Source organism: Lepidochelys kempii, chromosome 5 (genome assembly GCF_965140285.1).
Source record: "Lepidochelys kempii isolate rLepKem1 chromosome 5, rLepKem1.hap1, whole genome shotgun sequence".
Classification (NCBI taxonomy): Eukaryota; Metazoa; Chordata; order Testudines; family Cheloniidae; genus Lepidochelys; species Lepidochelys kempii.
The window spans coordinates 83,823,130-83,895,218 of NC_136384.1; the positions used below are offsets into that span (position 1 = coordinate 83,823,130).

The window sequence follows — 72,089 nt, forward strand, 5'->3', positions numbered from 1 at the left end:
GCTTTGACCACGTGCCAGTTATGCACTGGGCCCACGATCATTCGGGCCCGTGCGGCCGGTGCTCCCCAGGGCAGGGAGCCGCTGATTTACAAACGCTTCGCGGCCCCGGCCAAGCCAACGCCCACCGCCTCCCTCTTCTCCTCAGCGCGCCCTTCGGCCCCGCCCCGCGCCGCCCCGCCCCGCCCCGCCGCAGCCGTCAGAGGAAGCCCTGAATCCTGCGGCTGGGGCGGGGAGGGGCGTGGCCACGGCCTGGTGACGTACCAGCCGCGCGCTCTCTCCCGTCCATGCCGGCTGACGTCAGTGCGCGCTCCGCGGGCCCGGAAGCCATGGCGGCGGCGGCGGTGGGGATGGGGCAGCAGTGGGTGCTGGTGGAGATGGTGCAGGCCTTCTATGAGGTGAGCCTTCTCCCCACCCCCGCTGGAGCCGGGTCCGGCATCCCCCTTCAGCGGGGCCGCGAGCTCAGCCTGAGGGAGCGGGGCGCTGGGTGACGGTCCCGCCTGGTGACCCCAGCTCTCGGGGGAGGGGTGTTGTGTCGCCCTGGCGGGGGGGGACCCGGTGGCCTTGGTGATTCCAGCAGGAGCCAAGCACCAGGCTGTACTGGCCGCCCAGGGAGCGGGGCAGTGAGTCGGCGCGGCAGGGTATGATAGAGCTGATGATAAGGCCGGGACGGGCAAACGTTTTGGCCTGAGGGCCACATCGGGTTTCCAAAATTGTGTGGAGGGCCGGTTGGGGGGGGGGGGGGCTGTGCCTCCCCAAACAGCCGGCCGTGGCCCAGCCCCTATCCAATGATTTAGTGGGGATTGGTCCTGCTCTGGGCAGGGGGTTGGACTAGATGGCCTCCAGAGGTCCCTTCCAACTCCGTTATTCTATGATTCTACCCCTCCCCCCTGCTTCTCGCCCCCTGATGGTCCTCTGCCCCCCGCCCCCAGGACCCCGCCCTATCCACCACCTCCTGCTCTGTAACTGCCCCCGGCCACCCCATCCAACTCCTCCTCCTTCCTGACTGCCCCCCGGAACCCCTGCCCCTATTCAACCCCCCCTGCTCTCTGACTGCCCCTACCCCTATCCACACCCCCGCCCCAACCATCCCTGCAAACTCCCCTGCCCTCTATCCAACCCCCCCCCTTACCGCGTTGCCTGGAGCACCGATGGCTGGTGGCGCTACAGCCGCTCTGCTCCGCTGGAGCCAGCCACACCACCGTGCAGCACAGAGCACCAGGTCAGGCCGGGCTCTGCGCCCCAGGAGCTCGCCACCCAGAGCATTGCACCAGCAGTGCAGTGAGCTGAGGCTGTGGGGGAGGGGCTGGGCAGGAGGGTCCCGCAGGCCGGGCCATAGTTTGCCGACCTCTGTGATAAGACCACTGGAGCAGGCAGCACTGGTCACTTCTCGCAGACCTGAGTGGGGCTCAGAGACGAGCCAGGAGCATGACTGAGTGGCCTGGAGAAACTCAGGGTGTGAGGAAGTGGGATTGCTGACCTTGCAGAGGAGGGGAGGGGATCACGGTATAGAAAATAACAAATGCAGTAGTGACAGTAGAGCGGGAGTATCTTCCTGTGACTTAATCCAAGTTCAAGGCGATGTTTGGCCAAATTAAAAAGTGGGAAATTTGCAGTTGATAAAAGGACTTAGTTTTTTACATGACCTGTCATTTGACTGTGGAACTTGCTGCCATAGGAAGTCATTGAGGCCAAGAATTAAAAAAAAGATTCAAAAAGAGATTGGACATTTATGTGACCCCTGGGAATCCATAGTTGTCATAATTTATTATCAGGTTTTGGAAGAGGTATTAAACCTTATGCATCATGTATGAACCAACTTCCAACTATTAGAGACTAGGATGAGACCTAATGTGGGAGGTAGATTACTTCCTGTCTGCTTATTGTCAGGTTCTTGCACCTTTCTCTGAAGCATCAGAGACAGGACGCTGGGTCCGGTCCGGAAGAGCAGTTCCTATGTTGGCAGATGCTGTGCATGTTTGTCAAAGTTAAAATATGGTGACATTTGTGTGTCTCAAGGTAAATCTAGTATCCATCTGTGGTGGGGCTTCACATTCACCTTGAGAATTTATGCCATGTGCTCGTCATCATTATGAGCCACTTCTGACTTGGAGGCAGTTTGTTCCATATTATGATGTTACTTCTGTTAAACTCTATGCTATATTTTGGTACATGCTGTTTTTGCCACACTTATTTTCTGAGTCGAAATATATCATTTTGGTAAGAGAGTGGAGGCAATAAGAGGAGACTTTAGTTTACACCTTTAGTACTATTATTGAAAGGCAAAGATTTATGAATTCAAACTCTGAATTTATTTTCCCTTAAGAGGGACTCTATTGTCATTTTATGCTAATGGAATAGCATGGGTAATTATTTCCAGACTGTTAGAAACAGGCATTTCTGTGTTAGAAACAAATTGATGACCTGGTTGCCACTTCATAGGTAAAGGTGTTGCTCTAATCTCTTCTATCCCACATACAATCCAGGTGGTGACCTACTTACGTGTATTGGAATCTTGTTTGAGTTACCTAGCAGGTCAGGCAATGAAAAGTACTGCTCACAGAAGAAGCAGCAACTCTAACCTTAATAAAAGGAGTACTTGTGGCACCTCAGAGACTAACAAATTTATTTGAGCATAAGCTTTCGTGAGCTAGAGCTCACTTCATCGGATGCATTCAGCGGAAAATACAGTGCGGAGATTTATATACATAGAGAACATGAAACAATGGGTGTTACCATACACACTATAACGAGAGTGATCACTTAAGGTGAGCTATTACCAGCAGGAAAGCGCGGTGGGGGAGAAGAGACGACCTTTTGTAGTGATAATCAAGGTGGGCCATTTCCAGCAGTTGACAAGAACGTCTGAAGAACAGTGGGGAAATAAACATGGGGAAATAGTTTTATTTTGTGTAATGACCCATCCACTCCCAGTCTTTATTCAAGCCTAAGTTAATTGTATCCAGTTTGCAAATTAATTCCAATTCAGCAGTCTCTTGTTGGAGTCTGTTTCTGAAGTCTTTTTGTTGTAATATTGCGACTTTTAGGTCTGTAATCGAGTGACCGGAGAGATTGAAGTGTTCTCCGACTGGTTTTTGAATGTTATAATACTTGACATCTGATTTGTGTCCATTTATTCTTTTACATAGAGACTGTCCGGTTTGACCAATGTACATGGCAGAGGGGCATTGCTGGCACATGATGGCATATATCACATTGGTAGATGTGCAGGTGAATGAGTACTTGTGGCACCTTAGAGACTAACAAATGAATTTGAGCATAAGCTTTCGAGAGCTGCATTGATGAAGTGAGCTGTAGTTCACGAAAGCTTGTGCTCAAATACATTTGTTAGTCTCTCAGGTGCCACAAGTACTCCTTTTCTTTTGCGAATACAGACTAACACTGCTGCTACTCTGAAACCTGAGAATAAGTTAGGTAATTGTTTAGGTAGTACAACCTGCCCTTGGCTAGTGGATTTTGGGTTTCATTTGATCACTTTCAGAGCTAATAGGGAGGTTGAGCAGTGAAAGAGTATCTTCAGAATTTTTCTCTTCTCAGTTCCCTGTTTCCTAAGACCATGTCTACACTACAGAGGAAATTCGATCTAAGCTACGCAGTTTGAGTTAAGTGAATAGTGTAACTCAATTGACATCACTTAGATATACTTACTGCGGGATCCACGCTACACGATGTCGACTGGAGACACTCTCCCGTCGACTCCCCCACCTCTTCTCGATCTGGTGGAGTACAGGAATCGACAGGAGAGTGATCTGCGGTCGATTTTAGCGGGTCTTCGCTAGACCTGCTAAATCACCTGCCAATGCGTCGCTCACTGCTCGTGGATCCCCCAGGAAGTGTAGTCAGAGAAGGTCAGGGGTGCTTCTTGCTTGGTGGGGTGAAGCAAAAGTGTCAGGAGTCAGCAGTACCCGGAGGGGAGCTGCCTCTGTCTCCTCTTATATAACGCATTCTGCTGTTACTACTACTATGATCTTGTGGCTGTATCATTCCTGGTACTCTGCCTGTTTGTGCTAACCCAAAAGAAGGAGACCATGAGGTCTCACAATGGTACTATGACAACAAGGCCAGAGAGAGTCACTATACTCTTTTATTTCCCTCAAATGATCTAATGTTGAAATTATCTAACTGATGCCACCAGTTCCTCTCCTCTGGTGATCACAGTGGAACAAGGCTTTGGTAGCCACTGTATTGTTTAGAGCAAATTCTAGTTTAAATGAGCAATACATTGGGAATTGTACGCTAAAGTTACTAAATTCTGGTGGCTCCGGATGCCTGTCTACTATAGCACTTCTACCATTATTACTAGGGCCCAACCAAATTCCTGGTCCATTTTGATCAATTTCACAGTCATAGGATTTTAAAAATTGTAAATTTCATGATTTCAGCTATTTAAATCTGAAATTTCAGTGTTGTAATTGTAGGGGTCCTGACCCAAAAAGGAGTTGGGGGTTGCAAGGTTATTGTAGGAAGGGTTGTGGTACTGCTACCCTTACTTCTGCACTGCAGGTGGGGTGCTGCCTTCAGAGCTGAGCAGTTGGAGAGCAACGGGTGCTGGCCTGGAGCCCAGCTCTGAAGGCAGAGCCAGAAGCAGCGTAGAAGTAAGGATGGCATGGTATGGTATTGCCACCCTTACTTCTGCACTGCTGCCTTCAGAGCTGGGCAGCCGGAGAGTGGCAGCTGTTGACTGAGGGCTCAGCACAGCAGGCAGAAGTGCAGTAGTAAAGGTGGTAATACCATACCATGCCACCCTTATTTCTGTATTGCTGCTGGCAGAAAGCTGCCTTTAGAGCTTGGTGCCTGGCCAACAGCTGCCGCTCTCCAGATGCCCAGCTCTGAAGTCAGCGCAGAAGTAAGTGTGGCAATACTGTGACCCCCCTCCAAAGTAACCTTGTGACCCCCTCCCCTGCAACTCCCTTTTGGGTCAGGACCTCCAATTTGAGAAATGCTGGTCTCCCCATGAAATCTGTATAGTATAGGGTAAAAGCACACAAAAGACCAGATTTCGTGGTCGGTGACATGTTTTTCATGGCTGTGAATTTGGTAGGGCACTAGTTATTATTACTGGTGGAACTGAACAGGAGTGTTGTAGGTTAAATATGGAGCTGTAAACTCTTCTCCAAAACGTCTCCAACTCTTCTGCTAACATGTGACCTCAGGGAAATTTGTGCCTTCGTTTTCATGTCAGTTAAAAGAAAAGTGCTCTTCAAATACCAACTTCTGTCATCACGTGAAGTGATGTGTTGCATATGTCCTTATTACTATGTTTATGGTGGCTATCAAAATATCTGTATTGGTAATTGTTATTACTTTTGTTTCTCAGTGCATTTGCATTCCACTTCCTCCATTTCTGTAGGCCCTATACTAACAAAATACTAAACTGCAAAATACTAAACTGTTTTTGGAAATAGCTTCTCACAGTTTTATTCCTATATGGAGTGGGTAGAAGGGTGTCTCTATCAGGTTCTTGAAAAATAACTGATGTCCATTTTGTATACTGGACCCTTGTTAAAATAGAATAGAACATAAGAACAGCCATACTGGGTCAGACCACAGGTCCATCTAGCCCAGTATCCTGTCTTCTGACAGTGTCCAAGACTAGGTGCTTCAGAGGGAATAAACAGAACACGTCACCATCAAGTGATCGATTCCTTGTCGCCCATTCCCAGCTTCTGGCAAACAGAGGCTAGGGACGCCATCCCTGCCCATCCTGGCTAATAACCATTGATGGATCTATCCTCCATGAATTTATCTAGATCTTTTTTGAACCCTATTATAGTCTTGGCCTTCACAACATCAGCTAAACATAGCTAAATGCATGTTCTGAAAGAGCTATAAAGTGTTGATACGTTTTAGAATTAGGTTTATGTCTAGCATGAACTTGTTCCTTACGTGGGCAGGGTTTAGCCTTATGCAGTTTCTATTAATTCGGCTGCAGATTTAATCAAATGTAGTCTGTTTAGCAGTGATTCTGTGTAACTTTTTAAGTATGAATTTAATGCAGTTAAGTGACCCTGAGCCAATAAAGTATGCAATTCATTTCCATACAAACTCCTTATCCACATCTTTGCTAGTGTAATTTAGGCTAACCTGCAGTGTACTCGCTAATCCTCCCATGCACCTTTCTAGAACTGAAACTGCCTAACATATCGACTTTGAGAGCAGTTTATTATGTCTTCTGCTAACACATACCTGGTCACTTTAACACTCAGTAGGCAGGATCTGCAAAGCCATGAACTTCCCTAAAAATGCTTTTTTTTTTTTTTCCTTTTAAATAAAGGAGGTATGTATGAACAGTTCTAGTTGATGCAAGGCAACTTTGTTTTTTTTTAGAAATCTAATAATGGAAAGGAAAAATACCAGCTGATTAAAACTTATATGGACTTTTTATTTATTTATTTTAATTTCTAGGCTCCTGCTTACCATCTTATTTTGGAAGGAATTCTAATACTGTGGATAATCAGACTTCTTTTCTCTAAAACCTATAAACTTCAAGAACGATCTGACCTCACACCTAAGGTATATTGTAATAACATTCTTCTCAATATGCAGATTTTTTCCTTATAGCAACAATTTATAATACTAATACATTTGTCTGTTGTGACAGTCGGAGTGTGGTGTGGTCACCTCACAAATTGAAACCACTGTGATAAGGTGATATTTCTAGTGACTTCAAAATGGAGTAAGAGATCTTTCAATATGTGTTTTGTTTTTGGGCAGGAAAAAAGATTGATCATAAATATTACACCAATTAGAGGAAAATTTAATTTTTAGAAAGTTAGAAATCAGAAATTTGAAGGAATTGGATTAATTGTTAAATTTCTAGAGAGATGAAATTGGTATCAGCTCTACTTTTGAATGGATTTGTTTTAACAATGGAAACTTCCGGTAGTTGTTGTTGGTTTTTTTTTTTTTAAATCTGTTGGAGAAATTGAAATTCATGCTGAATTTTGTTGTCCTGGAAAGCAATTGCTAAATCATCAGTCTGGAAATAGAATGTCAGCATAAAATACTGCACTTAACGCTTCAGATATTAGCAATTTTAAGAAAGGATTGAGAACTTTTATACATCGGGGGAGATAAAATTCTGTTAAACTTTTAAACTTATTCCTGCAAACAGTTGTACTCTTGTTTAACTCTAGCAGTCCCATTGACTCCAGTTGGACTACACGTGTAAGTATCAGAATTAAACATCAGTACTTCATTTTTCTCTTTCTTGGTTCTCCTAATTCACCTCGTACTCAGAGCCATTATATTCTAAAAAGTAGTGATGATGGTGGGGAGCCCCCATGACTTCCTCTGTACTGGTATCTAGTAGTCAATAAGGGGCTGAGAGGCCTTAGTGGATCTGCTTAGGCTAGAAGTATTGCCACCAGCAGGCTATCATACTGCAGGTCATGGGTTCCTGAGATTTTTAACCAATATAATTGTATGTTATAATTTTAAATACTCACCTTCTGTCCACCAGTATGACACTGCCTTTACTCTTCAGGCATCATCTCCCAGGTCTCTTTATGTGATAATGGTGAATATGGATATTGCTGGACAATGCTGCACAGCAATAAACTGTATTGACAGTTTGATAGAGAACAGAGAGATCAGTATTAAAACTACAATATTTAGTTAAAAAAACCGATAGCATGTCACCCTCAACATGCTAGGCTAGCAGCATTAACACTAGCTAAATACTTGATGGAACTTAATGAGAATTCTTAACCCCTTGCAGACTGCTTAAGAAATGGGGGTGGGGGAGAAGAAATCTAATGCATGTGCTATAATTACATTCATGAGCACACTAGCTTTCAATCTCAGTAGTAGCCAAGCACACATTCGAACATGATTGTAGCTATTTCTAAATATTAAACAAATATAATATAAATGTTGTTGCACACATTCATGTCACTTTATTTCCTTTCAAACATATGGCCATTGGGCATAGTTCCAATAAGAAATACAACATGTAAAAGATCAAATGTTTTATCTAAACACTTTCTTAAAACAATTTTAAGAAAATCTCTTCTGAAACATAGGGCCTTTTATATTTTGATCCTCTTCAAATATGTCACAGTTCAAAAACAATCATTCATCTAAATAAAAGGAAAATATTGAAACCACAACAGAACAAACTTATAGTTATGTATGCTTCCCTTTCCTATTTCTAATCTTTGTCATTTAGACTTTGAAATTTTTTCTTTAAATATAAGTATGAGCTTTCTGCATCAGAATCTTCAAACAAAAATTGAAGTTACTAAAATAATGGATTTTCTTAAAGTAATCCTGTAATAAGTATCAGTAAGTAGGTCATATAGTTTTTAAATATTCCATTAGCCTTACAGTTTATATTGACATTTAATTACAATATTGATGTGAAAATCCAATATCATAAAGCTTTTTTGCATTTGTGAATAGATCATCAGGAGTGTCTGGCCTTCTTTGTCTTTTTGCAAGGATAGGTACGATGTTATACCTGGTAAATAACTCTTAGGAAATGTTACTCTTCAACAGTGTTAAGGGAGGTGTTACATTTTAGAACTCATGGTCATAGTGACTGGTGACATTTTAAACGTTGTGTAGTTGGGCTAGACAGAGTGGTACTTAAAATGTCAGAAGCCTTCCTGGAGTGGAGCCTTTTCTACACTGGTGCTAAGAACAATAATAGGATATATTGGCAATACCAATCCTAGTGTAAATGTAACCTTAGTTAATTGCCCATATCCTATGTATGGGGCTCGTTCAGTGCAACAGAATTACTTAAATTATAAAACCAAAGAGTGGAGGTTGTCAGTGGTAGTCACAGTATCTAAAAATTTAGTTAGTCTTTTAAAATAAGTTAAAAGTAGTTTCAAACTTAACATCCCTTTAATAGCTAATGCTTATATCATAGCCCTACTTAGTGTCAATGTAGTTCAGGGGTTAGAGAGCATAGGAATAGGTGGAACTAAGGAACTCCTGAAATCTAATGTTGGCTCTGACTCTGATTCACTGTGTATCCTTGGGCAAGTGACATAACCTCTGTTACTCCATCTGAAAAATGGACAGGAACAATTGCCTACCTTGCATGTGTTGCTAGGATTAGTAGTTATGACATGCTATGCTATGCAATATTACCCAATGTGTAGATTGCGATAAATTGATTAGTAATTGTTACTTCTGTTGTGTCACTTCACTTTGCACTCTAATGCAAGAGCTGTTTGCTTAAATAGTGCTATAGAATGGTTGAAGACGGGAAGTGAGGAATACTGTATCCAATATTAAATTAGAGGGTGATTTTGCTAGTTGGTAATCAGAAATCTCCTTAGCTAAAATTTTGACCAGGACACAGAATCAACACCTCTTCTTTTACAAAACATGCCATGAGATCTTTAATTCAAAGTCACCTTGAGCAGTGCAGAGCCCCTCTGTATAGTATATGGGGGTAAAAGTTCAACATTGACTTGGAAGGGTGCCACATGTTGATATAGTTCTTTTGGTTAGAACTATACCCATCTGCTTATCATACCATAATCTGCTATAATGGAAATCATATTTGAAAGATACTAAACATTGGGTACTTTGACTTCTGATCCTTTCAGGAAAAGGAAGAATTGATTGAAGAGTGGCAACCAGAACCTCTTGTTCCTCCTGTATCAAAAGATCATCCAGCTCTCAACTACAAAATTGTTTCAGGGTAAATTTAGCACAAAATAGTCTTATGTTCAACTTCAATATAAATCTCTTTTTCAAATTTCTCTGTTTTTAAACATATGAGGATTTTAATGTTCCTGGAATATCTTTGTGAGTGAGTTGCATATTAGGATTACAGGACTGGGTTTGTCACTGATGCTAAAGTCTCCTATCAAAGTTCATTATATCTTTGTCGAAACAGAATTAAATTCTGAGGAGATACGATAGTATAGAAAATCTGATTCTTTTATTCATTACCTATAGTAAACTATTAAGTAATTGGGCTTCATCTTGGTATCTTATTCAGGATCTTTTTCTGTTTGATGATTAATAACCAAAATGAAGCAAGTTTTGTAAAGGTATAGGCCTAAATCTCCAAAAGCAACTAGTGTTTTTGGGTTTCCAACTGGAGGGACCTGATTTTTGAGAGGATTGGCACTTTTGTAAATTACACTACTATAAGGTTTCTCAAGCTGGGCTCTCAAAAGTGGAGTCATTTGAAATCTTGGCTATAACATCTTAGGGCTTGTCTACAAATTTGAAATGGGACTACACCAATGAGCACTAGCCAATTAGTGTGTGACACCCTGGTGCAAACTAATGCACTGTGTAGACAGAAAAGCTCTCAGAAGAGTGATACTGATCCACAATTCCCATACGTGTTGCAACACAGATGCATTTCAAACATAAGTACTCTTCTAGAGTGTACATCATAGTACTGCAGGAATGGTACATTTTTTGTTTTAACTTTTATGTTGGTAGCATTTAAAAATAAAATTATATTTTAGTGCTCATGAAAGATGCCAGGTTAACAACACTAGTAATTTTAAAATCATCCACTCATGAAACAAGTGTGGCACAAGCAGCACAGTGATTGCTTTCGCATGTTAGCCTGGCAATGTGCCTCTACCTTGTCAAAGAGGAAGCAGCTCTGCTTTTAAAAATAAATAAATAAATAAAATTTAAAAAAATGGGGGCCAAGTTTAATTGTGGCTTCTATGATGTGGATACTTTTGGTCACTTTTTCCCTGTCTAGAGCAGTTTTCAAAGATGTTGGGAAAGGGTGTGGGGAAACAATCAAAATGTCTCGGTGGGTATGGGATGAAGGAAAATATTCAGTGTTTGAAAATCTTTCATTTGAGTTAAAAAATGCCCAAATAAACTATTCAAAGCCTTTCAGGGCTGCTACACTTAATAGTTAAGGGATGAGGAGGAAGAATCCTGGCACCTTGCTGGTAACACTAAGACCACCAACTAGCTACCTTCCCATAGGCCATTGAACAGCCATTGGATTGTAACTTGGGCTGTCAGCCTAGTTCATGTCTTAGAATTAATATACAAGTGAAAATTTCCATATCCTATTGGCAGTTCAAGAGCCATCTTGTTCCCTGCTAAATTAGTGTTTCAGGTATCCTGTTGACAGTAACGGCAGTCTTCCTTCAGTGATTTTGATGTTAATCTTCCACAAAAGTGCCTGTAATGCATCTCTTAATTATAGTGGTATGTGATGGGGGTTCTTTATTGCCATATTTAATACAGCTTGTGGATTTGAAGCATATGTAGCTGACAGCACCTTAAGAAGTATGAAATATTGTCTGCTAAAAGTAGAATGAAAACTCTTGATTTATTCTAACCTTCAAAGGAGAATAATACCTCCACCATAATGTGTAAGACCGTTCTATACCCAATGTTCAGTTCGCTTACATAGATTCTTGTCTGACCTAAACAGATGAATTTGTTACTTAACCAAAAGTTCCAGCAGCTAATGTTGTTAATGGTGGCAAAACCAGCAATGCAGAGGATTTTCCTAACAAAGAGCAACCAATTTTAAGTTAATTACTGTTAAAAGCTATGTAAAGACCACTCGAAGAGCATCTATGTTGAATTAACTGATTCATGAAATACAATAGCCTATTCTTTTTAGGGAAACTATCTGCAAGATAGCCTATTTGGACAGGATCATATTGAATTCTCATTCAGCAAATATGCACCTTAATGTTTAAGGGAAAAATAATGAAATGTTGGAAACGTAAATGCTAAAAATGAAGTGTATTCCTGAAACAACAAAATCCCCAAAAAACTTTCTAAACATTAGTACTTGTTCTATGCTAACTTTAATAAAACGTTATTACTTGTTTTCTTATAACTTTTGATATATCTTTGTGTTTTATGTTGAAGATGAAATTCAGTGTTTGCCTCTGTCTGCAACTCCCGATATCAGTGAAAGCCCCAAGCACAGATTTGGAGTCTTAGGACCCCCAAAAGACATTATCCAATCAATACACATGTAGATTCCATGAACATCACTTGGAATTCTTTGAGTGGCCCACATTCTTAGTTTATATAAAAACAATGTCTGATTATAACTAGTGGTCCCATAGGTGATACTGTAGGAACTGTGGAGCATAAAAAAACACTAATGCTTTAAGGCTGCTCCACATTCCCACGCTTCTTTGTGAAGTTTTCATCTTGTAGCACCTGCTATAACTGAGGTTGCAAAGTTGTTTACAGAATTCAGTATCTTGTTTCCATATGCTTATAGCTTTCCAGTGCAATTGCATTTGGACTGAAGTTTTCCATGTTTGGTCTTTGCCCAAGGATAATGCTTCTTTAGAAGCTTGAACAAAATCTTATCAATCTGAAATATGAGAGTGGAATCTGACCATACCTTCCTTAAGTAGGGCTACAGTTTTGAGACTGTCCATGGCAAGCTCTCAGTGAACACTGTGTGTCTTTACTGGGCCTAAAGAGTTGGGGAGTGATGGGGAATTATTTTAATTACCAAAGTTAATAGCGTTTAAAAAATTGCATCTGGGAATGTACTGATCATTGCAATAAGCAGCCCTGAACTTGCAAAAACGTATGTACATGAGAACTCCTTTGACCTCAACGGGACTACTAACCTGTCTGGTTACTTGTGGGCATGTTTAAATGTCCAGGACCTTAGAGATGCATTTCAGAAGGACATAGAGCGAGTTAATTGAACACTTTTCAAAACTGTTTTGCTGATTTTTCTCATTAGTTTGATCTTCGGAATTAACAAGTTTGAAGAAAACTGAATCCATGTTTTTTCAAAGTTATGAACCCTTGTGTGCAGTAAGCTGAAACATTTCTTACAATTTGTAGTGAATTCAAATTTAGCCTCTTTCTGTTTGTGGTTTGTTCAACTTAAAACTTTCTCCAAACTTAACTCATTCAAAATGTATTAAAAATTGTTTGGTGAACTAGGGTAAGAAAACAGTTTTGAAGCAATTGTCTGAGGAAGTTTGATATTTGAGCGGTCTTGGTCGGTTTTGATTGTGTATATATAGGTCACATAATATTGTTTATTCCCTGCTTAGACAAGCTTGGAGAAATGGTTTTTGTATTCAATCATTACGTTAGTACTTTACTTCCTGTTACTTTGTTATTAAACAAAACTTTAATGTTGAGTTAGTAGTGTCTTTAGCATTTATAATCACTGTTAGAAAGTATAGAACACTGAGGTCTGATTAATCTGTAGGTTAGAGATTAGGGGTTTCTGGCCTGATGCCTAAATTTAGGAAAAGCAAGTCAAACTGAGTTAGCTAGTGCTAATGCAAACTCTTAAATAATCAGATTTTTTCATTGCTTCAGTAAAGGTGTCTGGTAAAATGCTTGCAGTGTAAAAGATTTCATTATTCTCCTGGTACAGGCTGCTCGTTCTAGATTTTGCTGAACATTTTGCTCTGGTCACATTTTTGTCTGCACTATTTTTTGTCGTCATTGCTTGATTTTTATTTCCAAATCCTGGTTCTTTGGCTGGCTGACTCCTAGCAAAAACAGTTCCTGAAATTACTGTAACTTCTATCAATTAAACAGAATGAAATCTAGCATGTCAGATTTCCCAAGCATTCTAAAGCATCTTGTGTTCAGTGTCTGCACAAACTTGGTGCCTTTTTATTTTTATAACTTTTTTCCATACGTGTTTGCAAGGGTGATCTTGCTTTATGATGAAACTATTGTTTTTTAGTTAACTCTTGTTAGCGAACTTTTAAATCCCACTTTTATTTTTTGTTTATATATAGCATCTCTTATTCCAAAGGATCCCAAATGCATTTTGCAAATTATACAAAGGAGAAGTTTTAACCATTACTTAAATATATCACCTTTGTGACATGAACCAGCAATTATTTAAACAAGCAGCAATCCTAAACAGTTCAGAACAGAACTTCAGAGAATACTCCATTTAGTTTAAGAGATGGGATTTTAGGTAGGCAGAATATAATTTTCAAACTGGAATTTGACAAGATGCTGTGGTTAGTATATCTGTTTGTATTGTATTTAGGCTATGTCTACATAGAATGCTTACACCACCTCAGCTGTACCGATGCAGCTGTGCCGTTGTAAGATCTTGTGTGGCCACTCTATGGCAACAGGAGAGAGCTCTCCCATCGACATAATTAAACCACCCCCAACAAGCGGCGGTAGCTATGTCGGTGGGAGAAGCTCTCCTGCTGACATAGCACTGTACACACTACCACTTGTGTTGCTCGAGGTTGTGAACCTCCCTCTCTTCTCTTCTCTCCCCCCCCGCCCCCTGAGCAACCTAAGGTTTTACCGACATAAGTGGTAGTGTAGACATGGCATTAGGTTCAGAGTAAAATTAAGACTTTGAAAACATGGCAGAATGGGGGGGGGAAATCATATTTTAATTAATCTTACTATGTTTTTTAAAAAAAAATCCGTGTACTGGTTGACCATTATGAAATGGACAAATATTTAACTTTAACTATAGCACTGTTTTTATATTTTTGTAGCCCCCCAAGTCATAAAATTATAGTGAACGGCAAGGAATGTATAAATTTTGCATCCTTTAACTTTCTTGGACTTCTGGATAACGAAAGAGTAAAGGTGAGTGGGTTATATGATTGCACAGTTATATACAAAGGGATTTTTAAAAATGTGCTATTGCATTTTATCTTGAGTTTGGGGATGACTTCAAAATATGACTCTCTCAAACACTTAGCATAGTAGTAGTCTTCATCCACATCACATCCTAAGCCTGGTACTGCTGATGCCTTACCATGTCACCTTGAGCAGGTCACTTCACCTCTGCTTACATTTCTTTATTTGTAAAGAAAAGATCTTTACATACCTACCTCATAGGAATTACCAAAATTAAAAACATTTAGCATTTATATTTAGACATGTTCAAAGCCATATGCAAATATTAAATAAGTATTCTTGGGTGAGGTGTTTCCACATGAGTGCAGTCCGGTAACAACATGAAATAAATGGATAGTAATAACTTGTGTTATGCCTCAGTTATTTCCAGTGTATACTGGAAGTGTGAAAGTGCTAGGAATTTAAATGGCAAAACTTTAATCAACATTTAAATATGGCAGTATATGCATCATTGTAGTTTGTGTATTATAAATAAGATACTGTTTGGTCACAGATTCCGTGACTTTAACAGATGTCTGTGACTTCTGGGGCTTCAGTCTCAGGTGGTGGGGCTCAGGCTTCAGCCCTGGGTGCCCAGGCTCAGGCTTCAGCCCTGCAGTGACCATACACTGATTTTGTCCGTTTTTACCATGACTGTTCCGTGAATTTTACCTAATTCTGCTGTGACAAAATTGTATCCATAATTGTGTTCAATTCTGAGGCATTTATAGGTTTGAAAAGGACAAGTCCCTATATGTAAGTTCTTCCAAAGTTGGGTAGATAATCAATTTTTTCCCCTTCCTTGATTATCCTTGCTTTTATATGGGCTAGCAATTTTAGCACGACCAAACAGAATTCTTTGGGAAATAAACAGCCTCATCTACCCTGTCATTCTTTCAGATTAGAAAAAGTGACAGAGTTTAAATTTTGTAACCAAAAATAAAGAATACAGAGAATTGTTTAAAAACACTTCAGGAAGTATCTTCTAGAAAAACTTAGTGAAAAACTTTGAGATTCTAAATGGCATCTGATAGAGGAGTTTATGGACATCTTGCTTTGTGGCATAGTGCTTGCTACTCTCGGTACGCTCACTGGCTTCAGTGAGACTAATCATGGTACAATAGTACGCATTGTGCCAAATATTGAGGTGTTAACAGGATCATGCCCATGCTTTGCAGGAAAGGGGGCGATGCGCTTAAACTTTGATCTTTTCATGGCCCTGAGTATTCCATTCAAACTGCTTTCTGTATAAGAAGACAAAGTCAAATCAGTTTTTATAACTTGTTCAGGTTGTATTCAGAACTATATATAATCTTGTTGCAAGAGCTGAATAATTTTTCAATTAATGTTTAATCTAATATTCCTTTTCTTACTGTAAAGGAGGTAATCTGATAGAAATGACTTCCTCCTTCTCCTCAGGTGTTGAAGAGGCACTCTCCCCAACTGATATTGATAAAAACAGAGAAGACTATAACTAGTTTATAGCTGAGTAAAGTGCAGTCATTGATGGATGGTGTCGGCTTGAAAACTTTATTTTGAGAGGTTTCAGAGTAGCAGCCGTGTTAGTCTGTATTCACAAAAAGAAAAGGAGTACTTGTGGCACCTTAGCGACTAACCAATTTATTTGAACATAAGCTTTTGTGAGCTCAAATAAATTGGTTAGTCTCTAAGGTGCCACAAGTACTCCTTTTCTTGATTTTGAGAGAGAGTTTAGCAAGTTCTCTTTATGCTCCTGAAGTTTTAAGGAATATAGTTTACTTATGTGAAATACCAAAGTAGATAGGGTGACATTTACTATAGGTTGTCATCAAAATGAAAGTTCTTAAATTAGTAGGTGACTGTTACATTATTATTAAATTAAACCTCTCAAAGCAACTGTTGTCTCAGTGAAATTTGCAGTGGTGCATAACTCCATAAGGTGCTTTTGAAAATCTTTCCTTAGTTTCTTTGTGTGAAGGAAATAAAGGACAAAGTAAATAATACACTTCTGAGGTGGTAGTAGAATATAATCTTTACCTTTTTGTGAAATATAAATTTGTCCTTCAGCTAGAACAGTACTACTGAAATGGCTGATATTTCAGTAGGTATGGAATCGTATATAGTTGCTTGATTTTAAAGTTAACTTATTGGTACCTACGAGGTACTTTTTTCCTCAGTGTACCATCGGTGTAGTATTGTTATACAGTAAACTAAGCCTAAATACCTGATTAAAATAGTAAAGTCTCATTGGCAAATGAGTTTACAAAATTAGTTGTTGTACAACATTTTAATTGCATTTGGTTCTATGGCTATATAACTTATATGGAACAAGAAAAGCAATGTTGACAATTATGTAAAATTGACAATGTGAATTGTGCAGAATATATTATTGTAGAAATAAGCTAAATGTTGTTTCTCATGTAATGTTTTCACTAAAGAATGCAGCCCAGGCATCTTTGAGGAAGTACGGAGTTGGTACTTGTGGACCTAGAGGGTTTTACGGCACTTTTGGTAAGTATAACTTTGCTTTCTATTACTAACATGCTTTTAATTCATCTTATTTTAAAGATTTTCATATTGAGGTATTGGGTATTTCCAAAATAGGTACTCTGTACGCTGTCTGTTTCTCAATGCAGGGAATGGCTGGCACACAACAGACTTTTTGGTATGATTGCTAATGATCTGTGATGCTTATCATTGTTAAAATTAAATTAAACAAGTGTTTAAACAAAAGGCGCTTCTCACGTAGTCCATCTAACAGATCCTTTAGCCAAGTCATAATGCTGAATTTGATGTATTGAGTTTAGGGCACCATAGAGAGAATGTGGATAAACTAGAGTCCAAATAAGTACAATTAAATGATGATGGGTTTGAGTCTAAAAGAGGGAATATGCACAATCCAGTCAAGACTGAGAAATATTTAAGTGTTTTTAAAAGATGTAATAAAGTAACTATTTTCATTACTACTAGCTACCCAACTGTCTTCTAATACATAACGTCAGTAACAGCCAGGATATATAGAAATTACTTGTCAAGTAAATTGTTACTATACTTTTTTTCTCTTTAGATGCTTCCTTATGTTTCAAAATTTCACTTGTTTATAATGCTGTGGAATTTGCCATACTGGGAAGTGTGTTTAAAATGGTTGAAGTAGAAATGCACTTTAAACTCCTTCATTAAATGCTAAATAGACCACAAGAGGGCAGTCTGACTTCTGTATATTTTAAAATTCTAATGATGAAACTTGTCTTATTTGTATGATACTGTATTCAGAATGAAATATCCTCTACAAGAAACATTAAGACTTTTTGTGGTGGGAAGAGTTCTAGTTGTGACAAATCTCAATGTGAAGGTTGTTTTTTTGTTTTTTTATTTATAATCAGCTTAGTTGTGAAACTAGCTTCTCTAATATTTCATTACAGAATTATGGCATTTATTATTCCTTTGCTGTCTCCACTCAGACGTAAAGGGCAGGATAGTTACAGGCTTCAAATGTTGTCTTGTCTTGTGAGCTTTCATGTCACTCCCTGGGAGTCATGGATTCTTTTGTTAACCGAGATGGTTGTAGAGAGCTCCCTTGGCGTCAACCATATGTTTGATTTCTCCAGAAGGCTGGTTTAGATATTTCATTTAGTCAGGTCAGCCCTATTGAGTGGTCAGGCAATCACTTTGTGTTTAAATTTGATAAATATTTCATATCTGCTAGAGCAAGATTGTTGTATTGCAGCCTTTGAGACTTAATCCTGCAGACTTTGTTCATTAATGTCACAACATATCTGATCTGCCTCTCCAACCAAGGTGATAGTCATCTAATAATAGTTACTAGTGAGCATTTATGGATGCTTTTGATCCCTTGACTTCCTCACCATATATTGGCTGCCCTGTGTCCAGGAGTCACTAGTTCAGTGGTGATTTCTGGGACTTCAAAAAACTTGCTCGAAGACTTTAGAGGTGATATCTTGTATGCGGAATTTGTGCTGATATGCAGGCGAGCTATGATTGAGTCTAAGGGTATGTCTACGCTACGAAATTAGGTCGAATTTATAGAAGTCAGTTTTTTAGAAATCGTTTTATATAGTGGATTGTGTGTATCCCCACACAAAATACTCTAAGTGCATTAACTCAACGGAATGTTTCCACAGTACCAAGGCTAGCATCGACTTCCGGAGCGTTGCACTGTGGGTAGCTATCCCACAGTTCCCGCAGTCTCTGCCACCCATTGGAATTCTGGGTTGAGGTCCTAATGCCTAGTGGGGCAAAAACATTGTCGTGGGTGGTTCTGGGTACATGTCAGGCCCTCCCTCACTCCCTCCATGAAAGCAATGGCAGACAATCGTTTTGCGCCTTTTTTCCTGGGTTACCTGTGCAGACGCCATACCATGGCAAGCCTGGACCCCGCTCAGCTCACTGTCACTGTACGTCTCCTGGGTGCTGGCAGATGCGGTACTGCATTGCTACACAGCAGTAGCTCATTGCCTTGTGGCAGCAGACGGTGCAATAGGCCTGATAACCGTCGTCATCATGTCCTAGGTGCTCTTGGACGCCTCGGTAAGATCGGTCAGGAGCGCCTGGGCAGACGTGGGCCCAGGGACTGAAATAGGAGTGACTCGACCAGGTCATTCTCTTTAGTCCCGCCGGCAGTCGTATTGCACCGTCTTCTGCCGAGCAGCCAGGAGATGAGGATGGCTGGCAGTCCTACTGCACCGTCTGCTGCCAGCCAAAGATGTAAAAGATAGATGGAATGGATCAAAACAAGAAATAGACCAGATTTGTTTTGTATTCATTTGCTCCCCTCTCCCTCCTTCCTTGAAATCAACGGCCAACAATCGTTTCGGTGAGGTTTATCAGGGGCACCTTGAAAAGTTTAATGGAGAGTCAGTCCCGCCTGGAATACAGGCGGGAGGGATAGCTCAGTAGGTTGAGCATGGGCCTGCTAAACCCAAGGTTTTGAGTTCATTCCTTGAGGGGGCCATTCTGTGTGACAGTTGTTTTTGTTTCTCCTTGATGTAAAGCCACCCCCTTCGTTGATTTTAATTCCCTGTAAGCTATGTTGTCAGTTGCCCCTCTCTTCGTCAGAGCAATGGCAGACAATTGTTCTGCGCCTTTTTTCCATGCAGACGCCGTACCACAGCAAGCATGGAGCCCACTCAGATTACTTTGGCAATTAGGAGCACATTAAACCCACGTGCATTATCCAGCAGTATATGCAGCACTAGAACCTGCCAAAGCAAAACCGGGCTAGTAAGCGATATCAGCGTGGTGACGAGAGTGATGAGGACATGGACACAGACTTCTCTCAAAGCACGGGCCCTGGCAATGTGGGCATCATGGTGCTGTAATGGGGCAGGTTCATGCCGTGGAACGCCGATTCTGGGCCCAGGAAACAAGCACAGACTGGAGGGACCGCATAGTGTTGCAGGTCTGGGATGATTCCCAGTGGCTGCAAAACTTTCGCATACGTAAGGGCACTTCCATGGACCTTTTGTGACTTGCTTTCCCCTGCCCTGAGGCGCATGAATACCAAGATGAGAGCAGCCCTCACAGTTGAGAAGCGAGTGGCAATAGCCCTGTCAAGGTTCCTTCTCCACTCTGAACAGTAGGGTACAGATGTGGGGACCTGCATGAAAACCTCCTAAGCTTACTTTTACCAGCTTAGGTTAAACCTTCCCCAAGGTACAAACTATTTTACCATTGGACTTCCACTGCCACCACCAAACTTTATCTGGGTTCCTGAAAAAACGTAGTTTGGAAAAGTCTTTCCCCCGAAAGTCCTCCCAACCCTTGCACCCCACTTCCTGGGGAACGTTTGGTAAAAATCCTCACCAATTTGCATAGGTGACCACAGATCCAAACCCTTGGATCTGAGAACAATGAAAAAGCATTCAGTTTCCTTACAAGAAGACTTTAACAGAAATAAAAAAAAATCACCTCTGTAAAATCAGGATGGTGAATACCTTACAGGGTAATTAGATTCAAAACCTAGAGAACCCCTCTAGGCAAAACCTTAAGTTACAAAAAAGACACACAGACAGGAATATTCATTCTATTCACAGCTATTTTCTCAGCCATTTAAAGAAATCATAATCTAACACATACCTAGCTAGATTACCTACTAAGTTCTAAGACTCCATTCCTGTTCTGTCCCCGGCAAAAGCATTATACAGACAGACACACAGACCCTTTGTTTTTCTCCCTCCTCCCAGCTTTTGAAAGTATCTTGTCTCCTCATTGGTCGTTTTGGTCAGGTGCCAGTGAGGTTACCTTTAGCTTCTTAACCCTTTACAGGTAAGAGGATTTTTCCTCTGGCCAGGAGGGATTTTAAAGGGGTTTACCCTTCCCTTTATATTTATGATAAGCCCTGTGGAAGCTTACAACGCCAGACAGCTACCGGTCAGTCGGGAATCAATTTGGAGTGGGCAAATCTACTGTGGGGGCTGCTGTGATGCAAGTAGCCAACGCAATCAAAGGTCTGCTGATACCAAGGGTAGTGACCCTGGAAAATGTGCAGGTCATAGTGGAGGTCATTGCTGTGCAGGTCATTGCTGCAGTGGGATTCCCTAACTGTGGTGGGGCCATAGACGGAACCCATATCCCTATCTTGGCACCGGAGCACCAAGCCGGCGAGTACATAAACCGCAAGGGGTACTTTTCAATAATGCTGCAAGCACTGGTGAATCACAAGGGACGTTTCACCAACATCAACGTGGGACGGCCGGGAAAGGTGCATGATGCTCGCATCTTCAGGAACTCTGGTCTGTTTCAAAAGCTGCAGGAAGGGACTTTATTCCCAGACCAGAAAATAACTGTTGGGGATGTCGAAATGCCTATATGTATCCTTGGGGACCCAGCCTACCCCTTAATGCCATGGTTCATGAAGCCGTACACAGGCAGCCTGGACAGTAGTCAGGAGCTGTTCAACTACAGGCTGAGCAAGTGCAGAAAGGTGGTGGAATGTGCATTTGGACGTTTAAAAGTGCACTGGCGCTGTTTACTGACTCGCTTAGACCTCAGCGAGACCAATATTCCCACTGTTATTGCTGCTTGCTGTGCACGCCACAATATCTGTGAGAGTAAGGGGGAGACGTTTATGGTGGGGTGGGAGGTTGAGGCAAATCGCCTGACCGCTGGTTACGCGCAGCCAGACACCAGGGCGGTTAGAAGAGCACAGGAGGGCACAGTGCGCATCAGAGCAGCTTTGAAAACCAGTTTCATGACTGGCCAGGCTACGGTGTGAAAGTTCTATTTGTTTCTCCTTGATGACCCTCCCCTCCCCCCCCCCCCGGTTCACTCTACTTCCCTGTAAGTTAACCACCCTCCCATCCCCCCTTCGATCACCGCTTGCAGAGGCAATAGTCGTTGCTTCACGTTCATGCATTCTTTATTAATTTGTCACCCGAATGGGGGATAACTGCCAAAGTAGCCCGGGAGGGGTAGTGGAGGAGGAAAGCACCGAGTGGGGTGGTGGAGGAGGGAAGGACAAGGCCACACAGCATTTTAAAACTTATTGAATGCCAGCCTTCTGTTGCTTGGGCAATCCTCTGGGGTGGAGTGGCCGGAGGGCACCCCCCCCCCCCCACTACGTTCTTGGGCATCTGGGTGAGAAGGCTACAGAACTTGGGGAGGAGGGCGATTTGTTACACAGGGGCTGTAGTGGCAGTCTGTGCTCCAGCTCCCTTTCCTGCAGCTCAGCCATACACTGGAGCATATTAGTTTGATCCTCCAGCAGCCTCAGCATTGAATCCTGCCTCCTGTCATCACGCTGCCGCCACCTTTCATCTTCAGCCCGCCACTTACTCTCTGCAGCCCGCCACCTCTCCTCGCATTCATTTTGTGCTTTCCTGCACTCTGACATTGTCTGCCTCCGCGTATTTTCCTGTGCTCTGTCTGTGTGGGAGGACAGCATGAGCTCAGAACATTTCATCGCAAGTGCTTTTTTTTTTTTTTTTCCTCCTTCTAATCTTCGCTAGCCTTTGGGAAGGAGAAGGTCCTGTGATCCTTGAAACACATGCAACTGGTGGAGGAAACAAAAAGGGACAGTGGTATTTAAAAAGACACATTTTATAGAACAATGGGTACACTCTTTCACGGTGAACCTTGCTGTTAACATTGCATACATAGCACATGTGCTTTCCTTACAAGGTCGCATTTTGCCTCTACCCACCACGTGGGCTAACCCCTCCCACCACCGCGTGGCTAACAGCTGGGAACATTTCTGTTCAGCCACAGGCAAACAGCCCAGCAGGGACAGGCACCTCTGAATGTCCCTTAAGAAAAGCACCCTATTTCAACCAGGTGACCATGAATGATATCACTCTCCTGAGGATAAAACAGAGAGATAAAGAATGGATGTTGTTTGAACGCCAGCAAACATATGCTGCAATGCTTTGTTTTGCAATGATTCCTGACTACTTGTTACTGGCCTGGCGTGGTAAAGTATCCTACCATGGTGGACAGAATAAGGATGCCCTCCCCAGAAACCTTTTGCAAAGGCTTTGGGAGTACATCCAGGAGAGCTTTATGGAGATGTCCCTGGAGGATTTCCACTCCATCCCCAGACATGTTAACAGACTTTTCCAGTAGCTGTACTGGCCGCGAATGCCAGGGCAAATTAATCATTAAACACGCTTGCTTTTAAACCATGTATACTAGTTAAAAAGGTACACTCACCAGAGGTCCATTCTCCACCTGGCGGATCCAGGAGACAGCCTTGAGTGGGTTCGGGGGGGTACTGGCTCCAGGTCCATGGTGAGAAACAGTTCCTGGCTGTCTAGAAAACTGGTTTCTCCGCTTGCTTGCTGTGAGCTATCTACAACCTCATCATCATCATCTTCCTCCTCCCCAAAACTTGCTTCCATGTTGCCTCCCTCTCCATTGACTGAGTCCAAGCACACTGTTAGGGTAGTGGTGACTGAACCCCCTAAAATGACATGCAGCTCATCATAGAAGCGGCATGTTTGGGGCTCTGACCCGGAGCGGCCATTTGCCTCTCTGGTTTTCTGGTAGGCTTGCCTCAGCTCCTTAAGTTTCACGCGGCACTGCTTCAGGTCCCTGTTATGGCCTCTGTCCTTCATGCCCTGGGAGATTTTGACAAATGTTTTGGCATTTTGAAACCGGGAATGGAGTTCTGATAGCACGGATTCCTCTCCCCAAAGAGCGATCAGATCCCGTACCTCCCGTTTGGTCCATGCTGGAGCTCTTTTGCGATTCTGGGACTCCATCATGGTCACCTCTGCTGATGAGCTGTGCACTCACCTGCAGCTTGCCACGCTGGCCAAACAGGAAATGAGATTCAAAAGTTCGCGGTTCTTTTCCTGTCTACCTGGCCAGTGCATCTGAGTTGAGAGTGCTGTCCAGAGCAGTCACAATGGAGCACTCTGGGATAGCTCCTGAAGGCCAATACTGTCGAATTGCATCCACACTACCCCAAATTCGACCCGGCAAGGCCGATTTCAGCACTAATCCCCTTGTCAGGGGTGGAGTAAAGAAATCGATTTTAAGAGCCGTTTAAGTCGAAAAAAGGTCTTCGTCGTGTGGACGGGTGCAGGGTTAAATCGATTTAACGCTGCTAAATTCGACCTCAACTCCTAGTGTAGACCAGGGCTAATGTTCTTTGCATTGTTTATGGCTGAGGCCAGACTAACTCTTGGTTAGTTAAGTGTCTGTTTCAGTCTCTCTCACCTTCTTAGTAATTTCTTCAAATGGATTGTGGAGACAAGTTGGGGTGTTTTGTGAATGAGAGGCTCCAGGCTGGTGTCTCTAGTCCTCTTCAATATGAGAATCATGGGCTTCTAACTGGTGGCTGTATATTTTTCATTTGATTTGGTCACTGTCTGTGATCTTCTGGGTTCTTTGGGGATCTGAATGTCCTGGTTTCTCAAGGAAAGTGGTATATATCTGTGATGTCCCTTCACTATTAATGCTTGTGCGTGATATACCTTCACATTATCACCCAATCTCAGACCTAGGCAAGGAGATTGAACAGTCGCTGACTTCTCAATTTCAGCTTCATCTTTTCAGTCAACTTTCTGGCTAGGTCCCAGACTAGGTTCCTGGCTTTCTCTGGACTTGAGCTTTTCAGGATCATGAATAGAGTCCTGCTGGTCTTACTTTTTGTGTTAAGCCGTATTCTGTTTGTATTATATAAAATTCATTTTCTTTTTTGGTGCTGTGTATACTTTGGGTGTGCTACAGATTTCTTACTCATTGCAGTAGTCTCACTACCCACCTCTAGCAGACCTGAGTGTTCGGACTCTTACATATTGGCAACACTTTTGTAACTTATCATGATTGTCAAGTATTAAGTTTTAAATGAGAAACTGATTATATTCACTTCCTGGTTGCTGCAAATAACAATGTTTTCTGTATATAGAGCCCCTTCACTGTGTGTGTGGTGTTTGTATCTATCAATTAAAGCTTAGTAAATCTATAGATGTAGTCTTCTCTCCCTCATTCCCCAGATAGCTGCCTGATGTTCTGAGCTTTCAGATAAAGTATTTTTATTGAAAGGCATAAGTCATCCACATACACCTCTCTAGAAAGCTTTTTTTTTCCCCCTCTAGACCAGGGGTTTTCAACCTTTCTCTTTCTGAGGCCCCCACCAACATGCTATTAAAAACTCCACAGCCCACATGTGCCACAACAACTGTTTTTCTGCATATAAAAGCCAGGACCAGCATTAGGGTATAGCAAGCAGAGCAACAGCCCAGGGCCCCATGCCACAGGGGCCCCCACAAGATTAAGTTGCACATGCTTTGTATTGTGGGGAACTTTCCTGGCTTCTGCACAACCCCAGTGAGGTGGGCTAGTGAAAGGATCTGAGTCCTTGCTTCTACTTCCTTTACCCAGAGGCCTCCCTGCCCTTGAGGACTTCCCTTCCACTCTTCTGTCTGGAAGAGTCCTCGTAACCCCAACAAGGCTGGGCCCAGGCTTCCTGGGGGGCTCGACCCCCAACCCTGCTGCGGTCACCTAGGACAGGGGCAAGGGTGTCCCCACTCCAGGGTACTGTCTCTGCACTGGGCACTTCCCTGACCCACTGATATTACATACAATCTAAAGCAAATGCAAGTTATTTAATCAACAATTAATTAAAAAAAGAATAAGGAAAAATGGGAAAGATTAAAGGAAAACACATCACCCAGCTGTGTGGCAGGGAACGTCACAAACAGTGTCTCTGGGATGTCAGGGCAGTTCACAGTCTGTTTCTTGCAGGTCCCAGGCTGCCTTCTCAGGTTCTGGCTGTGCTGCAGGGATGCTGTGGATTGGACACTTGCTCTGGTGGTGGCCACACACCTCCGGGCTTTAGGTGGTTGGACCCTTCTTCCTAGCGTCAGCGCCCCATCAGGTTAAAATCCCCTTCCCAGTCTGGCCTGCAAGGATCCTTGGCTGGGGGTGTATTTCTGTGCTGGGCCCTTTGCCCAGGGTTCCTCCTTGGCTGGCCCCAGTTGCTCACCACACCTGGCTCCAGCCCTAGCTCCACCCTTCCTCAGCACTGATTCTGCTGCTCTGCCTCCAGCCTCCTGGACTGCTTCTCTGGCTCTGTGGCTGCAACTCTGCTCCCAGCACAGGATCTGCTCACTCTGGGCTGTATCTCTGGCCCTCCTGGCTGGCACAGCTCAGCTTGGGCCCCTGCTCTCTGTTTGACCCCGCCAATTCCAGCTCACACGGAGGATGGGACCCACCCTGGCCTCCTGACTTCCTGATTAGCCTGACCGCCCTGTCAGTCAGACTGACCAGGAGCATTGGCCTCTCCTCATCGTTCCTGGGGACTGTTAGTCTCAGGGTCCTGATTTTCCATCGACTCTTCCCCTTTCTTTTGATACTGGGAGCTAGCCAACCAAAACACCCCCACTGAGCCTTAGTAAGGGGACAACAGTCCCCTTACATTAGGGAGGTACTCCAGCTGTCTCCATTTGGAAGATGTTGATCAGTGTAGGTTCTAAGTGCCAGAAATAACTTTTTTTTGACAAAGGGTTTGTGGTTAAAAATTGAATTTTAGACTAAAAGCCGGTTATTTGCACCAGTGATATTCTAGGCAAATTGAGGTGTGGTAGACCAAGGCTTCCAGTTTCTAAAGTATTGAAAGGACTGGATAAAATGGCTCCAGATCACGTGGATGAGGGTTATAGTGGGAAGACCTATGATATGCAAAGAGTAATACGTACATATACTTAGAATCATAGAATATCAGGGTTGGAAGGGACCTCAGGAGGTCACCTAGTCCAACCCCCTGCTCAAAGCAGGACTGATCCCCAATTAAATCATCCCAGCCAGGGCTTTGTCAAGCCTGACCTTAAAAACTTCTAAGGAAGGAGATTCCACCACCTCCCTAGGTAATGCATTCCAGTGTTTCACCACCCTTCTAGTGAAAGTTTTTCCTAATATCTAACCTAAATCTCCCCCACTGCAACTTGAGACCATTACTCCTTGTTCTGTCATCTGCTTCTACTGAGAACAGTCTACATCCATCCTCTTTGGAACCCCCTTTCAGGTAGCTGAAAGCAGCTATCAAATCCCCCCTCATTCTTCTCTTCTGAAGACTAAACATCCCCAGTTCCCTCAGCCTCTCTTCATAAGTCATGTGTTCCAGTCCCCTAATCATTTTTGTTGCCCTCCGCTGGACTCTTCCCAATTTTTCCACATCCTTCTTGTAGTGTGGGGCCCAAAACTGGACACAGTACTCCAGATGAGGCCTCTAGTAGAAATACACTTCTGGGAAATGGTATATATTTGTGGTTCACATGATGTGGAGATGATGGGTCAAATCCAGGATCTTGCTGCAATTCCTGTTTGGTTTTTTCTTTTTTCTTTTTTTCTTAAATCTGAAAACCTGCATCTTTAACATTGATACCATAACAGACACATCAGTCTTGGGGCAGTAGAATGTTTGTAGACTACTGAATGGTCTACCTTTTTTCACTTTTTCTCTGTTCATGTAAAAACAAAGCAATAAGGCATAAGCTTCAGTGCATTGTTGGGCAAGTATATTGGGTTTTGTTGATTTTTCTGGGTTAGGATGGACAGAAGTTCAGCCAGCCAGGATTAAGTTAATTGCTGGAAATTGCGTTGCTTATTACTGTTTGCACTGCAGTAGCAGCTAGGAACCCCAGTCATGGACCAGGGCCTCATTGCGCTAGGCGCTGTACAAACAGAACAAAAAGGCAGTCCGTGCCCCATGGTGTTTACAGTCTAAGTGTAAGGAAATTCTCATTGCTATTCTGAGTACACAAGCATATTAGCTCTACAAATATGTAACACTTAAAAATATTTCAGTATATGGTTTGACAACTATTAGAACTTCTGATGCTTGAATTTGACAAACACCACTCAATGCCCATCAGGGATGGATTCATCAGCTTTGGTGTTTTGTGATTCATTTACTGTGACACTGTTACTAGAGGTAAACAATTGCACTCTTCCTTAGCAAATTTCTGTTTCAATACATGGCTGTGTTACATTTCTGAGTACAAACTGTTAAGCCATTCTGCGACAAAAGCAGAACAATTTAACTGTCTAAGAATTTTATTTTTTTTCCCCTCAGATGTACACTTGGAATTGGAAGATCGACTAGCAAAATTTATGAGGACAGAGGAATCTATTATATACTCATATGGATTTGCCACAATTGCCAGTGCTATTCCAGCATATTCAAAGCGAGGGGACATAGTGTTTGTGTAAGTAACACTTATCTTGCAGAGATCCCAGAGTAAAATTTCTGTTGGGGGAGGGGGGGCTTGCGGGAGGGGGGAATATTACTCAGATCTTGAAGAACTCCTTGATTGTGTGTGTTCAAAAGTCTCTGGTATTCTATAGCCAGATAACTGCATCTCCACGTAGATTTGTACATTTAATGTTCAATTGTTCCTGAGAAGCGTACAGTGCAGTTTAGAAGGAGGGATGCAAAGATGGCTATTTGGGCTGGCTGTGTATTAAGCAATTCCCCTGGCTTAAAGTAGAACATTTTGAAACTCACTTTAAGTGGCATCACCTACTGGTGAACTCAATGGGTCATGGTGGGGAAGTTGTAAACCAACTCTGTGCCACTAGACAGTCTTGTGCCCCACAGGGATGATCCTAAATATGGCATAGCCAACTGCAGGAGAGCCACTTCTTGTCAGCTGCACACTGCAAAGCAGCCTGAACAGAGAGGAGAATCTGGAACATATTTCTAAAGTTGAATGTCTACAATGAATAGAAGCTGTCATGAAATGGTTTAAGCTTGATCAGTAGGTTGAAAGTCAGACAGGATTAAAATGAAAAAGTTTAAATGTCCTAAGAATAAAAGGAAAACTTTAATAAAACCACTTTGTAGAGCAATTTAACCTTGTTTGTATAACAATATTTAACATGTAAACTGATCAGTGGGCCTAAAACTCCTCTCTCTTCTGATTTGTTCTTCAGACCAAATTTGCTAGCTTTCAGTTGTTGCTGTTACCCAAGAAAATCAGACTTTGGCAATGATTGCCACCTAAAGAGGGAACACATGTCCCCATGTATGTAAGGAATAGCAAGGTTGCAGTGGTTAATTTTCCTCTATTAGCCATTGTGCAGTGTCGTTGGCAACTCATTTGAGATGGGCAGGTTTTTCTGTCTTGCCTGCAGGGCACTGATGCCTTCATAACTGTTAGAAGGGTCAGGGGAGAGAGAGGCCAGCCCAGATTGACAAATTAAGTCTGACAACACTCATGCCAGTCTAAATCCTGAATTGTCTATGGAAGGTGAGAACTCAGGTACATGCTTTCTCAGATAGTGGGGCTATAGGTCACTTTATACTTAGATATTCAGATGCTCTGTCATGCCAAAAATTATCATAAGACTAATATTATCTTTGAAAGAACTAATACTGTGACAGAGCAAGAATTTTAATCATAAGCAAGATTGAATGGAGCAGCTTGAAGGCAAGCTTCTGTGAGGTACTGAACTCATTCCGAAGAGACTTGAATATTAAATAAAAATAAAATAACTTTCAGAAATATTTCTACTGCCTTCTGGTTTCCCTGTGACATTTCAAGCTACACTTACCTATATTGCATTATGGCAATCACTTACTTTCCCTCTTTACCAAAAAAAAAAAAAAAAAAAAAAAAGGGTTGTACCACAAACTACACTTCTGATAGAAACTTACGAAATTATTTGCAGATCACCATTGTGGCATGTGATGTTTTACAGAGAAATAGAATGATGAGTACATTACCTCAAAGAATTTGCAATCTTTATCTTCTAAAACAAAATCAGCTTGCTTCAATTTTAACTTTGAACATCTAGTTCTACTCTAAAAATCGATTGACACTTTTAAAAAGTAACCAGTTCCATGCCTAATTGCCTATCTTAATTTCTACCTAAAACATACTCAACTTTAGAAAAAAACCCATTTACTAGGTAAACTATTTTAAAACAGTGCTTTAGACTCGGGTATGCTTTTTAAACATTGCTTTGAAGCAGTGATGCCTGATGCATAATGGTTTGCACACAGTGCTTAAAGGAAAAAAATCTGTAGATGGTCTAGAAAACCTAAATCTTTAAACCTGGTACATTGCAAAAAATTTGAAACTTTAGTTATAGAGCTAACTGCATCTGATAAGAAGTCAGGACCCAAATGTACTATCTTTGTGATTCTAGCATGCTTAAAAATGCATTAAGTTGATGTGTAGAGAGTCTAAGCTTATAAGTGATAACATTTGTTCTTGTTATGGGCAAAAATAACTAGTTTATAGAAATCTTTGGAAGTTATTGTATTAAATACTGCTGACAACTTATGGTTACTTTCAAATTACCTCACTCACACTGTCAATTAAAATGAGTTGATGACAATCTGACAAGCAATTATTGCAATAGTATGGAGAGCAGTTGACAAAATTGGTATCAAATGTCTAAAATAACAAAACACTTCAAAGTTAATGAAGAAAAAGTGCTTACTAGCTGAATGCTTTCTTTGGGAGTTAGTAAATCTTGCCTCTCCTATCATGCAAAATGCTTCTGCAACCACAAAGCTACAATAGAAAGGTTCTGCTGGATAAACAGAAAAGCTTCAGACCTAACCTCTTTCCTCCAAAGAAATGTATCCCACTTTGTGATGAGAAAATAGGCTGTATTTAACTTAGATTGTATTCTGCGAGAACAAAAACCCATGCAATAAGTAGCAGTAGACTCATGGTTAAGGCTGCATTCCCTAACTTGTTTCTCTTGACTTTTTAATAAAAGCTGCAGTTTGTGTATTCACATTTTAAATTAAAGCAAATTAAAATGCACTGCATTGAGTGACCAGAATATTTTAAGCTTGATATGCTTAATTCATGCATATATTTATTCTTTTTGCAGTAAGGCTATAATCTATACTTACTGTGGTGTATAAAGTATGGGCACCATATGTGTAGCTGCACGCTGCAGTGAGTCAGGCTGCATCCCTGTTTGTCACTGCAGCATGTAGCTACGTGCGGCAGAGCTGCCAAAGCCTTTCACTGTAGCCAGGAAAGGCTTTGGCAAGGAAGAGGCACTGCTTGGGCATGTAGAGAGCCTGTGTAGGAAATATGACCTAAGGCTTCAGGAAGGTAGGGCACCCTACTTGCCTAAGATGTGTCTCACTATCTACATTGCTGTTTGTACCTATGCTACCTGGGAATGTGGTGTCTGTACCTTGCACGCTGCCTTAAGTATAAAGGTACCCTAAGAGTCTCTGCTTCAGTAGCACACAGTATTTATCACTGACAAAAAAAGGGTATTCATAGCATCATGTTATGAATTTGATGTTTGAAAACTTAAATGACTGTTGTTCAGTATGTGCAGAAGGAGGGATTTCCAACTTCAAAAGGAATTCTGGGTATATCCAATTAAGAAATTACCAAAAAGCATAACTTAGTTGGGGAAGAATTACATATTCATCTTTAAGTCTGAAGAAATGGCTTACCAGGCCTGCAAAACTGGGACAAATGCTCCCCATAGGGTGAAATAAAAGAGGAAGTATGAGTACTCTTAAGACTGGTAAGAGAGGTCAGGCACATCCTCTCCATCAATGAATCAATGGATAATTGTAGGAGTATAATACCCCTATTGATGGAATGTTGGTCTTGGGAATTATGCCAGCCTTAACTGCCACAATGAAAAATAGGTAACTACAGAATAAGCCGGATAGTCATCCTAGATGCAGAGACAGTAAAATGGCTTCTCAACGGAAATAGTTAATTACATATATTTGTTGTGATTTCATATGAACAGTTCAGTATAATTTGGAAACCAGAAAATACTTTAGTATGATTTCTGTGTACTGATCGTTGCTTTAGAGAGAAACTAGTTGTGAAATGTACATTTTAGAAAGTGTAAAGATGTCTCCACATATCCGCAGAGGATAACAGGTGTTAGAAACCAATTTTAAATTATTTAAAGTTGTGTGTAATAAAACATAGATTTTATTTATACACATAAGTATACAAGGCAGTTTAAAAGTAAAGCAGGCCTAAAAACGTAATTGACCTATGCTGTTGTTTAAAAGTGATTAACAAACCAAGTGCAAAATGAAAGAGTATTCTCTGTTTATAGAGATGAAGCTGCCTGCTTTGCTATTCAGAAAGGATTACAGGCATCTCGAAGTAACGTTAAGTTATTTAAACATAATGATATGGCTGACCTTGAGCGACTTCTGAAAGAACAAGAGATTGAAGATCAAAAGGTAAAATTTCTTTGTAGTCTTTTGCCCTTCTTAAGTAGGTTGTATATTTGAATAGATCCAGTACTCGTAGTCTATTTGTTTTATATAAATCCCTGCTGAATGCTTAATTTTGCTTATATAGTTAAAATAGATTTGGCTGCTGTGTTCGCTTACCATAATTGTATTAAGAGTAGGTGACGGAGGTGGTCACTAAGGGCTTGTGATTTTAAATGCAGTTTTTTGTACCTATACACTTTTATTTTGAAATCTGTGTAACTGCCCCATCCTAGGGGTGACACTGATTAACTATCAGTTTCCAAACCACTATAAGTAAATCCGTACCAAAACTGTTAGAACAGACTTAACTTTATAAATAAATAATTATAGGCCAGAACTATAGAAGAGGTGAGATGGTTTTCCTCATGTACTCTTCACATGCTCCCTCTTTATAAAAACTATCATTAGAGCCAAATATGATGATGAAATACTTCCATTCAAGCAGTAACTTGGGAGGATATTAAACAGCAGCTGCGAAAGCTAGACCTCTTTAAATCAGCAGGTCCAGTTAACTTTCATCTGAGAGTTTTAAAAGAACTGGCCAAAGGGCTCTTTAGACTGTTGATGTTGGGTTTTATTTTTTATTTATTTATTTTTTTAATAAGTCTTGGAATACTGATGAAATTCTAGAAGACTGGAAGAAGGTTAATGTTGTGCCAATATTAAAGGGTAAACAGGATGACTTGGGTAATTATAGGCCAGTCAGTGTGACATTAATCCTGAAGAATTAAAGGCGAGTAATATAATTAATTACTGATCAATATGGGTTTATGAAAAAATGTCTTACCTTTTTTGGGGTTACATGTTTAGTTAATAGAGGAAATAGTGTTGATAGACTATTCTAACACTTCTGTAAAGCATTTGACTTGGGCTGCATGACATTTTGATTAAGAAACTAGAACTATGCAAAATTAACATGGCACACACACTTGATTTAAAAATGGCTGATTAGGTCTCAGCAGGTAACTGTAAATGGGAAATCATTGAGTAGGTGTGTCAGGTCCCACAAGGATCAGTTCTTGGCCCTGTGCTATGTAACGTTTTTATCAATAATCTGGAAGAAAATATAGCTTTGAGTGATAGTTTGCGGATGATACCTAGATTGGGGGAGTAGTAAATAATGAAGAGGATAGGTCATTGATACAGAGGCAACATGGATCACTTGGTGTAAGCTGGACCAAAGCAAACAGTGTGTTTCAATACAGCCAAATATAACATCCTACATCTAGGGGGAAAAAAATGCAGGCTATGCTTACCGGATGAGGGATTCTATCCTGAGAAGCAGTGACGCTGAAAAGACTTGAGAGTCCTTGTGGATAATCAGCTGAACGTTAGTTTCCAATGTGAGGCTGTAGCCAAAAGGGCGAATGCAATCCTTGGATGTATAAACAGGGGAACTGTGAGTAGGAGTAAAGAGGATAGGTAGCGTATGCTTTTGGCACTGGTATGACCACTGCTGGAATACTGTCTGGTTCTGATGTACACACTTCCAGAAGGATGTTGGTAAATTGGAAAGGATTTAGAAAAGGGCCAGGAAAATGATTAAAGAATTGGAAAACATGCCTTATAGGCAAGACTCAAGGAGTTTGATCTGTTTAGCTTATCAAAGAGAAATGTAAGGGGTAACTTGATGGGTCTATAAGTACAGTAAAACCTTTTTTTAATCTGGCATGTTGGGGAAATGGGGGGTCCCGGTAAGTGAAAAATGCCAGTTAACTAAGAGGGAGGGAGGGAGTTTGGGTGCAGGGCACAGTCTCTGGAAGGGGGTGTGGGGCTAGGGGTTGGGTCACAGGAGGGGGTGCAGGGCATGGGCTCTGGGAGGGAGTTTGCGTGCGGGAGGGTGCTCTGGGCAGGGGGTTGGGGCACGGGAGGAGATGTAGGGTGCCAGATCCAGGGGGCGCTTACCTCAGGCGGCCCCCTGCAAGCAGCGACCTGTCCCTGCTGCTCCTAGGCGGAGGCACAGCAGGCAGCTCTGAATGCTGCCCCTGCCGTAAGCGCTGGCTTCGCAAATCCCATTGGCTGGGAACCACAGCCAAAGGGAGCTGCAGGGGCAGCGCCTGTAAGCAGAGGCAGCATGCAGAGCTGTCCGCCGCACGTCTGCCTAGGAGCAGCTGGGACGTCTTGCCACTTGCGGGGACTTACCCAAAGTAAGTGTCCCTCCCGTGCCCCAACACCCAGAAACCCCTCCTGATCCCCCTCCCGCACTCCGAACACGGAGCTGGGGAACCACACGGACCCCGGTAGCGAGCCTGCTGGCCCTGCACCAACCAAACTATAAACCGGACTTTCTATGAAGATTAGGAATGCCGGTTTATAGATCTTTTCAGTTGGTACAGGGCCAGATAACACAGCTTTTACTGTACCTACATAGGGAACAGCACTTTGATAAGAGGGCTCTTAAACCTAATAGGTAAAGGTATACAAATCCAGTCTCGATGTAAGGTGCATATTAACTGTGAGGATATATCTACCATTAGAGCAATTTACTGAGCATTGTGAGAGATTCTTCCATCATTGGAAATTTGTAAATCAAGAATTGATGTCTTTCTAAAAGAGAGAGTTCAAACAGGAACTAATTCAGGGAAGTCCTAGGGCCTTTGTTACTCAGGAGGTCAGACTAGATGATCACAGTGGTTCCTTCTGGCCTCATAATCTATAAGAATATATTTGAGGTATGTTATAAAAGGGCCTTTGTAACAGGATTCTGTTGAGTTGAAACTGACTGCAGTGACCTTATGCTGAAAAGCCCTACAAGTCTTTAAATTGCACTGTTTCCACTTATCTTTTCATGACAAAGAGGAAGTACACCCTGAACGCTGTTCACAGCTAAAGGAGCATTTCTGCTCTCTGTGGTAGAGACCTGGTCTCAAAATATACAGTCCTGAATTTTTTTCCCTTAGTGTAAGTATGCAGTTTAGCTGAATCGGTGGTATTCAGTCCCTGATTTGTTACACAGAGGCACAGAATCTTAAATACAGCAACTTTAAAAATAATAAAGCCAAATAGCCAACTGTAAGACACTTTATATGGTTATAAGAGCTGAAATACTAATGTCCAACTAGGGATATAAAAGTTTTTTTCAAAACAAATAGTTATCTTAATAGAAGTTTGTATTTTTTGTTGTTGAACAATTCATATGTACTGAACATACATTTTCTCTGAAGAATCCTCGTAAGGCCTGTGTAACTCGAAGGTTTATTCTGGTGGAAGGGCTATATATGAATACTGGAGATATTTGTCCTCTTCCAGAATTGGTAAGTGGTTTCAGTTTTGTTTGTTTAAGCTGTGGTATGTTATATACACACATTATTAATAAAATATTAATATTGCATGTTTGAGCCTTAAGAGTAAGTGTTAGCTACAAAGTGGATTGTTGGAATTGACATTTTTGAGGTATTCATAATCAGGTTTGGAATTTTGCAGTTCTGTAATGTACATATCCTATAGCAATGATCCGTTTTTACAGAGTATATACCTGTATGATAGGTTTAGACTAAAATCACATTTTTGTTTTAGTTTAAAAATTGAGGTTGGTCTCTTAAATAATGAAAACAGTACGCTTGTCTCCAGGGAGTACAACCTTCTCTATTAAACATAGATTTTGTGTACAACACTGTTCCTGATGATGGAGAGAGTGCTGTGCATATTTTAGGTAATATTTTAAAGTATTTTATAGCCTGTTTCTTAAAAAGAAAATCCAAGTTAGGTCTCATAAATGACTATGGGCATTTTAGATTTCCTATACTTCTTTTAAGTGTTAAACAGTGGTATTGGTGTGTAGGACTCTAAAACGCACACAGTGGCTGAGTATTCTGGTAGGATTAACCGTTTCACTTGATAGGATCTTTCATGTGATTTTCAACCTTTTGTACATGTATGTTGTACTTATTTCTTTGCAAATTATGTCAGTAATATCAGACTGTCTTGTATCATTTGTACTATTAAATTTGCAGATAAAATTGAAATATAAATATAAAGTGAGGATTTTTTTGGAGGAAAGCCTTTCCTTTGGAGTCCTCGGAGAATATGGACGAGGTGTTACAGAACACTTTGGAATAAATGTAAGTGCCAGGCTCTTTTTTCTTCCATTGGGACTATTTTGTGTTGGCAAGAAGGTTGTAGCCTAGAACAAGTTCTGATACTGGTTTTCTTGTATATTTTTGGCAATGACAGTACTACAGATTTTAAGTGTTCATCTGTGTATGGTAGGAATTTTAAGTCAATCTGTCTATCCAATTACTATGCTGATCTTTTTGTTTAATAGAAGATACAACCACTTATTTTTTTAGTTTAAATAGCAGCATTGGAGGTAGGTGGAGTTGGCACTGTTCCCCTTTAAAAGACCCCTTTTATCATCTGCCATTAACATTCACTTTGGATTTGAATTTTGCACAGAGTTCTCTGAAGAGTGAACTACTTTTAGGAAAAGTCTTAATAAAAAAACTATCTCTTGTTAGAATAAAAAATATCTCTTGTTAGAATGGAGGGGACTAGTGAATGTGATATGCTATTTTTGTCTTATGAGGACATTGTACTTGGGGTTGTAGGTGGAATACATTTGGCACTGGGGAGTCTTTAGTCTAATACTCTGCTCATACACGTGTGGCAACAGACTCATCAGTTTACATAGTAATGTGAGCCTGCATGTGTGATAGTAGAGATGAGTTTTAATTTTAAATGCAGTAGAATATTTTTACTCTTAAACAAAATGTTAAGTGGGAAAGAAATGCTGTTTAAAAATAATCAATCCTGCTTACATGAAAGAATGTTTTTAAAGTGCATGAATATTAAATATCACCATGCTACAGATGGGCACAACTTATTGTAACTTCTCCAAAGACATTTGTATCATACTTTGTTTAGGTACCAATATCTCTGTTTTAGCCTGTACTCGGGCATGGCACACTTCAGAACACCAAGACATGGACTTGAAAGAGGGTATCTTAAAGCTAAAGTGGAAGGTACTGTGGAGGTATCTCCACAGTTAAGGTTGCATTCCGCTTTTCACTGAAAGCATAATTAACTTCTCTCTATTTGACAGCTCACTGAATTTAGTCTCTAAAAATACTTGCCATTTTTTCAAGATAAATTAAGTCCATTCAGTTTATAAATTGGGCCCAGGCATTTTTTTCACTGCCCGCACCTACACCACCACAAACTCAAAATTTTACATTTAACAGAAAAATATTCTAGTAGGGAAGGTCACAAGTCCCTCTCTTTGTACTTTGCCCCCATTCCTGACTCTCCTTCAGTGGGGCACAGGGTGGTTGGCATATGAAGTCAGACTTTCTATAGGTAGGTTCTAGCCATAGCCCTGCTCATTGTGCTCGTAAATTCAGTGGGTTCCCTATGCTTGGGAACACTGGTTTGGCATGACCTGTATAGTGAGGCCACCAGGGGCCCGTCTCGTCATCAGCCGTTAGCTGGGGAAGGAAGAAAAGTGCACATTGGAGGCAGTGGTTCCTCAGCAGAAGCGACTTTTGCAACCTTCTGAACATTGGTAATGTCAAATTCTATCTGACTTCTGGCATCCTTTCTTCTCTGCTGATCTCTCCCAACATTGCACTCCCATGTCTTCTCCACTTCTCCTGCCTTTGTTTCCTGCTCATTTGCTCTAACTCATCCAACCCACATAATATATTTGGGAAAAAAAATCAAAAAGCAATTTGAAGAAACACAGTGCAAGTGGGACTACCATGGTGTTTGCCAAGCATCATTTGATTGCTTGGCTTGTTGTAAAATCTCTTTGCCCATCCCCGGTCTTTGTCAGTCTTGTCTATTTAGAATTAAAGCTCTTTGTGGTAAAGACCATTTCTTTCTATGTGCTGTATTGCACACCTCAAAAAGAGAACTTGTTTGTAACCAATGAGTTAATGGGACAATTAGGTATTTCTCGGATTTAAAGCCAACTCCAGTTAAGCATGTACTTAAATACTCCTGAGGGAATTATGCACCAAAAAATAAAAAATTATGTGCCCAATATTTCAAAATTCTGCAAATTTTATTTGTCAATAAATGTGGCTCCAGCATGGCAGTGGGGAGCACAGGCCACTGGCTGCATTGAGGTGGGAGGAGATCACCCTGAAGCCCTCACCTCCCCCAGTACAGGGACTCGGCAGTGAGGCTGCACCTGACCCTGCAGAGTGCAAGAGCTGGGCCTGCCCCAGAAACACCTCAGGGCCCTGCCCCTCTGTGCCAGGTGCACCAGGTGTGAGTAGGAAGGGTTAGCCCAGCAGGATCCAAGTGTGGAGAGGCTTAGTGTGGGGGGATCCAGGTGTGGGGCGAGAGGTTTCTTTGTGGGGGCAATCTGGGTGTGGGTAGCTCAGTGGATGATTTGGATGCACAAGGGCTGGTTGGTGGGTTCTGGGTGCAAGGGCAATAGGACTCTGCAGGGGATTCAGGTGATAGTGGTTGGGCTCAGCGGGTGGGGGTAGATAGGGCTTGGTGGGAGGGTCTGGGTGTGGAGGTTCAGTGTGGGGGGTCTGGGTAGTGGGAGTCCAGGTGCAGCTGGTTGGGGCTCAGTGGGGTGGGGGTCTGGGTGTGGGGGACTTGTCGGAGGGATCCAGGTGTAGGGGGGTAGGGATCCTCAGGGTGAGGGTTTGATGGGCCTGCTTAATGGGGGAGCCCCAGCTGCTGCCAAGAGGACACTGCCTGCTGAGATTCTGCTCCCCCCCTCCCCCCGATTCCCCTGTCCCTTTTTCTTCTCCACCCACCTCCTCACCCACCTTCCCTCATTTCCCCCAACCCCACCATAGGAACTCACTGTTCCACAAAAAAATAAGGCTCCCAAAACACAAAATGGAAGAAGAACTAGTACTGGGACCCAGAAGGCTGCGTTCAGCTGCAGAGTCAGCGGAGCCCAAGACCAGAGATGGCCTCTGAGGGGGGCAGTGGCACATAACCCTGTGTGCCCACCCCCCATGCCTCACCTCTGTTTGGGGGACAGCCCCCCGCAAAAAAACTGCACGTGTGGTCGTGCGCCCCCACGAGGCTTCCCTACCATTTTCTGCAGGGAAAAGCAGGAAATGTGGGGGGAGAGGGGAGGGTGGGCCATTTTCTGCTGCGGGCGCTCAGACCCGCAGAATCCCCCTAGGAGTACAGTCACTGGCATGCATGTGTGCTCAGCCTTCCCTTCCCTCCCCCCGCCCAGCCCCCATCTCTAAGGCTGCTCCAGGCATGCTGGAACAGATGCGTTGCCAGGGAAGAGGCGCGTGTCCCCTGGCAGGTTTTGCATTTTTCTGCGTGGGGGGCACAGAAAAATGCAGGCCACATGACTTCTGCGCCTCCACATTGGCGCAGAATCCCGCCACGAGTAACTTAAATCACATTCAGTCCCATTGACTTAATTGGGACAACTCACATGCTTAAAATAGATCAGGTATCAAAGTACTTCATTAGATCGGGGCCTACACATGCATAATTTTATTGTTACATGCTGCATATATTGCAATACCTGAAAACATTTAAGTGAAATAAATATGAATCCTTAAAAACATAGTTTTAAAGCTCCTTGTTTGTGTCATTTTAACATAGTTATGGCTGAACTGTCTCCATTTTAATTTGAAACTGTGTGTGCGTGGTAGGTAGCCTGGTATATTTTGCCCTAGTACACATGTTAATTTGAAGCATAGTTTATGTATTGTAAATTACCTTGATTTAATTAAGCATCACTTCACTTCTGTCCACCTCATTTCTCTCTCATAATATATTCTGTTAATTGAATGGCAGATTGATGATATAGATCTGATTAGTGCAAACATGGAGAATTCCCTGGCTTCTATTGGAGGATTTTGCTGTGGAAGATCTTTTGTTATTGACCATCAGGTATGCCACCTCTTATTTTTAAATGGAATAGCAGACTGAATTTCTAAGAAATGACAGTGACTTGACTTCTGTTTGTAAGCTGCATCTTGATATAAATGATTTACATAGGAGTTTGTTCCATTTAGAAGACCACTTCTTCAGAAAGATTGTGTGGATGAGTTAGAGAACCAATGTTCAGTTATGATTTTTCCTTAATTTAAACCAAATGACTTTAAAGATTTTTTTTTTTCTGTACTGTCGTGAACAAGCAAAATTGATATAAAAGCTTTTCAGCTTTGTTTGACTTTTCATTTTCTTTCTCAGCGATTGTCGGGTCAGGGTTACTGCTTTTCAGCCTCTCTGCCTCCCCTACTAGCTGCTGCTGCTATTGAGGCCCTCAATATCATGGAAGAAAATCCAGGTATTTCATTCTGAAAAATCAAATACTTTGTAATGTGACAAGTTATTCTGTTCAGAGAGAACACTAACTGTTGGAGCTCAAGATTATAGCCTGTGGGCATAATTTCCCCCACTTCCATCCCTCACCCTCTTAGTCCAGCACTTCCTCATTTACTTTTCCATTTCTTTCGTTCATTCTCTTTGCTCCCTTTCCACTGACTCTTTCTGCATCTTACAGTCATTATCTCCTTTTCACTCATTCTCTCAACTTTCCCTCCCACTCTCTCTTCCCATCATACATCTTTTTCCTACCCCCTTCCTTTTTCACACACAGTGAAAAAGAGAAGTGGACACGGAAACAGCCAGAGAAGGGAGCCACTGAACACTTATTAAAAACTGTTATTGTTCACTATGAACAAATGTCCTACTGATTTCCCTCCTCCCATTTGACCAGAACATATTTGGTAATTTTCAAGGTAAGTTAAGGAAAAAAGGGGGACATAGTTATCAAAGGTTGTAGCCCCCTCTTACTTTCCAAGTATATTCCTTCAGCCTATAGTGTCTTGATTCTCCATGTGATGTCCTTTAATTGGCTCACACAAAAAAGTTATAGACAGAAATTACTCCACTGGAATAGCAGTGGCGGGGTGAGGAGGAGAGAACACATTTGTCACCCCTTAGGAGTGACAAGAAGAGGAAAAGAGGCTCAAACTTTAGTATTAAACTTTAATATTTTAAACATTTATTTGGGATTTATAGAAATATACAGCAAGAGACTGAGACTCTTTTTTCTTTTTGTCTAGTCATTTTTCAGATTTTACGAGAGAAATGCAAACGGATTCACAAAGCTTTGCAAAGGTAAACTCTTTGATCTTGACTACTGTCAACTTGCTCAGCATTTTATAGATCACAAAGTATCATGAATATAATACCCTCTATAATTACATTAGTTTAATATAATTCTTCTGGCAACAGATTTTTGATAATACAGTAAGTATTCTAGATTTGATACCTTATGTATTTTTCAGAATAAATACCTACCTGCTTCTATAGTTCCAATTCAATTTCTATATCCAATTAAAGTTTCTTAAAATTCTGTCAGTTATTGCAGTAATCTATAATCCAGTTTTAATGACCACTGATTTTTAGCAGTGGTCAAGCAATTACAATATTCTACTTTTTATTTCACAACAGTATTTGCTTTATCTGTATTCTTTCTGATAGTCTTTTAGTGGTTAGTTTTGTAATCTAGAAAAAAAAATTTCTAATGGTTCTGATAAAGAAATAAAGTCAGTTTTTGCTTAAGGCTTTCCTTGTAAGGTGATGTAAGTAGTCCAGAACAGTCTGGTCTCCTTGAATTGTGCTTCTGTGCCAATAACTGTTTGTTTGGTTTCAATGTTGCTTGATAAGCTTAAATTCTCTTACAACTAATCGTAATGGGGGGCACTAAACAATTGATGATTGAAACTTGTAACTGAGGTAAAATGGTCATAGCAGATATGTAACTGTGCTATTCTTCTGTAGTTATATTTGTAGGTATTTATATAGGAGCCATATAAACTTTTTCTTAAGAAATTAATGAGTGTAGCTAGAGGAACAATAGCAGACTCAAACAAATTCACTCTGAACAGACTAGAAGTTTGAATGTCACGTAGATAAACTGTCAGTAACAATCTCATTAAAATCAGCTACTACACTGGAAACTTTGAATTTACCTTTAAAAAGCTGTTAGTAATAATCTTGAGAAATACAGACAAGAGCCTTACTTCAGTATTGAGAAAAATTGGTTACAAAGATATTTACAAACGTAGATGAAAGTGATAGGGACAAACCGCGTGTAAGAAGAAATTGTGCACCTCTAATTTATTAGAACTCTTGGTGTCTACAACAAGTGTCTAAGAGCTGGATGTCAATTTATTTTAACTATCAAAATGCCTTTGACAAAATCCTCACAAGAGGAGGTTATGGAAAATTAAGCACAGGGTGAGACAAGTACTGTCACGGTTTAGGAACTGGGCAAAATTGAAAATGAGTAGGATTAACAAATGGTCAAGTGTCAATCTGACAAATGGCTAACAGTGGGGTACCTCATGATTCGGTACTAGGACTGGTATTTAATATCACTATCAAAAAAGCTAACAATGTTTGGAACTGTGTATTTTTTTTAATATAGTGGCATACACACACACACCCCTTGAATACGGCTTGGGGGGTGGGGGGGGTGTCACTATAGAAATCCATGGTACACCCACACCTTGAATACTGCATGTAATTCTGGTCGCCCAAGCTCAAAAAAATATAATAGAATTGGAAAAAGTACAGAGAATGGCAACAAAAATTATTAGGGGAATGGAACCGCCTCCATATGAAATTTTTTTAAAAAAAGACAGGGACTGCTCACTTCAGAAAAGAGAGATGACCGGCGTGGGTTGAGGGGACAGTATATGATAGTCTATAAAAACATGAATGGTGCAGAGAAAGGGAATAGGAGAGTGTTATTTACCCCTTCAGATAACACAAGAACCAGGGCTCACCCAATGATATTAATAGGCAGCAGGTTTAAAACAAGCACAAGGAAGTACTGCTTCACACAACACACAGTCAAGCTGTGGAACTCATTGCCAAGGGATGTTGTGAAGGCCAAAAGTAGAAGTGGGTTCAAAAAAGAATTTAATAAGTTTATGAAGGATAGGCCCATCAATGGCTATTAGCCAAGATGGTCAGGGGGACAATCCCATGCTCTGGGTGTCCCTAACTGCCAGAAGCTGGGGCTGGATGACGGGCAATAGATTACTTGAAATTGTCCTGTTCTGTTCATTCCGCCTGAACCATCTGGCATTTATGGAAGACAGGATACTGGGCTAGATGGATCATTGGTCTGACTCAGTATGGCCTTTTTTACATTCTTCTTGATAAGGGCTTGAGCAACTGTATAATGGCAAAACTTGTACAGTAACTCCTCACTCAAAGTCGTCCCGGTTAACGTTGTTTTGTTATGTTGCTGATCAATTAGGGAACGTGCTCTTTTAAAGTTGTGCAGTGCTCCCTTATGTTGGCAGCCGCCTGCTTTGTCCACTGCTTGCAGGAAGAGAAGCCCGTTAGAGCTAGCTGGTGGGGGCTTGGAACCAGGGTGGACTGGCAGCCCTCCCATCAGCTCCCTGCTCCCCTAAGTTCCCTATGCAGCAGCTGCCCAGCAGGCTATCAGTTGCCGGCAGTTCAGCTGTCCCTACCCCCACTGCCATGTGCTGCTCCTGCCCTCTGCCCTGGAGCTGCTTCTGGGAGCCTCCTGCTTGCTGTGTGGGCGGGGAAGGGGGTGCTAATGTCAGGGTGTCCCCCTCCCCCCTGCTCCTGCACCCCGCTTACCCCTCGTCCATATAGAACAGGCTGGGGACACAGAGGGAGAGAGCTTGGGGCAGCAGCTGCTGTCTCAACTTCCTGATCGACTTAAAAAGACAGTGCACGTAAGAGTGGGGTCAGTGTACTTAAAGAGGCAATGCGCATCTCTCTCTCTCTCTCCCCCCACCACACACACAGGGTGTGGGTCTCTGTCTGCCATGCTGTCTCCCCTCCCTCCATTTGTGCTGCCTTGTAGAGTGTGAGGCTACATTAACAACATGTGAACCCTTGAGGGCTCAGCCGAAAGCTAGTTCATCATTTAGCAGTAAGGCATTCCCTGGGAAATATCCCACTCTCTTCCACCCTTCTAACTTCACCACCTCAACCAAGCTTCACAATCATCATCGCTGTGTACAGTATTAAATTGTTTTAAAATATATTACACACACACACACACACACACACACACACACACTTTTTTGGTCTGGTGAAAAAAATTTCCCTGGAACCTAAACCCCAACCCCACCCCCCATTTAAATTAATTCTTATGGGGATTTGGATTCGCTTAACATCGTTTCACTTAAAGTCGCATTTTTTCAGGAACATAACTACAACATTAAGCAAGGAGTTACTGTAGAGGACGCAATTATTTAAGTTCGGCAGCATTAGAGAAGACTAAAAGACTGGTGCTAGTTGTGGGCACTCGAGGGTAGATGAAATTCCCTGACAAACGTAAAAACACGTTAGAAGGAATAATTTGAACTACTCTTGCATATTGCTGGATTTTAAATTAATAATCGCTTTATAAAATGTGCAGTGACTGCCAAAATAGCGGGGGAGGGGAGAGAAATAGGATGTATTAAAAAAAAAAAAAGTATATAGAAAATACAGAATGTATTGTGCCATTATATAAAGCAGTAGTATGCCTTTGTCTGGAATACGGTATTTACTTCTGATTTTTCTCTCTCTCCCATATATACATATCTATACAGTTTAACTAAGATTAAAAAGAATGGATATAAGTTTTTAGAGGTGAAAAGTACAATAGAACTGTATAAAATAATGAAAGGTAAACAGGAGTGTGTGATTTTCCTCCTTTTCATAACACAAAAACAAGCAAATTGAAACGCAGCAAATTTAAAACCAGCAAAAAATCCTTTTTTACACAGTGCACAAGTAGGCACTTTGAAATTCAGTGTCACAAGATACCACTGATACCAAGAGCTTAATAGAATTCAGAATAGGTTTAGATCTTCATAAGGATAATGAGAAAATCCACATTTCCCATATATATGTTAAAATAAGGAGGTAAGTATATATAAGGCCTCATGCTTCAGGGCACAAGCCAACCATTAGCTAATGAGTGGGGGGAGGATGTAATTCTTCCTAAACCCGATAGTAAAGTTATTCCATCACTCTCTGTTCTTAAGTTTCTTTCGCCTTTTCTTGAGGTAGCAGACAAGGCATTGGATGAGATTCCTATACAATATTGTCTTTAAATAGTATGAATTTGTATCCTATTTTAAAAATGGATGAATGGCAGTGATTAGAGGTGGGAAACACTTTTATGCAAGGTTCCATAATTTAGCTGCTTCACTGGAAAAGTTAAGATTGGGGGCGGGGTGGGATGTTCTACTCTGTGTATGCTGTGGACTTGCAAATGTTATTTCACTTAACCAAAGCTTGCAAGAAAAGCACAGCCAACCTTTTGTTTCTTTCACATACTGAATGTCCCTTTCTCTGATAAAACTGTGCTGAACTGGCTTTTTTGCATTTCTTATTGTTCATCCTTGGTTAGACAGCTGCTTGAGTCGGATTAGGGTTTATTAACTAGAGTTGTAACTGACAGAACTTCAAATTATACATCAATCTGGGATTTGCAAAGCAGCCTCTAAGTCAAGTGTGTATAGTTAATACAAGGCATTGTTGTCTGGGCAGAGTCAGTGAGATTCAAAGTTTGAATTGGCAGTGATACAAAGGCGGTTTCCTGATTTAAAATACGTTAACTCTTACTCATCCTCTCCTGCCCTCCCCTCCTTTCTTTTTGAGGCTGTTCATGAATGCTTTACCTAGCTTAAATTAAAATAATTTCATATTATGTAATTAGCTACTGATATCATTAATATATTGATGCACAGCCTTTAAAAAGAAAATCTCATTGTTAGTAGCAAGTATTCATTAAGTTCTAGCGGATATATACTCTGTCTTAAAACTAAGAGAATATTATTTGCTGCAAGGAAACCTTTTTATCTATTAATTTAAGCTGTATAGTAACATGTCTGACTATAGTGCCTATCTGTTAATTTCTAGAATTGTGCTTCTATACCATCAGGTCACTATCCTAGAACATACCTAATGACTGACATCTGTCATGCTATATATTCCATTTGTGATTCTGCATTACAGAATGGCCTCAGACTGCTTCTCATGGCTCCGTATGTTGCCACTTATTGTCTTCCCCAGGATTTCTAAAGATATATGCCAGTATTTGAACATTTGCTCTTTAACTGCATGACTCTCTTTTTAGAAACAACTTCAGATTTTATATCTACATGACACCAATTGTGAGTGCGGTTTTGTTGCTGCAAAAATTGAGGGCCAGTTTAAGTTCCCTTTCAAAACTGGGCTCCAAATCAGTAGAGCTTTGTGGAAATACAAAGCGTATTTCAGACCTTAAAACATCTCTTTCGATTATTCATTGTGTCTGTGGCACTCTGTTCTTCCCATGGATTTGACAACTTGTGTTTTCTGAAGAGACCCTAACTGCTTGCTGCTTTTTTTAATAGGAAACTAATATGGGGATAAAAAATACTTTATACATTTACAACACATTGTGTGTAATACAAACTGACCAAAGTCAGAAAATCTAAGTTAAGGTTGACAGTAGCAAAATAGTGCATATATGTGATATGCTGTTAATGTTTGGGAGCAAAGGATTGGCTTTTTTCATCCTTTCTTGATAGGGAATTTACAGCTCTGCATGAGAGAAGGTGATTCTTCCTCTCTCCCACTACTGATTCTAAATTATGATTGCGGTGTCCAGGTGTCTTCTTTTTTTATTGGTAAAACACATTGCACGTGAACATCTTGCCTCAAGTGTTCTGTTTTTTGGTGGGGTTTTTTTTTGTTTTTTTTTTTTTCTTGAAAGGATCAGAGTCTTGAAAATCACGGAATAAGTTTTATGTTAAGTTCGTGTATTACAAACGTTAAGGAACTCTAAAGGAAGGGCATTCAATTGATATAAAACCTTATTTTAAAAATTAACATTAGCTATGGCAGACAACTGATTCCCCATTTGTTTTGTAAATTTTTTGTTTGAGCAGGACAAGCTATTAAAGTTAATTAGTTTTGCGGGGAGGGGGGGGGAAACAGAAGAAAGCAGATGAAGAATATATGGGATAGGAATTGTTTAAAGCAATAAAACTGAATTAAAATAAATCCTCTATCTTGCCCAGATTCACCAGGAGTAAGCATTCTTTGTGAAAGAAACAATGTGGAGTGGGTTGTTTGATTTGGTCAATAATTAGATGTTCTCATGAGTAATTCATGGCTACGTAGTTTAAATTTTGTATTGTGGTTGCTGGTATACAGAAGTTCAAAGGTGTAAAGCTTTGTTTGCGTCCGAATTTGTTTTGTAACAAATACTCCCAATGTAAAACAATTTAGAAAGTTTTCCTGAAATACCACCAAAACTGAGCAAGCCTTTAAATAGCATCTTTTCGCTGTCTATTTATACACTTCTGATCAGATGTACACTGAAACTATTTATTTGATTTGTTTCAGAATCTCTGGTCTACTAGTTGTGGGAGAGTCATTTTCTCCAGCATTACACCTTCAGTTAGAAGAGACCAGTGGATCTCGAGAGAATGATATGAAGTTACTCAAGAGAATTGCAGATTATGTAAGTGTTGCTTTTGCAATTAAAGCATATCTGCCCTTTAATTATTAGCAAAGCAATAATTTTGTGCAAAGCCATGGCATGTAGTTGGTTGAATTACTGTATGACCTGGAGTGTTCCAGATCCCATTGGGAAAATAGCAGTTGGATAGAGAGAACAGCAGAGGCCTGTGTTCACTTCTTGAAAATGTAAGTGAGATGGTAATGTAGAGGAAATGGTGTAAACAAAAAAAAACAATCACAGGAGTGGGGTGAGGTTAGGAAAATAGCCTGAGAGGGGAGGAAACATCCACTCAAAAACTCACTTCCCCAGCTGCAAAAGTCGTCTTTATCATCCACCCCATGGTGGTAGTCTCCCTCCCCTCTCCCGCTTTGATTTTGATCATCAATAAAATATTTGACCTTGGTACTGGACAACATTAATACATGTCATAGACACATCAAAACACAAGTTTCTCTTTAACTTTAAGAGAATGGATGTGTATGAACAGATTGGAGAGAACTTTTGAGATTTATAGAAATTCAGGTTATTCTCTGAGCAGAGTTCTGTTGCTGTACTGAACCACTTGTGATTCAGCTGTATTTTTTTATAAAGCTGTTTGTTTTTACAGGATGAAATTTTACGTTTGAGTCCATGAACATTATTATTTGGCAGACTTTTATAATGTTTAGCACTTTAAAGCACTTTCCATCATCACTATACACTAAGGTGCCACAAGTCGTCCTTTTCTTTTTGCGGATACAGACTAACACTCTGCTACTCTGAAACTAATTCTCAAGACACCCAATTTGAGAAGTGTATAAGTATGTTATAGATGAGTGATGTGTCTTGTGCATTTTGGGGTGGGGGGAGGATGATAGTACTTGTTTTGTGCTTGAGCTCATCTAACTTATCCAAATTCGAAGAATGTAACTCTTTGAAAGAGGTGCTCTTCTGTTTTAAGAGATCTTTTAAATGTCAGCGTTCATATTAAACAGTTTTCTATATATGCCCAGTAACTGCCTGCCTTGGTGGTTTTAGTACAAGTTGAATAATGTACAGCCATTACATTGTACATCTCTCCTTTTTTTCCATGGGAGTCTTTATTAAAGAATAAGATAATACTCATGGTATATAACCTACAATAACTTTTTATTCCTTAAAGACTGCAGTTACCTTATTCTCTGCCAGTATAGCTACAAATGTTAAGTCATGAAGTTAATCAGTCCTCTCTTAAATCTAGTCACAGTAGTTGTATTGACTTCCAGCAGCAACGACTTCTACAGACAAGGTTACTAGATACAGACATGTAGTCAGCGTATATTAACCAACGTGAACAATTTATGAAGCATCCTAGGATAGATAGAAATGTTGGTCCATAGAAGCAAAGCAGACATAGTTGGATTTCTTTAGTCCTTTTTGTTTTAAATATCACTATTCTGTAAATAGGCAATTTAATCCTATTTCAAGGAACATTTTTGAGCTGAACTTCGACAAATGTGAAATTAAAGAAGCCTATCCTTAGTCTTCCCAGTTTGGTATATGTAAGAACTTCAACTGACTTATGAAATACCTAGGAGAGCAGTCGTCATACTCCATTTCAGGCCTCCTTCTCTAAAAAACAACTTCACCACTCCCAAAAGCTGGTCATAAGCTGTAGAAGGACAGGTCAAACCTACCCCCTTATCTCTATTCTTCTTGTATAACCCAGCCACCTATATTTAAAAAAGCCTCAAATGAGTTTCTAAAATTTTAAACTTTTAAAGGATGCATTGTGTGCAGGAATGTTTCTTACTGCAGCTAATTAGAGAGATGCTAATAATTCTCTTCTGATACTGGACTTGGTGTTGGTTTGATGTATACTTCTTTCTGCTCTGACTGTGCTGTATGAAATTCTGCCATGTTTGTCTTCCAGACATTAAATAACCACTGTTCATAGAATGTAATGGTAATGTGGTATCAAAGTTCCCAGTTGCATAACTGCTTATTTATATGTCTGCAGTGTATGAATAGAAGTATTGCATTAACTCAGGCCCGCTATCTGGAGAAGGAAGAGAAATGTCTTCCGCCGCCGAGGTGAGTGGAAATTCAGAAACCTCTGTTTCTTTTTATCTGTCTTGAATGAAGAAAACCACCTGACTTTTACCCAAAAAAAAAAAAAAAAAAAAAGCTGTTTGCTTTAGGCCTTTTAATAGTTTGCCAGGTGAGGAATGGGAAATATGCTGTCTACAATAAACTTTAAATGGGTATTATGGCATGTTATAATGGTTATTTACAAGATAATGTATCAAAATAAACTGAATCTTCAGTACCAGCATTGTATTGTTTTCACTACTACCTTGGCTGCTTACCACACAGGTTTTCATAAGAGGCCCACTGAACTTGAAAGTACATCTAAATCTGGGAATAAGATGGTGTGTGGTAGGCAAGTGACATGCTCAATGCCGAATTGGAAAGAGATACTATGTCTGTTTGCTTTGCTAGAGAGCCATTGCTTCACAAGTTCTCTATCTTGCCGTATACCTTACTTGTCATTGTGCCTGAGTTTATGGCCCAAATATTGCCTTTGAGTGAGGGAGCCATTCCTTCACTCTGCTGGAGAATCAAAATATTGAGTGAGGGTCATAGTTACATAAATAACTAAGTTAAGTTAAGGCTAGGCCTTAGTCTCTTTATTATTAGGATAAGGGGCCTGTTAAGTTAAGGACTTTATCATTAAATGAACCAAACCCTTAGCAAGCTTTAATAATCTATGTAATGTTTATTAAGAATGGAAAATGTAGTTGCTCAGTTCAACATAATCTTGTTTATTAGACCAAATGTTCTAAACTGTCAGATTGTGTCTTAACTAAAAGTTAAGAAAAACAGATTCTTGCTAAAAGTTAAACAGGTGGTTTGAGAAGAACAAAGTACCTTAGACCCCAAACATCAGGAACAAGTACTCCAGATAGCAAAGTAGATAAGTCGAGGAAAAATAGCAAACATATGAATAGGGTGAATGGGCAAAATGACACTGTTGCTATGCATGATCTGCATGTAATCGATATGAAGGAACAATTAGAAGGGTGTTTTCTATACAAAAAAAATGTAGCCTGTACATAGCATGAAATATATCCGATATGACAAGGGAAATAAGTGATTAGGTATGAGTATGCAGAAATGTACGGCTTACGTAAGAATAAAAATAATCAAAGCAATGCAGAACACACACCCTCCCCTCCACCCCCACCACAAGATCAAACCAGTCTGGATCTGGTAATGAAAGAAACAGCCTTCCTGCACCCCCTGATCAGATAACTGATTACTGCCCTTTTCTTCTTTGTTTTATTTACGCATTTATATTGTGTTTTAATTAAGGTGGTAGTATACTCTAAAATTCTCACATTAAAGCTTTAAAATTTAATAAAGCTTGTTAAGTTGGTGTGAACCAAGTTTTTTACCCAACAATTCTGATATAAATTAAAACTGGTTCAGGAGAAACAAAGCAAGGAATAAGTGTCATTGCCATTACAAGAGCCAACTCTTCTGGTTTTGTCTTTTCAGTATTCGAGTAGTGATAACAGTGGAACAAACTGAAGAAGAATTGGATAAAGCTGCATCGATTATCAGGGAAGCTGCAGAGTCTGTACTGAATTAAACTGCTGATTTGGATACTTGTATCCTGACATTATGAAAAAATGTTTTCCACTGTATGGTGTCTTGGCTTCCGCTCCAAAGGTTCCAGCTGTTTGTGGCTCACCCATTGATAGAATTGAAACCTTGATAATTAATGGGACCGTTCCAGAATCGTGTAGATCTGGTGAGGGGAAAAACAATGAATTTTGGAATTACTAAATGACATACACCATATGTAAAGAGTACAAACTCTACTTCTAGTACTGTTTTAAATTGAATATCATTATTGTGCAGCAGTATTTTATATTGATTTCCCCCCACCTTTTGTAAAGGCCTTACACTTTCCTCAGTCCCCTGAAAATCTAAACACTCCATTTCTCTCAAGATTGATGAGCATTATGAGAATGTAGGAACTTTTAATATAATCTCGATAAAGTAAATTTAATTTTGTTTAAAATATTACCTATTTCAAGATATTTCTAATATATTTAAAAGCTAAATAGTTAACGTATTAAGGAATTCTTGGTTTTGAGCTATACTAAGTACGTAAGTACTTTATTATTAAAATGATATACATCCTATATTTATAAACTAAAACTTTCTTTGGTTAACCATTCCTTGAAACCAATTCTTAATCATTGCCCCTATAATAGTCCATTTTCCAAAAAGAGATATTCACATCAAATACAGTTTGATTAATGCATTTGATCTGTAAGTATATGTTGGTTTGACTGTTATAGATGAGGTTTTTCTTATGATTAACTCACATCTAGTTTTAGAATTTGCTACCTTTCATATACTGTATGCAGCCAAGGGGCTAAAGCAGTGGTGGGCAACCTGCAGCCCGTCAAGGTAATTGGCTGGTGGGCTACGAGACAGTTTGTTTATACTGAAGGTCTGCAGGCACGGCTGGCCGTGGTTCACCATTCCAGGCCAATGGGAGCTGCAGGAAGCAGCGCAGGCCTCAGGGATGTGTTATGTAAACAAACTGTCTCACGGCCCACCAGCGGATTACCCTGACGGACCGCAGGTTTCCCACCACTGGGCTAAAGACTACTAGTTTGAAGAGATCTAGGAGAGACTTTAAATGGCGGGGGGGTGGGGAACTAACCAAAATTTTGACACCACCACCCCCCCCACTGTATACCAACAATAACAATGTGAAAGTTCTGAAACATGATCTCTAAATTATGCTGTGGTTTACTTATCAATAACTATAATTTAGGTTTCGATTTTCAGAAATGCTTAAAGGATTTTAGGTGTACAAGTCCCACTGAGATACAACTGAACTTATGTACTTTTGAAAATCTCCACCTTAAAATCATGTGCAGGTTTGCAGTAAACACAGATGAGGGTACAAACATAACACCAATCACTTGGAAAACAACAACTGAGGGAGGGTGACATAATCTATTGTGACTTTTATAACATATGAACCATTACTGTGTACTCCAGGACCTTTTAGAAAAGCTAACTGTGTTTGAAAACACTTCTTGTATTCTGCCTATTCTGTATTCTGGGTTGTTTTATGTCGTCTTTTTTGGTTGCTGCTACAAAGATTACAGTGCTATATTTGGGAAAGAACTTTGTTTAAATAAAGTTAAACATCTTTGATTCAAAATGTCATGTGTCACAGTAAAATTACTACCAAATTTTAAAATTTTTGTGGAATGTTCTACATCAGCACTTCAGTCAAATTTTTCAGTACATAGTGAGGTTGTCTGTGTGCTGTCTTTCCAAGTATAACAAGATATTTGAACTCAGATACACCACCAAAGTTGTGTGATGTTTGTGTTCTGCTTGGAGTATTTTATATTCCTTCAGAGCCCTACTTCTGGAAGTATTGACAGTATATTTTATCAGCACGTACTGCCAAAATCCTGATTCAGAACAAGGACAGATCCTCCTCTCTTTTTGACTGCAGGCCTTGGGCTACAGGAAACTGTGAAGACATCTCCTTTCTATGTCAGGATAGCATGGAAAAGAAGCTCACATAGGAAATTTTTATTTTTTTTTTAAGGATGTTAGCGGAGCATGCTCTAAGAACAGTGCCTGTGTGCTGCCAACAATAAACTTGCACAAGGTGCAAACACTGTGCTAAAAACCGCAAAAAAACTTCATCCAAAAATGCGGCTTGTCAATTACTCTGTTAGACTCCTAAACCTTTGTGATACTCGGGTCCTGCATCTTATCTTTTTCAACTGCCAAACAAACCATTTTGAATGAGGAGGACTTGCAAATAAGCAGGGGTTAACTGGTTAGAGAATTTCTGCTTATGCAATTCATATGCCATTTGGTGTGGTCATAGGAGCAGTTTCTGTGTGCAGTAATTACATTTGGGCTTCAGTTGATCGCTGTGCCTTCACTGCAAGCTCAGACTAGGCTTCCCTTGCTCGTGTATACATGCGCTAGCTCAGTGAGAACTAGCGTAAGTATAAATACCAGCGTAGCCATGGTAGCGTAGTTGGGGTAAGCAAAGGCCTGGCTTAGCTGTCCTAAGTTAGTACCCACCAGTTTCAGGCAGGCTTGTACTTGATGTGCCTAAGCAGGGCTGCTGCTATCTATGCTGCCATGGCGACATTGTTATTTATACTTGAGCTACCGTTAACATGTGTACACAAGCCAGGGAATGACTCACTTAGCTCATTGTAGAGGTAGCCGAACATCACAAGAATATCCTCCCACAAATGCGCTCTCTCTAAGGTATCACCACATCATTCAGGATACATGCTTCCATTATATATCAGAGGTGTCCAGCCACTGGGAAACAAGCTTGCAACTTCACTATCCCTCATCAGCTCCCTCTTAACTCCGTGCAGGTGCTTTACCTTCTGTTGTGCAGTCAGATATGGGAGAATTTGTTTCTGCACATCTTGTAGCTAGGTCAACATTCCCTTCTAATGCAACCCTTTCAAAGAAAACCATTGGCCCAAAAGAGTGAATCCCACTGTATTGTGTTTTACAAGGGCAATCCATTTTAGTACACTGTATGGTTTAGTACACCTTCATGACTGACACTATTTGCTGCTGGCAACAAGAATAGTAACCTGAAGTTGACTGCACAGAGAGGCCTTCACACAAATGTGAAGGGATGGCTTAAGTATTTGTATTACAGTAGCACCCCAGAGATCTCTAACTGCTGAAGACCCCATTTTGTTAGGGACTGAAGAAACAGTAAAAGACTCTGAAGAGATGACAATCTGAATAGGCATGGCTGTGAGGAAGGGAGTATTATCCCCACTTTCAAGACGGGAGCTGAGGCACAGACGCCAGACTCACAGAAAAAGCCTGTGACAGAGCTGGGAATAGAACCCAGCTCTCTTGAGACTCTGTCTAAATCACATGAGCATCCTAACTCCCAAATCTGTCTGGCAGAGGACCAGAATAAAAGGCCCTTCTACTGTGCAACAAGCTAGACCTAAATGCTATACTATTCTGGGAACCTATTCCTAACTTAAATGTGCAAATGAATAAGCACACAGTATTCTTTAAGTTAATTTTATCCTGCCACTAGGCTTTCAGTATGCCATATTTTTGTATTAACACAACTGAATTGTTAAACTTGTTGGGGCAAAGTTAAGCATTTGACAGTAGGTGGGGGCCATCTCAAGCATTTGACACTAGGGCCGCGTAGGAAATGGGTTGGGAGTGAATAATAAACATATTAACATGTAATAACACTGACCAACACTGAAATATTAGGTATCTGAGTCAATACCACATTCACTTCTCACTTTTTATTTCAGGCTATCTGCATGCTCAAAGGTTACTAATGATTTATGTTCTGTTTACCCTTGGAAGGGTTTTCTTTGCAATTAAAAGGGCTAGGAACATTTTAAAAATTAAAGCTCAGATGCTGAAGCATCATTTGATAATAAGTGACAGAATTCCACCACAAATTCAAAGTCCAGGAATACACCTGGACTTAATCATGGCTTATTTTCCCCTCTTTTTAATGTGCATTATAGTCCGTCCCATTTTTGCTAACTTCTACATCTCATCTGAAAACCTGCCCTTACTATTTTTGAGATCAACAGAAAATCCTTTTTCCAGTGATGATAGTGCTTAATAGAGTTAACCTGAGGTTAGTTGATGTAAAGTAGAATTGTTACGGCTAGCATTAACAGGTATTTGGTACTGAATGTTCCTACAGCCAGGCTAAAAAGCCACTTATCGTTCAAGTAAATTCTTCCCTGAGGTACAGGGGGGCTAGCTGGCACAGGGATAGATGTTCCTGTGCTGGTTTAGGCAGATGTGGCCTGCTGCATCTTAGCATTTATTTATTTTATTTATTAAAAAGCATGATGGGCTAGATTCACAAAGCGAACTTAGGTGCCTAAATCCTCCTTTAGGCATCTAAGTCCAACATTTAGATGCCACTGGCATTCACATAACCACTGCTCAGCTACCATCTAATAGAATAGGTGCTTACATTCCAGGCAGTGGGCATACGCAAAGCCACCTGAGTCCTGACACTACCCAACTACTTTGCACCTAAATTCACGTTAGCCCCCATAGGATTTACAAACGAGGCATTCCCCTACCTATCTTGCCTGTGAGGCTCAATCCATAGGCATGCTCTGAGTGTGCGTGACATGCACAAAAGGTGGTGGTGGTGGTGGTGGAGGAGGAGCTCTCGATAGTCCAGTGTTTAGAGGGCTCATCCAGGATGTGGGAGGTAAAAAGCAATAAGGGGTTCCTCTCTTTTTGGTGAGGGAAGAAAGAAGTTACTCACCTTGTGCAGTAATGATGGCTCATCTTCAAGTTCTTGCTCATGTTGACTCCATTCTAGGTGTGTGCGCAGCCATGTACACAGTCATTGGAGATTTTTGCCTAAATGGTATCTGTAGGTTTGGCAGTGGTGCCCTCTGGAGTGCACGCTCATGCATCGGTATATTCGGCGCTACTTGGTCCTATGCCCTCTGTTCCTTCTTTCCACCCATGATGGTCGGAGTGCCTTCCCCTTGCCTTGCAAGTGGATACCTGTTTTCTCTCCAACTCTCATCATTGTTAGCTTTGTATATAGTTGTTTATGGTAGTTAGTAAGTAGGTGTTAAGTAGTGTTAGTCAGTGAAGGAGAGTTCCAGCAGGGACTTAGCCCCGAGGGGAGGCATGCCCTGGTCCCCGGGTTTTAAGATTTGTTCTGCCTGTAATAGGCCTATGCCTGTTAGCGACTCCCATAGCAGCTGCCTAAAGTGATTGGGGGAGTCATACATGAAGGACAAGTGTTGTATTTGCAAGAACTTTCATCCTAGAACTCCAAAGGAGCGTGATATTCGTCTAAGGGCCTTCCTCATGGAGGGCGCACTTTGCCCGGTGTTGGAGTCTTCCCACTCTGACTCTACACCCAGCACCTTTGCCTTGGTACACAGTGCACTGCACTGCTCCCCTTCACCGGTGCCCAAGAAGCAGCTGAAGAAGCGAGACTCCCTTGCACCAAGCAAGAAAGATCAAAGGGGTGTTGGGCAAAGGACCAAGTTTGGGCCACCTGACCTCTCCAGAGCCACAATACCTCTCGGACCAGACTCCCCAACCCCCCTTGGGATCCGACTCCCGGGAGTGGTAGGGGCCCAGACATTTGGCGCGGCTGTCCACATCTGAGGCTCTCCTGGCATCCAGGGATCAGAGTGCTCTCCTGGCACTGCTGGTACTGCTCATGGCATTGGATCCGGCTAAGGCTCCCCATGGGGGTAAGCCAGCCCTGAGACTGCCCCAGAGGGCAGTTGAACGCCATCCGGTTATCAGAGAAGAGGTGGTGTTCCCTGTCTCCAAAGCCTAGGTCGCTCGTTAGATGACCTAGGGCACTGGCATCATGCTTGCGGTCACCATCAGCACAGCATAGCTTGCCTACCTCTTGCCATACCTCTGGCACTGATCATCCAGCCAATCCCTCGGCCTAGATCTCCTTTGGTGCATCGTTCCCTTTGACTGCAGGACCAATCAGCAGCATGGCAACAATCTCCCTGCTCTCGGCACTGGTCTCTGGAAAAACAGTCTTCCTATTCGAGGCATCACTCTCCCCTGGCTACGGTCAGCTGCCAGACAAAAGCTTCTCTGGCTCCACCCTGGCCACCAGAAGGGGACTCATCTGGATTGGAACGGGACTTCGGCCTCTCACTACAACAGCAGTGTCCCTTGTGGGTGCCTGAGACCACCTCAGCTTTCACAGTGCTGACCTGGCAGCAAGGCCAGTAGCCATATTGAACTGTGTGGGGCATGCTGGTTATGCCATTGCTCTTCTCACACCACTTCTCTGTTGTTGCCTCAATGATTGGCTCATCAAGGGCAGATCTCAGGATCGAGTGCAGAGGAGCCTCAATCTGGTATGTTCCACCTCCCACGATATGGGCCTGTTAATAAACAAAAAGAAATCGACGCTAATACTGGTGCAATGGATAGAATTCATGGGGCAGTCCTCGACTCCATGCAGGCCAGAGTCTTCCTTCCAGAGGCCCATTTCCAAGCCATGTCAGACCCGATCTCTCATGTGAGGGCTCACCTGCTCACCACTGTTCGCACCAGCCTGAGGTTGTTAGGCCACATGGCAGCATGTACTTAAGTGGTCCATCACGCCCAGCTCTATCTCAGACCACTGCAAGCGTGGTTGTTGTTGGTCTACATCCCCAACAGGCACAATCGAGACCTAGTAGTCAGGGTGCCGGATCACATACGGTCGTCCCTGGAATGGTGGTTGGATCCCTGATTGGTGTTGTGAGGAGGCCTCTTTGCAGCCCCGTCCCTGTCGCTGACTGTGGTCTCCGATACCTCGGACTGGGCTGGGGAGTCCACCTGGGCAATCTCAGCACACAAGGCTGGTGGTCACGGGACGATCGTTCCCTCCACATAAATGTTAGCTCAAAGCGGTTCGCTGGATCTGCCAGGCTTTCCTGCCCCACCCGAAGGCCAAGGTGGTACAGGTCTTGACAGACAACATGGCCGCAATGTTATGTATCAACAAGCAGCACAGAGCGAGGTCATCAGCCCTTTGCTGAGAAGCTGTCCATCTCTGGGACTTGTGTGTGCAGTGTGCCATTCATCTCATGACTAGCCACCTCCCCGGGGCCAGGAACATGTTAGTGGATCACCGCAGCAGGTCCTTCTCTTCATGAATGGTCAGTGTGATCTTCCAAAGGCGGGGTGAAAGACTCCTCGGGTGGACTTGTTCGTGTCCCAACAGAACAGGAAGTGCCATGTGTTCTGCTTGATTCAGGGGATTGACAGAAGCTCCCTGTCAGATGCCTTTTTGCTCCTGTGGTCGGGGCTCTAACGTCTGCCTTCCTGCCAGTGCAACTAATCCACAGAGTCCCCATGAAGGTCAAACAGGACAAGGTGAAGGTAATCCTGATAGCCCCAACTTGGCCTCATCAGCACTGGTTCGGCATGCTGCCAGACCTTTTGGTGGCCACCCCGCTGCAGCTGCCTCTCTGGCTGGATCTGCTGTTCCAGAACCATGGCAGTCTACTACACCCGAATTCGGCAGCACTGCACCTGATGGCTTGGCTGCTGCGTGGTTGAATGAGGAAAGAGCAGGAATGCTCGACCCTTGTCCAGCAGGTCCTGTTGGGTAGCAGAAAGTCCTCCACCGGGACAACCTACCTGGCCAAATGGAAGAGGTTCACGTGCTGGGCCTCGGATCAGGGTATCTGGTCTAAGCAGGCCTTGCTGCAGTCGATCTTGGACTACCTTCCACATCTCAAGCTCTAGGGCCTTCATCAGTTAAGTTCCACTTGGCCTCTATTTCAGCTTTCCACCCTCTGTTTCAGGACAGGTCAGTCTTTGCTCACGATATGATGTTTAATTTTTTTAAGGGTCTGGAGTGACTCTATCCCCACGTCTGGGACCCCGTCGCTCCTTGGGATGTGAATCTTGTGCTGTTGCAGCTCATGGGTTCCCCTTCGAGCCTCTGGCTTCCCATTCCCTTCTCCTCCTCTCCTGGAAGGTTTCTTTCCTGGTCGCAATAATGTCTGCCCGCAGGGTCTCTGAGATGAGAGTGCTTACCTCGGAGCCGCTCTATACGGTGTTCTACAAGGACAAGGTCCAACTGTGACCACACCTGACTTTCCTGTCCAAGGTGGTTTCACAGTTTCATACAAGGCAGGACATATACTTGCTTGTCTTCTTTCCAAAACCTCATAAGTCAGAAGAGGAATGCAAATTACACTCTCTGGACGTCAGGAGAGCACTAGCCTTTTACATCAAAATGACCAAGCCGGTCCGTAAGTTGATGCAGTTGTTCGTCACAGTGGCAGACAGGATGAATGGTCTTCCAGTGTCCGCCCAGAGAATTTCATCTTGGATCACTGCCTTAATCCATTTTTCTGCTATGATCTGGCGAAAGTGTCTCCACTGGCGATTGTAACCACCCACTCGACTAAGGCACAAGCGTTGTTATTGGCCTTCCTGGCCCAAGTGCTGATTCAAGATATCTACAGGGCTGCTACCTGGTCATCTATCTGCATGTTTACGTCTCATTGCGCACTTACCCAGCAGGCCTATGATGATGCTGGCTTCACTAGAGCAGTGTTGCAAGCCACACGGCCGTGAACTCCGAGCCCACCTCCATGGATACTGCTTGTGAGTCACCTAGAATAGAATCGACAAAAGTAGGCACTCGAAGGAAAAAAATGGGTACCTACATTTCGTAACTGTTGTTCTTTGAGATGTGTTGCTCATGTCCGTTCCATTACCCGTTTTTCCTTTGAGATGAACTCTGACCATTGGCCTAATGGAGGGTATTCTAGTGTGGGACTCTCCCCTGTTGAAGCTGTTCCACTTTGTATGAAACACTTAAATGTTCACTGGATCCGTTTTTTGTTACAGGCAGAGATGGTGGTCCTGCTGCTACTACCAGTGCCTCCCCACACCCAAAAGCCCAGTAGTTAAGGCACTCCCACAGGATGTGGGAGACCTGGATTCAAGTCCCTGCTCTGGATCAGGAAGAGTGGAGATTTGAACCTGTGTATCCCACATTCTATCTGAATGCTCTAACCACGGGACTCTTGGGTGTGAGGGGCGGTGCACTGCTGGCAGAAGCCGTACCACCACCACCTCTGGCTATAAGAAAGGACTGACCTGGCTTAGGCACCTAACTTCAGGATACTTGTGAATCCTGAAGGGAGGGAGGCAACTCCCTCTGGGCCAGACTTAGGTGCCTAATTCCCTTTGACTCATAGATTTTTAAGGCCAGAAGGGACCATTGTCCTCTAGTCTGATCTCCTGTATAGCACAAGCCATAGAACTTCCCAAAAATAATTCCTAGAGCAGATCTTTTAGAAAAATAACTAATTGTGAGACCAACCCCTCTTCTTGGCAGTTCCTATTCGGTAGGTTAGGCAGCTCCCTAGTCAGTGAGATGGCTTCTATGAATCCCTTTTTAGCTGCCTAACTCTCCCCATACTATGCTTGGGCCCCTGACTTGGCTTGTGAATTCCATTAGGCAACAGGCTTCTTAAGTCCCTCTTTTGAATCTAGCCCTGTTTCTTTATGTAGGCCAGGGCAAGGGAATGGTGATAATGATGGTTGGTGAATCTGTTTAAGCTTTTCACACTAGGAAGTTAACAGATTGCAATATTTAGTTGGGACACTTTAAATTTCAGTATTTTAGGTTTGCATGAACCATATACAGACAATTTTATGGGCAAAGGTGTTTTGTTGTTATATTTGCATAAATCAGTTTGGTCATGTATTTCATCATAAGGCGTATTTCTTCAAGTAACATACATCGGACCCGGTCCTGTTCCCATTAAAGTACATGGAAAAGCATTCATCAAATTCAGGTGGGATTAAGATGAAATCCATGTGAGCCTCATCCTAAACTTCAATGCTTCTCTTGCAGTTAAAGGTCCAGATTCTTGGATTTTTTTACAGCAGCTAAGGTTCTGGCCCTGAGGGTTTCACCTCAATAGGGATAGCAGGTTGATGTGCCATAAAAATAGGTTAAAAGTAGCTGATCAAGAATAATGAGCATTAACACTTTTAGTAAAATTTAGCATCTGGTTTCTAGGGAAAAAAATAAAATCTTAATTCAATAGTGAGTTATTGAAGTTGTCCTCTTAAAGTGGCCAGTGATCAGTAATATAGATTGGGTATTTTTTGATGGCAACCAGATAATTTCCTTTTGCAAAATTATCTTTACAGTATAAAATTCATAATTCCATGCTACCTAACGCCATCAGTTTCTCAAAGATTATAAACACAAAGAAGATTATTTACTTGAACATTTGAAAATAAGTGATTGTATTTAGTTTCATTTTTTTAAGGAAATCTGCAATTCCCTTTTCTGTTTATGGTAGAGATCATTATTTTTTGGATGGGAGGTGAAATACATAAGGAAAATATTAAGAATGAAGTGAAGGTATGGCTGAGTAGCTTTGATTTTACACTTTTGAAATATGATCCAGGTCACTGCAGAGAATAGTGTACTGTCTCCTTTCTGTCACTCCATCTGGACTTTATTATTTTAAACTAGGTTGCGGGGTGTTGGCATTCACTGATCTATGAAGCTGCTACTGCAAAAGTATTTTGCATCCTAAGATACAAGAAATGTACATGAGCTGTAAAAGCTCCTTAAAAAAAGAGAATATTTAGGGTTAACCCAAAGCATTTGAGCATTAAACTGTTTCAGTGTCCCAATAAAAGGAAACATTTGGGGGAACATGTCTTGTGTTTTATGTTCATTGGCAGTTTTTGTGCTAATAAAAAATAGGTCTACTAACCGGATTGTTCAAACATTAGTTTCCTGGCCTCTATACTAGAATCACTCTAAAATAGGCATATAGAAATCAGAGATACTCAGTAACAAAGCAACCTTTTGAGGGGCCCTTTGAAAATGTAGCATGGGCCTGCACCCAACTCTCTTGCCAGCTGTGATCACATCTCCCCATCTTCTTGTACTCATGATCCACTGTCCGACACTCATGAGGGTGTTACACAACCTTCCCACCTCACCTGTTTATGGGGCTTCATACACCCCACTTAGGCACATGTGTACACTGGGAAGCTAAGAGGTAGAACTGAAGTCACCCTTCCAAGCAGGGGAAGGCAATGAGGGAAGACAGTTTTTTCTGCTGTAGCCCACTGATGTTGGAGCCAAATGAGGAGGTGGAATTGGAATGGCACTATGACACCTGGAGTGGATATTGGACACAGAACCACCACAAGCATGGAGATCTGGATGGTGTGTGGGCCTAAAACTTGGGAAGAGGTAAAATTCAGACTTAAGATATCCATTTAGATTATAAACTCTTGAAGAGATCTATTTAGATCTGGGTGACTGCCACCCTATTTAGATTAAAATCTCTTGGGAGGCAAAGACTGTCTCTTACTACATGTATGCATGATGCCTAACACAATGGGTCCGAATCTCAGCTGGGATTTCTAGATGCTTCTGCAATTTATATAATAAGACTACAAGAAAAATAAGTTTGGAGGCCTCCAATTACCCAGCACAGTAGGAGTAGACTGCATCTTAGAAGACATATCTCCCTTAGCACCTAAAGAACATATTATAATACTGTCTCATTACACTGCCAGTGTTTTGGTCAGATGCATATTTCCACTAGACATAGTATTTACCAAAGTACATGCACATTCAATGCAGGCTGAAATTTGGCATGCAAAGGCCCAGAATCTGAGTGATTTCCCCTACACAAACAAACACTCTCCTCAGGCCCTACACTACCAGCACTCCCAGCTATCTTCAAGACACCACTGACTTCCTGAGGAAACTACAGTCCATAGGTCATCTTCCTGAAAACACCATCCTGGCCACTATGGATGCAGAAGCCCTCTACACCAACATTCCACACAAAGATGGACTACAAGCCGTCAGGAACAGTATCCCTGATAATGTCACGGCAAACCTGGTGGCTGAACTTTGTGACTTTGTCCTCACCCATAACTATTTCACATTTGGGGACAATGTATACTTTCAAATCAGCAGCACTGCTATGGGTACCTGCATGGCCCCACAGTATGCCAACATTTTTATGGCTGACTTAGAACAATGCTTCCTCAGCTCTCGTACCCTAATGCCCCTACTCTACTTGCGCTACATTGATGACATCTTCATCATCTGGACCCATGGCAAAGAAGCCCTTAAGGAATTCCACCATGATTTCAACAATTTCCATCCTACCATCAACCTCAGCCTGGACCGATCCACTTCCTGGACACTACAGTGCTAATAAGTGATGGTCACATTAACACCACCCTATACCAGAAACCTACTGACCGCTATTCCTACCTACATGCCTCCAGCTTTCACCCAGACCACACCACACAATCCATCGTCTACAGCCAAGCTCTATGATACAACTGCATTTGCTCCAACCCCTCAGACAGAGACAAACAAGCATTCTTACAACTACAATACCCACCGGCTGAAGTGAAGAAACAAATTGACAGAGCCAGAGGAGTACCCAGAAGTCACCTACTACAGGACAGGCCCAACAAAGAAAATAACAGAACACCACTAGCCATCACCTTCAGCCCCCAACTAAAACCCCTCCAACGCATCATCAAGGATCTACAACCTATCCTGAAGGATGACCCATCACTCTCACAAATCTTGGGAGACAGGCCAGTCCTTGCCTACAGACAGCCCCCCAACCTGAAGCAAATACTCACCAGTAACCACACATCACACAACAGAAGCACTAACCCAGGAACCTATCCTTGCAACAAAGCCCGTTGCCAACTGTGTCCACATATCTATTCAGGAGACACCATCATAGGGCCTAATCACATCAGTCACACTATCAGAGGCTCGTTCACCTGCACATCTACCAATATGATATATGCCATCATGTGCCAGCAATGCCCCTCTGCCACGTACATTGGTCAAACTGGACAGTGTCTATGTAAAAAAAAAAAAATGGACACAAATCAGACGTCAAGAATTATAACATTCATAAACCAATCGGAGAACACTTCAATCGCTCTGGTCACTCGATTTGTGACCTAAAGGTCACTATATTACAACAAAAAGACTTCAAAAACAGACTCCAACGAGAGACTGCTGAATTGGAATTAATTTGCAAACTGGATACAATTAACTTAGGCTTGAATAGAGACTGGGAGTGAATGTGTCATTACACAAAGTAAAACAATTTCCCCATGTTTATTTCCCTTTCCTCCCCCCTTTCCCCCTCCTCCCCCCGCCACTGCTCCTCGGATGTGCCTGTTAACTGCTGGAAATGGCCCACCTTGATTATCACTCCAAAAGGTTTTCTCTCCCCCCTCCCCCGCTGGTAATAGCTCATCTTAAGTGATCACTCTCCTTACAGTGTGTATGATAACACCCATTTTTTCATGTTCTGTGTGTATATAAATCTCCTTAATGTATTTTCCACTGAATGCATCAGATGAAGTGAGCTGTAGCTCATGAAAGCTTATGCTCAAATAAATTGGTTAGTCTCTAAGGTGCCACTAGTACTCCTTTTCTTTTTGCAAATACAGACTAACACGGCTGCTACTCTGAAACAAAAATCTATTTCTAAATAGTGTCAGTTTAAGCTGGGTTTTTTTAGACTGGGAGGTGTTAATGGCTAACAATAGACAATCTCAGACTTTGTTAAAGTTGATGAGGGTGCTAAGCACTTTTCTTTGAGGCTAAATGGAAGCAATTAAATGTATTATGTAGTGATAGCTGGAAACAATAGTGAGCCACTGCCCAAGGCAAAAGGTCACATGACAAGGCCAATCATAGGCTAAACTGTGTAGGCTGAGGGCTTTCCCTGGGCTTGATCATAAAATGCAGGAGCTAGGGGGTTCATTGTTTGCAGCTGTGAGTCCGTGAGGCATGAAGCAAATGAACTAGTGGTGACTGTGGCCTTGGGAGGAAGACGAAAGATAGTTTCTTGTGGACACAGCACTTGCTGCAAAGGCAGACTTGAATTTTAACTGCCTGCTGTTTGTTCCTACAGCATTCAGGGCAACAGGACTTTGTGCGCATTGTTTGTAAGTAAACAAGACTGCACCAAAGAAATACCTACCTTGTATCCCCAATTTCTATTCCTGATGAAAATAACCCAGCAAGGTCTTGAATATTGGCTAATCACTTGGGCCAAAAGAGCTTTTCCTATTTGCGTATTTCAAAACCAGCTTCAATTTCAAAATACGTCTTCCATCAGATCAAGTATTTTACTATTATTCAAGCATCCAAAAATGTGCTAGCTATCTCATGCTATAAAGTGAAAACATTGTTCCCGGTCTGAAAAACACACAATCTAACTTCAACATGAGACTACAAACATGTGACAGACAGACAGACAGACATTGAAGGGTGTGAGGAGAGGAGAGGAAGGCAAGGACAACAATTATAAGACTGCAGGGTTACTCTGAGACAAATGTCTCAATGATTTGATTCCCTTTAATAATTTTGCTAGGTTTGGGTGTGATGAGGTAAGATGGTGGAATGGCTACTAAGTACAGTCAGTCATCATAAGATCTGGATGAATGCTTAAAAAAAAATACTGCCATGATTTAAGTTATAATTTGTAAATGAATTAGCTTTGGCTGTGTGTGTACTTCGTGTTCATTTTGGGTGAAATTCATCCCAGAGTGGAGGGTGACCACAAAGCCCATGCTTTACTTACATTTCATTTAAGCCCTAATTTGAGGGTTTTAATTGGATGTACGTAGGACTTTTTAGCCTGCTGCTGGCCCTCTGCATGACAGTGAATTTTGCTCCCAGTGAATATTCTAATAACTTTGGAAACCATGAATATTGGAGAATATTCACAGAAAGCAAACTTCAGATTCCTAAGTATTTGCATGGGGACTCTAAAGTCTGCTGCAGTTTCCACGGTAAACATCTGATGAAGTGAGCTGTAGCTCACGAAAGCTCATGCTCAAATAAATTGGTTAGTCTCTAAGGTGCCACAAGTACTCCTTTTCTTTTTGCGAATACAGACTAACACGGCTGTTCCTCTGAAACCTGATTTGTAAGAGTTATTTTCAGAGAACAGAAACATACCATGTGACTTGTGTCCAATCAAAATAGCTCAGATTTTTATAGCAAACCCTCAGAATGTTCACAGACAAGCTACACATCACAAACTATTGGAAATTATTCAGAAAATAGTTTTGAATAACAAATTCCTGAGCTGTTCTCAGATATTTGAACAGAAAGAGGTGAGCAAAGAAACCATGTTATGAAAATTATTCCCCCATAGCTATACTGCTACTTTTCAAAAAGGTTTTTAGTAAGTAGTCTCTAAATACATACATGGGTTCTCATGATACCAAGTTTTAAAATTTTCTGAATAGGCATTTGTATGGTAGATTTGAAATCTGTTCTAATCTGTTTTGTCAATTCTTGTGCTTCTTGTTGCAATTTGTTTCTTTTGTTTATTACTTTGCATTTTTAAAATGTCAGCGTGAAAAATTATCTGAGAGAAGTTAACTAAGTCTGTTCATTTTTGTTCTTCTGCTTCTTACCTCTGTGTCATTCTGTATTGATTGTTTGAACATTCTAATTTTATGCATATTAGACACAGATCTGTGAACACTACAGCAGTTTAGTTCCAGCTGTGTAGATTGTGGACTTTTTTCCCAAACTACTCTTATGAATTTGGAAGTGTAGGTCTTTGTATTTATAATACATTATATCATGTAAACCCATGCAAATACACACACCTGAACAGAACTTTCCCTTCACATTACGCAGCATACACAATTTGATTGTGTTCAGATCTTTCTGAATCTTATTTTTTTCTTCTTCTCTTTTCAAAGTTTTCCCCCCTCTTCCCTTTGAAAACTTTCCAGAGTAGGCACTAAACATCTTTTAGACATTTAGCATTTTTTAAGCAAAACAAAAATATTTGGAAGACATTAAGACATATTCAAATTGGTATTCAGTGATTATATCCCTCCTTCTTAACTTTGAAGGCAGCCACCTTGGCAGGGCCTACATTTGTCTGGGTGGCCTGGAGCAAAGGGGAGCAGTGGAATTGCAGAAAGTTGCATGGATCTGGATCTGTCATCACCCTATGCAAATGTGCTGGTGTAGATTAAGCAGTGGGTTGCTCCTTCAAAGGCACCTAGTTTCTGTCCCTGCTTCCACAAGAATGAACCTCCCAGCTCAGGTAGACAGACTTGCAGTAACGGGGCTCCAGCAAGCGCTCTAAAAATAGCATGGATGTTGTGGCTGCGGAGTGGAGACTCAGGTGAGCCACTTGAGCTTAAGCCTAGGGGGTTGGTTGGGAGAGTTGACTACAACTGGTTACAAAAACAGCTCTCACGTACTGGGCTACAGTCTGTCTCGGGAAATAGCCTGCAGGCCTAAGCTTCTCTTCTCTGTTTCTGTGGCACTTAGCTATGCTGCAAAACCATATGCCATCTGGCCCAGGAAGCCAACCAACACTGGATGTTCCCCAGCCCATAGAGCATGAGCTTCTTCACAGAGGGAACAGAGAGGGAGAGACAGAGCAAAAGAAGGGGAAGGAAAGAAAGATGTTTGTGCAGGATGTTTGTTGCCTTTTAAAATAAATAAATAAAAATAAAGCTAGAGAAAAAGAAATGTATTTGAAGGCCAAGATTTTCAAATATGGACACCTAAAGTTGCTGCTTCCATTTTACTATATTCGGCATAATGGTACACACACACACACACACACTTCTTTAAAATTAAAGGAGTACTTGTGGCACCTTAGAGACTAACCAATTTATTAGAGCATAAGCGAGCTGTAGCTCACGAAAGCTTATGCTCTAATAAATTGGTTAGTCTCTAAGGTGCCACAAGTACTCCTTTTCTTTTTGCGAATACAGACTAACACGGCTGTTACTCTGAAACCTTCTTTAAAATTGGAACTATGATAAAAATATGCACATCCACATCCCCCCTCCACCCATAACATACCTAAATCTAAGTAATGGTGGCATTCAATGATAGCAGCTGGATACAAAGCAATACAGTAGGCATAATTCTGTCATTTAATTTGAAATAGCTGATCCTTGTTTCCCATTTCCCACACCCCTTTGCCCAGTTTTTTGGTCAGTTTTAAAATACCTATTCAAGACTTTCTTAATATAGTCTTATTGTATTAAAATTGATTGACACCAAATGGAGTAGGATCTCTTGTTTTATTCAGGGCAAACTAAAATCAAGAAGGTGCATCATATTCCAGTCACAGGATTTTTATGAGATGGTAACTTTACATTTCTTGTTAATATTCTGAAAAAAATATAAATCCTAGTCTGTTGTTGCTTCAGAGGTAGTTTTCTGAGTAAACTGTTGTTTTGAAAATTCTGTCTACACCTTTAACTCAGGCAGAAAACAAGTAATAAGTGAGCACTAAGCTTTCATAACATAAATTCCATTTTAATACATTTCTAATACCTAGTGCAGTTATATTTGAAAGGTGCTGGAGTCTGCCCTTTTAAATTCATCTACTACTTGCCTCACAACATTCTCCTGGAGGATAAGCGTTCATGTCCCTTTTCACCAAAAATACATCAAGTTATTACTACTTCTGGACAACAGGACATAAAATTTCCAAATGATGCTTTCCTATAGTAGCTGTGTGTATATGTACCCTCCTTAGGAACAACACATAGCATCACTGGTGTACTGTAAACCAACAAATCAAAAACAGTAAGGGGTCATTTAATTTGTAATTTAGCATTAATAATGTCAAGTGTATTCAGCATCTTTCATTCAAAGAGATCCTAAAGATCCTACAAAATAATTCCACAAGCTATACATATAGGAATCACTTCAATCACCATTGAAATGCGGCTGCTACTGGGGTAAATGTGACAACCATTTAGTGATGCAGCAAAATTACGTAACAGTATAAGGCAAGAGATGAAGAAAAACAGATGAAATCCTGGCCCACTGGAATCAGAGTTTTGCCCTTTACTTTGCTGAGGCCAGAAATTCACCCACCTTCTGTACTTAGCCCTTGTAGGGTTTTACATCTTCAAACCTGTAGTAGTTTGCTAACAAACTAAACCTCACAAGCCCCCTGAGAGAGAACTAAATTAAGAGCTGTGCCTGAACTTTAGCCACAGATTTATTTATCCATCCATCCAGGTCATTGTGTGCCCTGTCCCCTCTATAGTATCTGATCACCTTTGAGGATGTTCTGATTCTAAGCCAGACTTTACAGCTGGGGTCTATCTCCTTTACAGATGAGAAAACCAAGACCGAGAAAAAGACTTTCTTTAGAAAGCTGAAAGTTGCTGGGTCCTAGACACATATCTAGTTCACTAGACGAGGCTGACTCTGGTGCACATCAAAATTAACTTCTACATCCAATTGCAAATATAATTGTAATGTTTCTTTCTGTTCGTTCATTAGTTCAGATCAGAATAAAGGTAATGAAAGCTGCACTTTTTATTCTTCAGAAGGTGTGTCATGGATAACTAGTCTTTGAGGATATGGAGAAATAATGGATGTTGGATGATTCTGCGAGACAGAAGGCTAGTATATCATCAGTATATTGATCAGTGTAAAGTGTACAACAGGGAGTACAAAAAGCCTAACTAGTCTAACAGCTAAAATGGAGAAAGCCACATTTTTCCCCAGTGTGCAGATGGTTATGTTTTGACCCAGTGTAACTTCTTTAATCATTTAGATATACAGTGGATTTGAGAAGGCTCCAGATGGAGGCTGAACCTCTGACCCCTTAACATAAAAACATCTATGATACCAATTACACCATCTGTTGGTCATAAAACCACATTCTCTATCTTTTCTTGGCTTTTGTGCTATACAAAAGCTGAGGGGTGATATTTGGGACTGTTCTAGTTTATCCATGCACTGTAATGCAGAACACATTTCTACACAGAGAGCGAGAACAAAGCACAATAGCACTGAAGTTCAATTTACATTCTCAGTCAGTGAAAACAAAAATGAAAATAAAAAACAGTTGTCTACAAGTCATTATTCATACCCAAACTATGTCTTCAATTGTACTTTTCCCTCCTATGCCTGTGGTGAAAAATAAACTCTGAAAAGTCCTCACATGCACGCATTGCATCTGTAGAGCAACATTCTGCAGCTGCAGTTGTAGGTCCGTAAGCCATTTCAAGGCCTCCTCTGTGGTGCTATGGATATCATCCATTTCACTGTAGAATCCATATTTGGGGCACTGTGTTATGATGTATTTGATTTGCTCACCACAGTTGCACAAATGAAAGCCTTTGATTTTCCACTTGTGCATCAAGTAGCTGCATCTTCCATGGTTTGTTCAGATGCTGTTCAGTGTGGTCCAAAGTCTCCCATGCAGACTTTGAAAAGTCCTGGATAGAAAGAAAGTCTGTGATCATAAAAGAAAGTATGGGACTGAAGGTTACACGGGTAGGCCATATTGGTAGATGGCATGCAACTGATATTTTTCCTGCTTTTAAAAGATGCCTTTGTTAGCAATTTGTGTTGATGATGGTAGTAGTTGGAGAGACAGAGGTGTGCTGTGTAATGCCTGACTAGAAAACACTGACATGCTAAAGAGATCAGCAAGTCTGTCACAAGCTTCCACAAAGCCTCCTAGTTTCCCATCCATTCCATCCCAGTCTATAGCACGGGCTCAAACAGTGTCTGAAAGATTCAAGAGGACTTTGAGAAGTGTCTGGATGAGATTCAGGATCCAGTAAGTGCCAAGGTTGTATCATTTGAAACTTCTTGACCTGAGACTGCAGGAACTGATAATTAAAACATTGATGTGCTGAAGATAATGATGAATGGGGAGGATGCTTTCCTAAATTATGATAATCAGGACTTTAAAGCATTGGGATATGGCATGGGACCCTCATGTCGCCTAGGAAACGACATGAGGAAACCTAGGAAATGAGAAAAATCAGCTCTTTGTTCCTAATGGATTATGAAGGCACAGCACAACTTTTCAATTGTTTAGGGGCATTACGTTTCCAATCAGTAGTACAGATGTTTCTTTCCTCTGTGTCACTTGTGGATTTTGAACAGTTTTAAACAGCAATAGTCATTTCAGTTTATAATATTTTTCTTTGGAGTCAGTGGTTGTTCTTGAATGTTAAACTAAGTATGAAAAAGATCAGGCTGGAATACACATTGCTTTATATTTCAGTGTGGAGGCCAACAGTTACTTGGAACAGGAAGTAATGATGAAAACAGTGTGGTGTCTGTTGGCAAATATTAACATTTTAGTGCCAGCTACCGTACCTTGAAGCTAACCCTCCACGGCCTTTATCCAGGAACGATGCAACATCCATTGATGCAAAAGCAGTATCACTGTCTTCATCTAACATGGAGATGTTAGTTCACATTAATCCTGCTCTGGCACATGTCCAATCTGGGGCAACGTGTGGAGGTGCTGTGCTTTGTGGCTAGATAGAGAGCCCCACTGAACTGATCTTTAAGGATCCTTATGCTGCAGCACTAGAGTGCCAAAATGAATTACCATATTGTGGTATACATGGTATAAATACAGCAAACAGGGGAAATGTTTCTTCAAAGAGACTGGTGGAAGAATGCAGCAGTCCAGAACGCATGAAAGCTTGTCGGTGTCCTTTTACCCTCCAGACTCCTCAAGCAGAAGACAAAGCATTAGGTAAAGCTCAGGTAAACTATACTGTTGTTAATTGTTATTTATTATTTGATTATCTTTCCCAGAAATGATACATGAGGAAATGGAGAAAATTTCAAAGTAAAAATCTATATAAATCCCCTTATGATAGGGAAAATTGGGTTAAATTCACTGCTGATATAAGGCCTTGGAGTACAAATCCATTTGGCACACTAGGGATGAATTTGGCCAATTAATAGAGCGATGGATGTTGAAGCTAAGACAAGTAAGAAAAAATTAGTAATAATGCATGTCAAGG

At 41.4% G+C, this 72,089-nt stretch overlaps 1 protein-coding gene across 7 annotated transcripts; it reads left to right on the plus strand.

Moving 5' to 3' along the window:
- The first annotated feature begins 269 nt into the window (after window positions 1–269).
- SPTLC1 (serine palmitoyltransferase long chain base subunit 1) lies at window positions 270–52,905 on the plus strand. Of its 7 annotated transcripts, none has more exons than XM_073344881.1 (15): window positions 270–395; window positions 6,424–6,531; window positions 9,585–9,679; window positions 14,454–14,547; window positions 16,998–17,070; window positions 28,097–28,229; window positions 32,089–32,218; window positions 35,419–35,508; window positions 36,208–36,315; window positions 39,983–40,078; window positions 40,382–40,478; window positions 41,260–41,314; window positions 47,576–47,693; window positions 49,672–49,745; window positions 51,213–52,905. In XM_073344881.1, the coding sequence occupies exons 1-15, from the start codon at window positions 285–287 to the stop codon at window positions 51,304–51,306; spliced, it is 1,476 nt and encodes a 491-aa protein (XP_073200982.1). In that variant the 5' UTR covers window positions 270–284; the 3' UTR covers window positions 51,307–52,905. The 7 variants fall into 7 exon arrangements, with proteins under 7 accessions (XP_073200982.1, XP_073200983.1, XP_073200987.1 ...); XM_073344889.2 differs by lacking the exon at window positions 270–395 and adding an exon at window positions 7,155–7,185 and having other exon boundaries at window positions 6,479–6,531; XM_073344882.1 differs by lacking the exon at window positions 36,208–36,315.
- The last annotated feature ends 19,184 nt before the right edge of the window (window positions 52,906–72,089 follow it).

What these genes read in the sequence shown, in the direction of transcription:
- SPTLC1 (XM_073344881.1), top strand. Translation starts at nt 285, where the DNA reads ATGCCGGCTGACGTCAGTGCGCGCTCCGCGGGCCCGGAAGCCATGGCG. An exon ending in AACTACAAAATTGTTTCAGG is followed by an intron (nt 9,680 to 14,453) that starts GTAAATTTAGCA and finishes ATATTTTTGTAG; the next exon opens with CCCCCCAAGTCATAAAATTA. An exon ending in CGAGGGGACATAGTGTTTGT is followed by an intron (nt 28,230 to 32,088) that starts GTAAGTAACACT and finishes CTCTGTTTATAG; the next exon opens with AGATGAAGCTGCCTGCTTTG.